Consider the following 72,089-nt stretch of genomic DNA (forward strand, 5'->3'; position numbering starts at 1 on the left):
CTGGCAGGTTTAGGATAGTCCTTGGCAGCTTGAGGTAAAACGTTGTATCATCCCTATACCTATTAAGTGATGGATGTCGGTTAGAGAAATTCAAATAATATTAATTGCATGGTTCCTCAAAAGGTTCTACTTAGTATGAATGGGGGTATGAGACTTCATTCATGCATTGCACGAGTATACTTTGAGAGGAAGCATGATATGTTTCCTTTATTATTAAGATTATGAATTTATATCAGTTTATTTTGTATTTTTACATACTTCTCAGAGTCAATTATATTTTTGCATACACATAGTCGGAAACCATGTTTTAAACAACTTTTCTTTATATTGCACATATCTTTATACTGTTATACAATTAAGTGAGTAGTTATAATGAGTTAGTTATTCATTAGTTGAACAGAGCCAAGATAACTTTTCCTTCTTACTCCTTTTCAAGCTTAAGTTGTTGTTTAGCATTCCAACTCGCATACTCGTACATTCAATGTACTCATGTCAGTTGGCCTGTATTATATCATGATGCAAGCTCGTGTAACTTGGATCAGCATTCATTGTACCGTTGATCCAGTGAGAAACTAAGAGTCAGTTGGTGAACCTCCCTTCATTCCAGAGGACATAATCATAATTCAAGTTATTGTTTTAAGTTGTTAGGATGATTGGTGATCATGTCGCAACATCCCTCTTTATTATAGAGGCTTCATAGACAGATCGAGTTATTTCTTTAGTCTCTTCATATCTCTTGTAAACTATGTGACTTGAGTTTCCATTTTTGCTAAATGGTATTTTAAAGTTATTTCTTGAGTTAAGTCTTACGCTTGCTAGTCAAGGGTTCACTCAAGACCAACAATGGTCATTGGGTATCTGCCACGTCCAGGGTGTAGGCTAGGAGCATGACACAGATAATGGAAGTAAACGATTAATGCACTACTTCTCCAGAATTCGATATTGTTTACCAAGGTAGAATTTAGAATGTACTAGAAAAAGTGGAGGTATTTTGATATAAGATTACACCTTTAACCTTCTTATAGTTTATGTAAGGAGAAAACTAGTTTCTAAAAGCTAACAGTTTTGATATATATAATGTGTGTTTTTGTAGAAAATTCTGCAAATCGTATAATTTTTTTAATGTTTTTTTTGTAAAATAGTGTTGTCTTTAAAATTCACTAGTTTGTAGAATGAGATAGGCATTTTTTTTGTTTGATAAAATAGTTTGTCAAAATGTTATAGTTTGAAGACTAATTGAAAAGAAAAACATTTATATGTGATAATATATTAATATCTTTTTGTCATGTCCTGAGCCTATATTCTGGACGTGGCTAGCACTCAAAGACTATTGCTGGCCTCGAGTGGACCCTTGGCCTAACTTACTTAACGCAGAGGAAGACAATACACATAGTTATATAATGATTAATAACTCAAACTAACTGATAAAACTAAGAATGTTTTAAAAATTAAACATTTAACTGGCCAAAAGTGGCAACCTTAGTCATAACAAATAGAAAGATAATGATAAGACTAAAGGACTAAAATCTGTTTGTCTATCTATGAAGCCTTCTAAAACTGAGATTGACGGAGGGACAAACCCCACAAAATCCAAATAAAGAAAGTAATGTAAAAATAATAAAAGGAGTTCTCGGAATGCAAAGAGGCTCACCAACATACTTTGAAGTATTCAACTGGATCAATGATGCACATAATGTCGATCCTCGTTACCAGCGTCTGCATCATGATACGATGCATGCCAACTAACATCAGTACATTGAATGTACGAGTATGCGAGTTGGAATTCTAAAACAACTTAATCTTGAAAAGAGTAAGAAGGAACACTTCTGCTCAACTTATAAATAACATAACTCAAAAATACTGACTCGTTTCAATATAAAACAATTTAAAAGCAAGTGTTATATATAAAAAAGTTATTTGAAAACATGTAAATTCTTAATGTATACAAGGATACAAATAACTCTAATATATATGGAAAAATACAAATCAACTGATTTAACTTCTGTGGGAGTTTCTCTAACCGACTACCATCACTTAAGAGTTATACAGATGATACAACGATCTAACTCACGCTGCCAGTGCATCCTATACTTGGACAAAGGTATAAGACCTGAACTGCCTAATGGATACACTAGTTTACTATAAAAAGGGTTCGTCTAAAAATTATGACCCTTTTCTACCCATTGTGGCTACATGGTTCATGGGGGTTGTGAGTTGTCTGAATTGTCCCTCATATTGTTGTTCAATACTAATCTCCTAATATATTGGCTCATATGTTTTAAAAACACATTAATTCTGTGATTGAGATGAGTGCTAAAAAATTTAGCTCAAAGACTATCTTGGAAAACTCAGTTTACCAGCTTGCTTCATTTAGAAAGCTATTTCTCTTTAACTGAAAACTAGCCTGACAACACTTTGGACACCTCAGTTTCCCTTCTTTTTAAATGTGAAAACATTTTAAGCTCCTTTGGGAATACTTAGTTCCCACATACTTCTTTGAAGGTATACTTTATTTTACTCTAAACTAGACTTAATCTTAAGTCTTAAAACGACACTTTTTAAAACATTTTTGAACGACTTATGAAACTTGAAATGAACTTCTTCTTCTTCTTATCTTTACTTCTTACTGAATTTGATCATTAAGTCTTAAAACAAGCTTACAGCATTTGTAAAAGACTTCTTGAAAGGACTCTAGGAACTCTTTAGACTTAGCTCCAACTTTCCTTGAATTTGAAATTATGAATTCAAGGTTGTAAATTCGTGTTACTGAATGATTTGTATATGATTAGAAGTCATTTAGAGTAGTTATACTCATTAGAAACTGTTACAATACTTTAGGGAATCTCCCACCCAATCCTCTATTTTAATCTCCAAATATAGAGTTCTCTATTTTTTCAAATAACCAACTCCAACCCAAATCTCTATTTTACTCTCTAAAAAAGAAACTTTTTCTCTCTCCTCAGTATTATATTATTATTTCTATTTCATTCTTATTTTCTTATTTCATAATATAAATCCTTTATTTCTTTTTTCCCAAATAATTACTTTTTATAATTTTTAATGTGATATAAAATTACATTTTAATCTAAAATTTTAAATAACATAAATTTCAAGATAATACAATATAATACACAAATTAGGGGACAAATTCAAATAATAGTGACATACAATTACATAGACCCTTAATTTTCAAAATCATTACTTTGCTCCCATAAATGTTCTATTAATGCATTACGTAGAATAAAATGAGTATTTTTGTCCTTAATTTTCTTATGTCTAGCTAAAAATTGTTCAAACTAGAGATTTTCATCTAACACCATTTTTATGGTTGGAGTTGGATCCTCTACACTTGTATTGGTGCATTGAGATCACATTCATCTTCAATTATCATGTTGTGTTGTATGATACATGTAATCATTACATCATGCAACACTTCTACTCTCCAAAAACGTGACGGTCCTACAATAATTGCAAAGCGTGATTGCAAAACTCTGAATGCACGTTCGAAAATCTTTTTGGCACGATTCTTGTCTCATCGTAAAAAATATCTTCTTTTGGAAATGAGGATCACGAATAATTTGAACAATTGTAGACCATTTATGATGTATACAATCAGCTAATTAATAATTCATCTTGCATTCTTTTCATTGAATAACATAATGGGCGGGAGGCACATTACCGCTAGCAAGATTGGAAAATAAATTTGATGACTCTAAAATATTCATATCGTTATTGGTTTAAGGCAAACCAAAATAAGCATGTCATATGTCATGTATTATATTGTATTGTTATGTTGTATTTAATATTATGTTATATATTGTATTGTTATTTTATATTTAAATTATCATATCATATATGTATTGTTAAATTCAATTTTTCATCTTTCCATTTTAATTTTATGTAATCTTTGTAATGACAATTAATAATAAAATAAAATTTTATTATTGATGAAAATTAAAAATAAAATAAAATACTATTCATTTGAAATTAAAGTAGTATATATTTAAAATATTTTTTAAAATATTGTATTATAGTTTAAAAGAATTATGAATATTAGATATTTAATTAATGAATTATATATAAAATAATATGTTAATATAAAAAAATAGAAATAATAATAAAATAATAAAAATGTGAAATAGAGAATATGAATAGTAATTCTCCAAATTTGGAGAACTACTATTCACCTCTCTATAAATGGAGAGTACAGAGTGATTTGAAGGTGGGTTGGAGTTCCCATTCTCTATTATACTCTTTAAATATAGAGAATGAAGATTAAACTAGAGGTAGGCTGGAGATGGTCTTAGAAAGGCTTAGTCGGACTCAATTACAAAGACTGGCAAAAAAAGGCTGATCTAGATGCGCTAAGTGTCACGCCTCGAGCCTATACCCTGGGCGGAAACGGCACTCCAAAACTATTGATGACCCTCAAGTGAACCCTTAGTCTGGCTTACTTAACTCAGTTGAAGACTAAACTCAACTTAAACAAGAATAAGACATGTTTAAAGGAAAGTATTTCATATCATAAATCTGGAAAAAATGACATTTAATTTTGAAAAACATAAAACAACTCCAAAATCAAATACTATTGTCTACGAAGCCTCTAAACTGATCGAAGATGGATGTAAAGATAGACCCCACAACATCCTAAGAGCTAAACTAATAAAGCAATAAAAAGTATGTCCTCCGAAATGCAAGGAGGCTCACCACTAACTCTGGGACTCGGTATAGTTCAATGAAGCATTGTGTGCTGATTCTAAGTACCTGCGTCTGCATCATAAAATGATACAGGCCAACAGGCGTCAGTACATTGAATGTACGAGTATGTGAGTTGGAATGTTAAACAACGACTTAAGCTTAAGGGAATTAGATGAACTTACCTTGGCTCTACTCAACTCAAGAATATATTTAACTCAAAGGATATATATATAAAGTAGTTTAAAACACTTGCGCGATATATAAAAACCTTTTAAAACAGTAAAAAAAACTCCCTTCATTAAAGAAATACAATAACAAACACAACTTTACTTGTATACAAACGTAATATAACTTTTGTGGGAGATTCTCTAACCGACAACCATCACTATGAGCCTAAGTGATGGTACAATGTCTTATCTCACGTTGCAAGAGGACCATCCTACACATTGCCATCGGTATGAGACCTTACCCAGCTAAGTGATCCACTAGTTGTTCTTACGTCATCATTTAAAAGTATGACCCGTCACATCCCATGATGACTACATGGTTTACATGAAGACTTGAGTTAATATGAACTCTCATCCCCAAATCCGTGCTCAATACTACTCCCAAAATGTACTTTAGCTCATTCTTTAATTGAAACTTTCTTTTCCTCAGGTTGAGATAATTTAATGAACCCTTTAGCTTTTAGAAGCTCCTCTTGGAATCAATGTTCCCTTTTTATTTAAAACTCTTTTGGAACTTCTTGTTCCATTTTTTTCAAATGTGAAACATTTGTAAACTTTTAAGGAACAATTAGTTCCCTTATATATTTTGAGAAATGAACTCAACTCTTGCTCTTTACTTTACTTGAAACTTGAGTCTTAGGGAAGACTTAGTTCCCTTATAGATTTTGAGAAATGAACTCAACTCTTGTTCGTTACTAAACTTGAAGCATGAGTCCTAACACAAAGTCAAAAATGATCTTTTAAGACTCTTTGAAAACTTTAAGAAGTTACTTTGACTTACTTCTTAACTCTTCGACTTTTACTCTTAACTTCTTTGACTTTGATCTTAGCTTCCGTTGAATTGAATTATGGATTCAAGTATCACGATCTCATGTTTATGGATGATTTCATGATGTTTAGATGTACTCTAAAGTGTTCGAATCAACTAGGAATGAAGGTTTCATCACTTAGGAACTAGTACAGAAAGATAGGGAAAGAACGGGGTCTCTAGGGGGTCAGCGCGCTCTGAGAGGCGTGGAGCGCAAGACCCTGACGGACAGACTCTATCTTGAGGTACTTTGGAGGCGCGGCGCATCAGTGTCTATCAGACATGTTTTTCCAAAATTATTTATTTTTCATCTCTAAACCTTCGATGGATCCCACACGAAACACTTAGGATCACTAAAAAATCATTAGTAAATAGCTTAAGCCCGAAAATAGTCCGGAAACAAGAATCAAAACTACTAGAGATCAACTACAAATCAACAAACAAGAACTTCAAACTTTTCATCAAAAACTTCGAGATTTACTTTCAAATAACTCTAAATTTCTATAATGAATCAAGTTGGAGGGTGGATGAAAGAACCCAACACCAAATGATCTCGCATACCTGATAGGGATCACCCCCTACGAAATCCATATAACGAAATCTTGGATTTCTTGTGTCTTTTTCTCCCTTAGCCTTTTTTCTCCTTTCTTTCAAAACCCTAACTTATTCTCCAAGTGTGTACACTGAATGGGATCAGTTTATACCCCAATATATTACCCCAAAAACGAAATTAATGATTGACTTAGGAAATGACCAAAACACCCTTAACAAATCCTGATCTGGAACTTTCCTTGCTCAATAAGCCTAACTTCCAAAGGTCATATCTCCCTCATAATACCTCGGAAATTCACAAACTTGATGTCATTCGAAAGATATTCGGACGAGTTTTCCATCCATATAAGTAACTCACCTACACTCTTCCTGAGATGAAAGGTATGTCCATTTGAAATGACCAAAACTCATTTTTGAAATCTGGAAATTTTCTAGATTTCATTATTATTTCCAAATTTGATTCTTCCTTTTTCTTAGCTTAACCTTAGTTTATTCTAGAATACGAGATGTTGCAATATCTCCCCGTTGGGAACATTCGTCCTCAAATGATAATTCTTTCTCTAAGCTATGAGCAGTCACATCATTTTAGCACTCAACAACACAACAAGTAATAATATGATTCATACATCATCTTATAAAGTGTTAAGAAGAGAATTTAGTACATTGATTTGTATTCTCTCCGGATTCAAAGAGATATGGATATCTCTTCTTCATATCCTCCTCTGCTTCCCAAGTCGCTTTTTTAACAAATTGGTTCCTCCAAAGGACCTTGACTGAAGCAACTTCTTTTGTCCTCAAGTTGCGAACTTGATGATCCAAAATTTGAACCGAAACTTATTCATAGGATAGGTGATCCTTAATCACCAAATTCTCTGTTGGTACTATCAATGAAGGATCACCTAAACACTTTTTCGACATAAAGAATGGAATACCGGATGAACCACTGCTAACTCTTGGGGTAGCTCCAACTCATAAGCCATATTGCCCACTTTCTAGGAGATTCTATAAGTCCAATAACTAGGGACTAAGTTTCCTCTACTTACCAAACCACATTACTCCTTTCATAGGTGAAACCTTAAGATACACCCAATGATCTACCTCAAACTCTAAAGGCCTTTTCCTAACGTCTGTGCAGGACTTTTGGCGACTTTGTGTTGTCTTCAAACTTTTTTGAATCCCTTTTACCTTCTCCATAGCTTTATGAACTAAATATGGTCTTATCAACCTTGCTTCGCCAACTCTGAACCACTCAATAGGAGATTTGCACCTTCTCCCATAAAGATCTTCATATGGAGCCATTTGGATGCTCAAATGACAATTATTGTTGTATGTGAACTCAACTAGAGGTATATCGTCATCCTAATTTATCTTGAATTCGATCACACAATCTCTCAACATATCTTCCAAGGTTTGGATAGTACGTTTGGCTTTTCCATCTATCTGGGGGTGAAAAACAATACTCAAATTCACCTTTGAACCTAAACCTTTTTGGGAGGACATCCAGAACTATGCAGTAAATTATGCGCCTCTATCTGAATAATGGAGACTGGAACTCCATGAAGTCTTACCACTTCTTGAAGGTAAAACTTAGAATAATCTTCAGCTGAATAGGTAGTCTTTACTGGCAAAAAATGGGTTGACTTTGTTATTCTGTCGACAATCACCCAAATAAAATCATATTGCCTTCATGATTTTGGCAAGCCTGTGATGAAGTCCATATTAATCATCTCATACTTCCATTTTGAAATTTCTATATTCTGAGCTGAACCTCCAAGCCTTTGGTATTCCAGTTTCACTTGCTGACGATTTGAACACTTGGCAACAAACTCAACAATATTTTTCTTCATGCCTTCCCACCAAAATATATCTCTCAAATCACCGTACATTTTGTTGGAGCCTGGATGAATGGAATATCTGGAGCTATGAGACTCCTCCAAGATCCTCTCTTGGATTCCATCAACCTTAGCTACATATAATATACCTTCATACTTCAACACACCAAATCAAAATCTCTCTCTTACATTAGAAGTCTCAACAACACCATTGTAGAAGATTAATAATTCGGGGCAGCATCTTAGGACGAATTGACCAAGGGTTCAAGCTATTATTAAGGCTCTAGTCTAATGTATGTGAAGCTTATTCATGCATGGATTCTTCCATCCATGAATCCCCCTAGTTTCTCTTCAATTGTGAATCCAAAGAACCCCAATCTAGTGAGGGTTGTGATTGCATTATGAGTAAGTTGTGTTTGTGATAACATTCACTTATGTTCATATGATAATTCTCTACTGTTTTTATGGTATTTTAATAGTGAATTATAATAATTGAATTTGAAGGTAATCGTGGTGATCTTAGGCCATTATAGGCTAGATGAAGGTTTATGTTAATCTTCTTAATACAATTGTATAGATGAAGGTTTATGTTGATCTTCTTAATACAATTGTATTCTATACTATTTGATTATGATTGAATCACCTAGATTTGAATTTAAGAAGGTCTAATTGATTAAGATTGATCTTAACCTAGGAAATTGAAATTGAACACATGTGATCATGTATGACTAGAATTGCCTTCTAATGATCTGATTGAATAGATTAAAATATAATTGAGTATGAATCATAAAGTACGAAATGTAGTAGTCGCTTGTAGGGCTGATAGTAATTGGTTGCTAGGGATTTGGGGGTGAAGTCATAATGAGGATGATTGTGATGATGTTTCCTTTCTTCTACACTTAGACATGAACATGATTAGGAGAAGTAAGTTCTCATAATAGATGTACCCTAGGTTGACTTAAGAACCTAAAATGAATCAATGCATGGTAGATTAAGATTAGATTGAATACGAGTTGTATGGTAACTTCTTGTGCAATAGACTTGGTGATACAAGACCAAGGCATAATAGTTTGAGATAGAAGATCTCATGATATCTTGAGATTTTATGATGTCTAGGGTAGCTTGGGATAGAAAATCACAAGGAGTCTTGAGTTGAAATACTCATGGTAGCTTGAAGTGATGAACCTCATGATAGCTTGAGATGGATAAAGTAAGCTCTCTCATATTTAGCTTGGTTATGTGTTGCAAGGATGCTAGATCATGGTATCTTGGGAATGGTGGTTCTCATGGTAGCTTAGGGTGGAGGAATCAATCTCTCCCATGATTAGATTGGTCTTGTGTTGTAAGGATACTTTATCTTGTTAGCTTAACTTGGTTAGGCCAAAACCATTTCATGGTAGCTTTAGGAGAAAGGACTATATTATCCTAATGTTAGCTTGATTTGCTTGCAAGTTGCATTTCATGGAATATCTTGAGATTAGTTTCTCATGATAGCTTAGGATAAGGATCTCCCATATGATTAGCTTGCATCTACATGATTGATTGCATGGGGGTTAGGATGGTTGTATCCTTCCTTTAGTTAGCTTGTTTAGTATGTATAATGTTTTTCATGGTAGTAGGTCTATTATGATAGTTCTTTGAGATTAATATACAAGAATGCAAGATAAGTAGCTTGGAGTAGGATAGTCTAGAGGAGTACTTAGTATGGATGGTAGTATCAGGTGTTATCAGTACATGGCATAAGTATGACTCGAGGCTACCTATGACATGACCACTACGTGATGTTTGTTTAGCTTGGATAGTGCTATAGTTTAATTCTATGACATGATTGACTTAAGATGATAATTCCTTGTCAATGATTAATTACGTCTATTAGATGACTCCTAAGATGACATTAAATAAGATAGGGTGACTTCAAGATATGCTTAGTGTATGAGGTAGTTTTGGATTCTTGACATGCATTGCACAAGTATGCTTTGAGGTGGCATAGGGGCATAGTTCTCATATGTTATGATGAACATAGGTCTTAATTATAAAAGTGGACTATGATCAAGAATGACCAAAGATATGTACTTAGCTTTGGTAGTAGGATGGGATGCTACCTTATCCTTGCACTAGTATACTTGGAGGTGGCTTGTGATGTAGTTCATTTGCATAAGAAAGACATTGAGTTAAGAATGAAATCTTATGTGTTTTATGATACTTTAGTATGTTTACGATATTCATCTTATGCTTATGTCTTTATCTCTTATAATTATGTCTAGCATTGACTAACCCATTGAGATATCTTATGTTTAATATGATAGTTTCCATACTTAGTACATATCGTACTAACTCATATTGCCTACATGTTCTTCGTGTAGGACCTTGGGGATATTGAGTTGCTTTCAAGCGTACTGTTTCCAAGGTTTGTAAGTAAAGAAGATTGGTGAGTCCTCATAGAATTCGAGGACATCACTACTACATTTTTTCTTTTATATTCTTTCATGTTTAGACTTTTATGGGTTGTGACCCAAGACTATTGTACTCATGATATCATAGATGATTTTTAAGACATATGTTAGACGTTTTATGAAATGACTTCCGCATTATGTTTTGAAAGAAAAGTTTTCATTCTGTGTACTTTTCATATATATGCAATGAATAATGTTCAAGGGCTACAACAAGACCTCCGAGAGGTAAAGTACACCGTGTTATGATTCGAGAATATCATATCTTCTAGAGTATCTCTTGGGTCATGATATTTTATTACCCATATGATATCATGGGAGTCTGAATATAGAAATTTTGAATTTAAATGGACCAAGCCTTATTTGGAAAATGGTTCAAATGAACTTTGGCACGTCCAAAGTTGGAATGTCTTTATTGTAAAGTCCTTCATTCATATGAACTTAGTATAAATCAATTGTTGAATCTTATCTTTTAGATCACAACATTATTCTATGGTATGTCCTTATAAAGACACTAAGTACCCCTTGGAAGTTACCGGAAAATGAGACTTTAAGCCTCTCGTATCAATAATTGCATAGTATACTCCACAAATGAGTAAGAATTTAAAACATTCTTCATACACGAAGAATTCGTTCATTAATACGCAAGCGGAAGACTTTCTTTAAAAACATCTATATTTACAATATATCTTTAAGCCATCTAATACATGGAATGTACAACACTTGTCCTTGAATCAATAAGGACTCACTAATACTTCTTCTTCAATCCTTAGAAACTATCCATCACCCATGGCATATCAAGACTTCCAATTCCCTACACTTTAGTCAAAAAGGAAAAATAAGGGGTTAGCACATTGAATTCACTATGTGTAGAAGTCATGCAAAAATAATGAAAAAGGGACATTTAGTATAGAAACATGCTTTCATGACATTTTGATAAAACCTTCATAAAAGAGTTTAAGAGACATAATCCAAGTCAACAATCACATGTAGAACATATTAAAATAATATCAATCATATAACCATGTTCACATAGATCCCCCCCCCCCCACAAATGGTTATCCTAAGACTCACCTAAGTAAGTTATAAAGCGGCCGCCCAAACAACCCCTTCACACACACCTAGATGATTCTCAAGACTAACTCAAGTAAGTTATTCCATTTCATCACATATCACATAAGTCAATATTCAATAAGATAAACCGTTACATCAATTAGACTCCTTACCTAAGGCTACAATAAGAACACCTAAGTAAAATATGAAGAGACCGCCCATCCACTCTCTTCAAGCCTACCTAAGCAATCCTCAAAGCTATCCTAGAGAAGTAACCTTTACATAAAACATTGTTCATTAAGAAACCATATTTTAATTAAATCATTTTAAAAGACAATATCATATCTTCTAGGGTATATTCTTGGTTCGTGACACTTTTTTACCCATATGTTATCATATGAGTCTGAATGTAGAAATTTTGAACTTAAATGGAGCAAGCCTTATTTGAAAAATGGTTCAAATGAACTTTGGCACGTCCAAAGTTTGAATTTCTTTATTGTAAAGTCCTCCAATCATATGACTTTAGTATCAATCAATTGTTGAATCATATCTTTTAGATCACAAAATCCTTCTATGGAATGTCCTTGTAACGACGCAAAGATAGCCCTTGGAAGTTATCGGCAAATGAGACTTCAAATCTCTTATATAAATCATTGCATAGTATACTCCACAAATGAGTAAAAATCTAAAACTTTCTTCATAAATGAAGAATACTTTCATTAATACGCAAGTGAAAGACTTTCTTTAAAAACATCTATATTTACAATATCTCTTTAAGCCATCTAAAACATGGAATGTACAACACGTGGGACAAAACCCATACAAGACTTAAAAATAAAGACTAAAGACATAAAAAGAACATGTGGGTCTTGTCCTTGAATCAATGAGGACTCACTAATACTTCATCTTCAACCCTTAGAAACCTATGCATCATCCATAGCATATCAAGACTTCCAATTCCCTACACTTTAGTCAAAAAGGGAAAAAAGGGGTTAGCACATTTAATGCACTAAGTATAGAAGTCATGCAAAAACCATGAAAAAGGGGACATTTAGTGTAGAAACATGTTTTCATGACATTTTGATAAAACCTTCATAAAAGAGTTTAAGAGACATAATCCAAGTCAACAATCACATGTAGAACATATTCAAATAATATATCCCCCCTATTAAAGGTTATCCTAAGACTCACCTAAGTGAGTTATCAATCGGTCGCCCATACATTCCATTCGCACACACCTAGATGATCCTCAAGACTACCTCAAGTAAGTTATTCCATTTCATCACATATCACATAAGTCCATATTCGATAAGATAAACCTTTACATAATTTAGACTCCTTACCTAAGGCTACTCTAAGACACACCTAAGTAAAATATGAAGAAACCGCCCATACACCCTTTTGCAAGACTACCTAAGCAATCCTCAAAGCTATCCTAGAGAAGTAACGTTTTCATAAAATGTTGCTCATTAAGAAACCATATTTTCATTAAACCATTTCAAAAGACAATATCATATCTTCTAAGGTATATTATTGGTTTGTGACACTTTATTACCCATATGTTATCATATGAGTCTGAATGTAGAAATTTTGAACTTAAATGGAGCAGCCTTATTCGAAACATGACTCAAATAAACTTTGGCACGTCCAAAGTTGATATTTCTTTATTGTAAAGTCCTCCAATAATATGACCTTAGTATCAATCAATTGTTGAATCTTATCTTTTAGATCACAACATTCTTCTATGTTATGTCCTTGTAACGACCCAAAGGTACCTCTTGGAAGTTACAGGCGAATGAGACTTCAAGCCTCTCATATCAATCATTGCATAGTATACTCCACAAATGAGTAAGAATTTAAAACTTTATTCATAGACAAAGAATACTTTCATTAATACGCAAGAGAAAGACTTTCTTTAAAAAAATCTATATTTACAATATCTCTTTACGCCATCTAAAACATGGAATGTACAACACTTAGGACTAAACCCATACAATACTTAAAAATAAAGACTAAAGACATAAAAAGAACATGTGGGTCTTGTCCTTGAATCAATGAGGACTCACGAATACTTCATCTTCAACCCTTAGAAACCTATCCATCATCCATGGCATATCAAGACTTCCAATTCCCTACACTTTAGTCAAAAAGGTAAAATAAGGGGTTAGCACATTAAATGCACTAAGTATAGAAGTCATGCAAAAACCATGAAAAAGGGACATTTAGTATAGAAACATGCTTTCATGACATTTTGATAAAACCTTCATAAAAGAGTTTAAGAGACATAATACAAGTCAACAATCACATGTAGAACATATTCAAATAACATCACACATAGCACAATTCACATAGATCTCCCCCCCCCCTATTAAAGGTTATCCTAAGACTCCCCTAAGTAAGTTATGAAGCGGCTGCCCATACAACCCCTTCACACAACCTAGATGATCCTCAAGACTACCTCAAGTAAGTTATTTCAATTCATCACATATCACATAATTCCATATTCAATAAGATAAATCAGTGTCTTGGAAAAGACTTAGGGAATCCACATTCTAGCATCTTCAAAGCCTACTCGTATTATGTCTAGATAGTGTCCCATTTCAACTACCTAAATGTTGTAGAACTTCACCAATACTAGAATGCATCCCACATGATGAGAATACGCATCACCAACATAGACCATACTAGCTAGGCATGGAATCCAGAGTCTATCCTACTCAGATTGAGGGTGTTCTAGTTACCAAGGGTAAAACTAGCACACATCACATATATAGGTATATGGTTAAGAAATATCAAGGGCTTCTTTGTATTCTTGTCTCCCTCTAAAGTAGAGTCATTACCACAAGCATATTCACTCGGTACTATCCATGTTCTTATAGAATAAGTTTAATCACATAAGGATTATATGAAGAGGTACCATTTCTTAGTCACTACCAAATCATAATACACCTACCAAAGATGGGTCCACTAGGGATGCCACTCAATGGTCATAAGGATAGCTCAATTACTTTATTAGAGATGATTTCATGTCATTCCATCCAACCTATCCCTAGGTACATCATTCATACAAGAAGTATACCATTACGGCTTTCAACTTCAAGGATATCATAACCTTCTTTCCTTAGTGAAGGTTTCACATTCTTAGCCTTCTTTTCTTATTCAAGGCTTTACATTCTTGATCTTCTTTATTTATTCAAAATATCATATTAGTAATCCTCGGGAGGTCACCATCTTAGGTTTATCATACCTAGACTTTTATTCATCATTAGTTCATACACATACATGACAAGGGTGTTTTAGCCTACCAAGTCAAGGGTTCGCGTATTCACATAACTTTTATGCATAAAGAAGAGGGACTTAGGCCTACCAAATCAAGACAAAACATTCCTTATATCACTTATACAATATCATTCAAGTACCAAGTAGGGACACTAAGTCTACCTAACAAGATACCCTATCAACACATTTAGAAACTCATCATAGTCTACCATAGTAACACATAATCATTTAAAGGAGAACATGCTTTATCCTCACACATACACATACAACTGCTATCATCATATACCATCACTTAAAGGGAATCATAACATTAGCATTCATACAAGATCATATATACATTACAAGAGTACTTCACTTCATACCTTCACATTATACAAGATCACACATATATCACACCATATTACATAATAATATAAATCATAACACCTTATACAAGATCACCTTACTTCACATCAACATCTTCACGTTATACCTTCATATAAGCCCTAGCATGACACTACTATAATTTACTTAAATAATGCTGACAAAGCCATGTTCATCACATAAGCACAGCCATCATAAGCGGAACATACTAATCAATAGTTATGCTATATCAATTCTACACAATATAGATAAATCAAGTAAACTTACCATCTTTCCATCATCATCAACAACATTCCTTAGTCTTTTGAATTCACAAAGGTTGTTACCAATAGCCATAAACACAAATCTAAACCAACAATCCAACAATACCAATTATTCAACAATATACAATATGATATCATCAAATTAGGGCATCCTATATACCATTTTATCATAATCTATAAAAAATTCAATAGCCCAATACAATCTACACATGAATTCACTAGAATCAAGTCATGATCAAATCACTCATATTATAGACGAATTGAGATATTATAGAAGTTCAAGGGTTCATGGAGATTATTATTGTAAAACATAGGTTATACATCAATAACATCATATCCTAATATTTGAAAACGTATGCAAGAACCCATGACTTAGAAAAGAAACTGGACATGTTCATAAACTTTAAAATTGGCTCTAAGGTGATAACAAGCCTTAGATAAAGAACTACCATACCTTATTTAACAGAATTCAAAGAGAATTGAAGAACCAAATCCATTGAAATCCATCATCCAAGCTCCCTCTTTGTCTTGAGATTTGATGGAGGTTTTTGGTGAGAATTTGGGAGGGAAAGGTTTTTGACTTAGGTGTTAGGGTCTAAATAAGTGTCAAATCATCTCAATACTCTTAAAATACCCAAAACTCCTAAAATAACCGTCCTCCTAATTTATATGACATAAGGTGAATTTTCATAATACCCCAAGCCAAGCCATGTTGCAGGTAGAAATGTAGGCTTAAATGAAACCCTACAAATAATGGACCATCGTCTGATTGATGTCCCATCGATGGTGCTTTGTAGTTTTATTTGTAGGATCTAAGACTTGAATTACTTTAGGCTTAATCGACACCCCAAGTCGAGTAATCATTTGAACGACTAGCCATCATTTGGGTCGTCGTTTCGCACAACATATAGGCTACAACACAGCTTCAAGCCTTGAGTTGGGGTCCTGCTCTAGGGCCCCTATGGGTCCTAGGTGGAGTCATACCTGGACGTCAAATCCCTAAACATGCACATATAGGTCTTAGGAATCTCCCCTGTCAATTTAGACACCAAACAAGTCACGAAAAATGCAAAGGCACACTAGAACACATGCAAGCACATAAGGACTAGTCGTCGAACGTATTGGTCGTCCCTTGACGTTTGATTTCAAACTCAACCTGATTGAATTCAAAACTCATAAAAACATTAATTAATATCCCATAAATCACAAGTGAATCTCTATATAAGCCTAGTTCATTTTAGGGTTGTCACAGTCCTTCCAATCCTGAATGATAAGCGCAAACATTAGAGGGTTGAATCCACCATGCACGTGTATTCATCCTTATTTAACTAACAGAATCGATATGACCAGAAGTCCTTAACTTTTCATAGAATTTATATATATGCTCAAAGGAGTATAAATTTATTCGGGCTTCTTCTCAACCTTTAAGATGTTTTTGCGAATATGCAGTCGAGTGATGACTTTGACATGGTGAACAGGATATTTTGGTTGTTGATATGGTAGAAGAGGTCTTTGGTACGGAGAAATTTTATGGAAGAACTGGAAATTGTATGAAAGGAGCATGATGACAAGAAACTCGGTGCAGAGGCATTTCATACCAAGGAGCTTGCATAGTAAGGTTTTGAAGGCGTGGAGTAAGATGTTGAGGTATCGAAGCATATGCATGATGTTGTGGAAGATATGAGTGATTTGGAAAGTGGGTGTTCATTGGAGGCATATGGATGAAACTTGGTCGATTTTGAGCAGTGGCATAAGTTGACGGAGAATGAGAAGTAAGGTGAGTGTGTGGAGGATTATCATGAAAACTGGCTTGACTGGCAGCTATCAACATATCCAAATTTGTCATTAAAGTGGGATTAATGGAGAGTAATAGCTTATCCCACTCATGCATATCACACACCTCTTCTTCTAACTTTTTTGTTTTCCATTCAAGGCTTGAGACCAACTCATCAAAAAAATACTTCTTTTCAATAGTATTGCACATAACCTCCTCATTAGTTACTGTCATCTTTCCTTTGCGATTCTAGTTGGAAGAGAAAAAATAGAGCACTTTGATAGAGTGTGGTAAACTATGGTCTACCTATCAACCATAGGGGAAGGGAAAAATAAAACAAAAGAAAACCCAAGTTAGATCATTGTATAAATTGGTATATCAATCACATTATTTTAAGATAAATGCTCTTAATGCGAAGGAGTTTTGTTGAGACAGAGGTAGGTCTAAACGACACATAAGTGATGCCTAATAAATGATTCAAGCCTTATTTTCCAATTTGGAGTTTAGATTAGAAGAAACAAAATAACTTTCATTTATTATAAAATTCGAACAATACATCATAATTGAAAAAGGAAAACTAAGGGAAAATAGGTAACATGGGGGAAGTGATCCTAAATAATGAAATCTTGAAGATATCGATTTCAAGAGCTTGGCGCCAATTGACCTCTTGTATAGGGATCGACTTCTTGCCTGGTGTTGAATACGTCGCGTGCCCATATGTTTTCCCTTTCATCGGTGAGCCCATGGTATCCTTACCCCCCCCCCCACCTAAGTTTGTATACTTTATAGTATCCATATATATTACTCATGTGTGCATGAGGCCTTCCGCACCCATAGGAATGGTGGACACCTGCTCCTATCATTTGAAGTATGTTGTGTACTTGTGGTTTATCTAGTCCAAAGTCATACTTAAACTGCTCCATGTCAGACCAAAGTGGTATTACTTGAGTTTCACCAAATTGGCAGAGTACTCGAAGAGGAGTGTATGGTTGAATTCCCTTTAAGCCAATAAGCTCAATGAAGTATTAGTCATTACCTCTAACTATAGCATTAGGGGTGGACAACCAATGGAGCTTCTATAGGATTCGGTGGCTTTCAAGGTTGACCAAAAATATTTGTCAATCTATGAATCCCACAGGGGTGGTGAAACTTACCATTTTTCTTGAATGGCTATCAATCTTGTTGTCATGACCAAGAAAGATCTCTACCACATTGTGTCGTATGTAGAAGTGTTCTATAGACCATAATTGAAGTAGAAGGTTTCATCCCTCGAAAAACATTCTACCATCAACTCATGCTTATAGACTCCTCATTATTTCCACTAAGATCATGGGCACTATGGTTTTCCTGGGTTCGCCCTCTCTTTGAGCTTAGTCTCAAACCACACAACTCAAACATGTGTCGATTATCCCCCTTATTATTAGAAAAACCAAGGATCCTAATAGGGAAATGACAAAGGAATTTAAGTGATATGTTTCCCATTCCTCAGCAGAGCACTCAAATTCATCGCTAAAAGACTAGTAGTTATCATCTTGTCCAAATTGTGAGTATAGAAAGTTGAAATGGATCCACCCAAGGTCTAAAAAAACTAAGGTTGGGTTAGACTTCATCCAAGGCTTTTTAGAAATTCCCTTGATGATGGCTTATATGGTACCATCATTTTACATTCATGGTGTGGCAAGTCAATGAAACCACTAATCTCTTTAATTGTTGGTGTCAAGTCAAAATCTACAAATTTCAAAACCATCCTCATAAGGTCCAAAAATTCTTGCAAGGCCCTAATCAGGTGAGGGTTCGATATGATGAATATAAGATATGTCAGACCACCCAACAACTGACGAATCTCCCTTTTGCGGTCTCTCTTTATATAAATCCACCAATTCCTTAGCTTGTAATTCACCTTTACGACCATTTGTGGTTTTAGGGAATTGAAAGCATTCGTGACTCGACAAACAAAACAACAAACAAATTTTAAACTTCATTTTAGTAAAGTTGGCTTGATTTTATTATTATGATAACATTGACACATAAATATGTAATTTCTCTAAATGGTGTTGGGCTCCTTAGACGATAGGATGACTACGAATTATGTGAATTTATACCAAGGGTGAAACCATATAGGGCTTATGAAGCGTGTATGACCTAACTAGAGCTTCTAAGAGTTGGCTTGACATGTACTTGAAAGGAATTCTATGCGACAAGACTCGTGGTTTCCCGATAGTAAAACTATGTGTTCTGTCCACACATATGTTGACTCTCTGTAATGGGTATTTGAAGAAGTGAAGTAGTTGTGAGAGGTGCAAAGGCATAAAAACACATTTAAAAAAAGAGAAGAGTGTCTCAATTGGGGGAAGTATGAGTAGAATGTCAGTTAAAGCAGTAACATTTAGCATTTACGTGGAAAGCAGTAACATATAGACAGTTTTTCAAGGAATGGAAAAAATAAAACATAAATAAACATGCAAACACATAGATAAATAAAACAAACAAGGAAAGGGAATAGGGATCAAACATGGAAATACTTCAAATAAGGGAAAAGGAAGAAGGGGAAGCATGGAAATAAACAAATAAGGAAGAAGGAAAGAGGTGGAACAAAAAATACACAATATATAAGGAAAGCGAGTAAACAAGGAAAACAAATAACAACTTAGCATAGTAATACTCAAACAAACAATGAAGTGACTTAATACAGTAAATCCACATAAGTATGAAACACGTAATGGTAAAAATTTAATATCTCCAGCAGAGTTGTCATTTTGTCGCGCCTCGTTTTTCTCAAAAACGGATTTGATGCACGACCTAACAACTCTTTCGAGTTTTTTAAATTTTAAAGAGTCATCACCTAACGAATTAAGGCGTGTTAGGGCACCTATTTAACTTAACTAAATCTACCTAAGGTCAACCAACCGAAGATCGGATAAGGGATCAAATTACCTCGAGGTGAAGGTGTTAGTCATCTACCGAGGTCCACAAATGTGGGTCCCAACCATATCTTATGCAATTTATGTGGGGTTACAAGTAGAAGTATGTCATTTCATTTATTTGGTTAACTAATTAATATGTCAAACTTGGTAATGACAATAATAAACAATTAAAACTACTTTATTATTTTAATTAGTTAGTTAAGTATGCAAGACTAGGTGATATAATAAATATAGAACCAAATACTAAACTACTAATAAAGGGAGAAACGAGGAGACAAAAATTACATAATTAACTAGTCAAGAACAAATTTTATTTTATTTAAACTACCCTAAATAATTATAATTATAAACAAATAAAGGGACAAAAGGGAATGCAGACTCTAAGAGACTTTATGGATCAACACTTGGCTTTTATATCGGAAAAGACAAAACATATATTTGTCTTTAAGGCTCGAGGCAATGCCAACATCTCCATAGGGCCTGAACGGCCCCTACCCCACCAACGCATACATAACATCTTAGAAGGTGCCTAGTGTCCCCGCTTAATGTTCGAGAGGCATCGAACTATTATTAGGATGATTTAGACTAAGATAAAATATAAGGCACTCTTAGACACCATGCAAAAACATTGGACAACATTTGGCACGTAAAAATCTCAAGTTGACCTCTCATTTTTATTGAACACGCAAACGAAACACACATACTTAGTGAAAAATTTCATGCTTAAGTGTGTGTACAAGTTCATATCGACATTATAACTATTACCTATTGAATTTAGACGACAGATATGTTATAATATCATGCAGGAAGTAGATAATTAATTTTAAAATTATACAGAAAATACTTACTTATGCAGAAAAATATTTCAGAAATAGTAGCAGAGTTATTATTAATTCAACAAATTATTATTATTATTTTTAGAAACATTAGGATATTGTATTATTATTGCAGAAATTTCTTTAAGTGGCAAATCCGGTTATTAGTTGCAACAATATTAGATAACTTATTTATTTAAAAATGAAAGAAAATATGCATAATCAATTTCAGTTATTTGGTATGCTGAAAAAAAATTACTTTATTTAGTCCAATATGCATGGTTTCTAAGTGAGTCAACATGTTGCAAACACATTAGCAACTTAAAGTTAGTTAAAACTTGATTGATTAACAGGGTTGAACTATTAGAACATGCTAAAATTAATTAAACTGATTAATAAGCGTGAATTTTATTAATTTAATCCTATGAGCATGATTTCTAATGACAAACTAATTTAATGAACATCTACGCGCATTTTATTTTGACATGCAAATATTATTTATTGATTACATAACACCAAATCTATTATTTTGATTCCTATTGGCATGCTTTCTACATTTTTAGGGCTCAATCCTAACAGATGACTTACAAAAAAGTTGGTTCTATTACTTTTTCCATACATAAAGTGAGTGATCAAAACAAACGAAGCAGGAAACATGAAAAGAAATTGAGTTATTTACTTAAATCTAAAGTGATGTTATAAATTTTCAAATAATCATAATCATATAGCCATGTCTTCTAACAAAAATAAGTTACCATAAAATAAACAAGCAACATGTAATTTCCCCTTCCACTTAGATGATCCCCCCAAATTTATTTCATATAGAGAGAGACTTTAAGAGTTAGTCTAATAGAAAATAATACAATCCTAAGAATAAATAATAATATATACAACATTAAACATAAACTTCAATAATAATCTCATCCAGAACTCTTCCAAGCGATTCTTCAACATCTTGAACATTTAAGTTAAAGACCTTGTTAAAGTAAAATGAAAATATGGGCAAGTAATGACACATAAAAGACGATAGTAAGATGATAAAACTAATTATATGATACCCATATAACATTAAGTTGTTCATGTGCACAAGTAACATAGGGACATGTAGGAATTAAACAAGTTGGTGGATATATAATTACACGAAGCAAGAGGGATAAAAAGATGGACCTGGACGCTTCCCATTCAATCATTTAAACATACAACATCAATTTAAACTATGCAAAATGGAGATTAAAACTAATAGAGAAACAACTAACCGATTATACAGTAAAATAACAATCAGCAATGAAGATCCTCTTTAGTCCAATAAACTACCTGAACAAAACAAAGAAACGAGTAGACCCGAAAACTTAAAAGTTTTTATCGGAAAACTTAATTATTTTAAGAGAAGATTAAAAGAGTTTTTGAGTATTCAATAGTGAGCCAAAGTTCGGATGCGTAGAGGTGAGAGTGGTTTTTTTAGAGTAATATAGTGTAAGGTGTGAACAATCAGTCCTTAAATAATGGGGGAAATCATTTTTATATAGTTTCTAAAAGCCGGGCAAATGAGAGTCAAGTCAGATTTTAACTTATTTTTACCAAATATAGACGAGTATGAAATCAGTTTAATTTTTAATTAAGGTAAACAAAATCGGTTGACCATAATACACCAAGTAAACTAACAAGAAAAGAATAATTTTAGACAATAATTGATTCAATAAAAAAATAGACATAATTATTTAAGGGAGTATAATTACCCACAAAGTAATATTCACATATTAATGATTACTGTAATCAGACAAAAAAAATTAGCAAGAAATGTGAAATTATAAACCAAAAAATTCAGAGATTAAGAAATCAATCAAAGTGTTTATATCAAACAAATACAAAGAATATTAACAATTTAAAGTTACCCAAGTATTAACAGATGAATTAAAATGACAACTAAATAACTTAATTATTGTTATGAAGTACCCAGACTTGGAAAACAAGTATTTGGAGTCAAATTGGTGGATAAGAGTCAATCAACCAATGATGCTATCAAATTAAATGAAGTTAAAATAATGATTATGTTAGAACACTATGTGAGAAGAGCAGTTTATCAAAATTAATTTCATTGCAAGCTTAACCTAAATTAATCAAACAAAAATCTATTAGCCGCCAAGATTAGTATCAACTATCATTCAACACTTACAAGTCGCAATTTAAACATCACAAAATTGTTGCAAGAATAATAAAATAGTAAATAAAGCATTATTAGCAAGAAAATGTGACTCACATAAGATGAATGGAGTAGTAATAAAATGGGAGAATGTATCGGAAAGGATCTTTAAAGATCAATCTTCTAATCCACTTGACACTTCCAAAAAGCTCCACCGAAAATTTATTGTTGCTGGTTCTCGAAGATGTTATTGTTGCTGGTTGGTGAAGTTGGAGCTTGATGTTTGCCGCCGTTCTTGCCGGATCGAGCTGCTACGGTGCTCGCCTAGCATTCTTATAAGTTTTATATAACTTTCGGTGCAATAAATAAAAATATCAAATTTATATGAAATCTAAGAATGTTGAGCATTCTTACAAATCTGTTGAAAGAAATTATAATTCCTTAGAATTGATTTACAATGATATTTGTCATATGAAGTCAACGGCATCTCGTAGTGAAAAAAGTATTTTGTAACTTTCGTTGACAATTGCTTAGAAACAACTATATCTATTTGTTGAACGGTAAGGATGAAGCAATAGAAACGTCTAGACAATATAATATTGAAGTTTTGAATATTAATTGGGAAAAAGATATGAAGTGATAGGGATGGAGAGTAGAAATCTCACTTTGCAGAAATATATTTAAAAAGTTGAATTATCCATCAAACTGTTGTCCTATTCATCTCAATCTAATGTGGAAAATAACAAACTTTGAAAGAATGATGGTTGCATTATTTACAATTTCATGTTTACCATAAAACTTGTGTGGAGGAACTATCCTTAATGCAAAAGAGAACAATAAAAAGCTTTGTCTTTTCAGAAAGAAAGCAATAAAAGGTTCTGTTTGTTCATGATACAATTTATTCCATATGAAAAATGAAAAATAAGAAAATCCAACTCAAATATTTCAAAGTGTGGGGATGTCTAGCCAAAGTCTAAGTTCCTATTCTTAAAAGAATTAAAATAAGACCTAAGATTGTAGACTTTAAAATTAGACTTGAATAGCCTAGTGAAAGGTCTAAAAAAAGGTGGTAAGAACAAAAGGAGAATGTACTTAATAAAGAGATTTAGCGGCGTGGTAAATGTCAAAGGATATCTACTTCCTTTGAATATGATTTTGTAACAGTTCTTCTATATTATGTAGACTCATCAATTTGAAAATATGGTGTCAATAGTGGATTGATGCAACGTTGAGCAACTATATTTGAAGTTAATTAATCTTCTTTCAGAAAATAAATCTTTGGCTTCAAAGTGAATCTTCAGAAGGAAAATGAATGTCGTTGAAATTGTTGACAAACATAAAGTAGATCTTTTTGTCAAAGGCTTTAAACAAATATAAGGTCTTGATCTTTTTGACAGATACTCGTTAATAACTAAAATTACATTCATTTGGATGCTAATTCTGTTAGATGTGGTATATGACCTCCAAATTCATCAAATGAATGTGAAATGAACTCTCTTAAATAGAGAACTGGAGAAAGAAATTTTCAAGGAACAGCCCAAGGATTTTATGGTCCTAGTAAAGAAAAAAAAGTGTGTGAACTTGTTAAGTCACTATATGGAATAAACAAACACCCAAACAATGACATAAAATATTTGACTAAACCATGTTGGCAAATGGATTTAAGAATGATGAATGTGGTAAATGTGTATACATTAAAATCACAAGGTCATTGTTTGTTTGTATATTGGTGATATGTTGATCAACAATAGAGACGCTAAAGACCTAAATTCTACTAAATGTATGCTAGAAAGCAAGTTTGATATAAAAATCTTGAAGAATGTGATCTTAGGTATAATAATATTAGAACTCCATAATGTTTAGCATTGTCAAAGTCTCATTGCATTGAAAAGGTATTGGACTAGTTCAAATATTGAATTTCAATATTTTGAAGACTTCAATAAGTGTGAGCTTTGCATTTCAAAAGAGTGAGACAAAAGTGACTCAGAATTGAATTGTGTTAGAGTATTGGGAAGTATGATGTCTGTCACAAAGTGTGCGCGGTCAAATATATCATGTGTTATTAATAAATTGAATTGGTTCACGAGTGATCCCAATCGAACTCATTGGATGACAATGAAAAGAATTTTGGGGTATTTATAATTTACCAAAAACTATGTCTTGCATTATAACAATATCCAACAGTATTAAAAGGATATAGTGATGCAAATTGGATCACCTGACAAATAAAGTAAAATTCACGAGTTTATATGTATTTACTTTTGGTATAGGAGAAATCTCTTTGAAATATTTCAAAAAAGACATGTATCGTTGTCTCTACAATGATATCTGAGCTAGGTCTCTAGATAAGGTTGATGAATAAGTTGAAAGACTCTGGAATTTCTTGATAGATATTTTTTTTATCCAAACCATTGGCATAAGTATGCATACACTCTGATAGACAAGATGTAATAGGTAGGGCATGGAGCATGATGTATAATGAAATATATCGTCATATAAGATAAAAATAATACCGTTATAAAACTACTCTTTAGTGAAATTATCATAATTGACTATGTAAAGTTAAAAGATAATGTCTCAGATCCACTTACAAAAAGTCCTACTAGAGAGAAAGTTAAAGATCATCTAAGAAAATGAGTTTACGACTTATGACAAGTTATAATGGAGGTAATTCTATCTAGTTGACTAGAGATCCCAAGAGTTAGATTCAAGGAGAAAAATAAAGTTGTGACTCACGTGTCGACATTGTCAACCAACTCAATTCATTCTCATGGTGAAGACAATGATCAGGAACAAGGATACAACATTAAGACTTGTTAATGAGTTAATAAAGCTTAATGGTTTTAATAACTTTCTAAGTTTGGCAGAGTTGACCAAATAGTGTATCTACGCGATAACACGATTAGAAATTCCCTATGTGAGTGTGAAGTGTAAGCTGCTTCTAAGGAGATGATTGTTAAAGCCGCTCTCTCTATACACTCATGAAACCAAGAGGTGTTCATGGCTGACCGACCACAACTATAAAGAACCATAAATGGTTAAGTGTTAATTGTGTGACATATGATTGTCTAGGTATACACCAAAGTTTGACGGTTCAAAGATATCGCATCTACCGATTAACCGAATATATCCGACATATGTTCACTACGGAAAGTCCAAGGAGAAACCTACTTATCTAGATGCAATTAATTCTTGCTTGTAAAGTACACATACATGTTCGTTTCTTTGTCTTGGAGTCATTCCCCATTCATGCACAGGATTGTTGGGTTTTAAAAGGTGTGAATGGAAAATAAAGAGTTGCGACTTTCATGAAAAATTGCAAATTTTATGAAAAGCTGTGAATTATATGAAAATTGTGACTAATATCAAAGGTTGTGATCTTTCAGAAAGATTGTGACTTTTCCAAAGGTTTGTGACCTTTTTGCACTAATTCTATAAATTGGGGGATTTTCTTTCATTTTAATTAAAAACTCAATTTTTCTGAACTTCTTCTACTACTACTAAATCTAGTATTCTAAGTGTATTTTAGTGTCATTGATTGATTCCCTAACACTCTGATTTCGCACTTGCCTTTGTTTTTGTATAAATTGAGGAATTTTCTTTCATTTTAGTTAAAAACTCAATTTTTTCTGGACTTCTTCTACTACTACTAAACCTAGTATTCTAAGTGTATTTTAGTGAACTCGATTTTCTAATTTACGTATATTATTTCTAATTTGATTCTGATTCTATTTTTTCTACTAGTTTTAATTTTCTAATTGTGAAATTGTTCTTTAAACTTTGTTGTTTCTTACCAAGTTCTTCAAAGTTTTGTTCTAATCAACATTCATACAAGAGTTTGGTATCTTAGAAATACAAGATGAACAACAAAAAACATAACAAGAAAAATAACATTCATACAAGAGTTTGGGTTGAAAATTCTACCTATAAAAGTAACCGTTTGTAGATTCGTGCTAAAACTTCTTCAAAAGTTTAAATTCTTGTTTCTTTTCTTCTTCTTCTTGCTTCAGTCACCAATGTCAATGAAAGTTTAAACACGCAGCAGAAGCTTGATTATTGCTTTTGTTATATTGCATGAATGGTATCTTGAAAGGTTATCAAAGTATTTTTTTCTGGACTTCTTCTACTACTACTAAATCTAGTATTCTAAGTGTATTTTAGTGAACTCGATTTTCTAATTTACGTATATTATTTCTAATTTGTTTCTGATTCTATTTTTTCTACTAGTTTTAATTTTCTAATTGTGAAATTGTTCTTTAAACTTTGTTGTTTCTTACCAAGTTCTTTAAAGTTTTGTTCTAATCAATATTCATACAAGAGTTTGGTATCTTAGGAATACAAGATGAACAACAAAAAACATAACAAGAAAAATAACATTCATACAAGAGTTTGGGTTGAAAATTCTACCTATAAAAGTAACCGTTTGTAGATTCGTGCTAAAACTTCTTCAAAAGTTTAAATTCTTGTTTCTTTTCTTCTTCTTGCTTCAGTCACCAATGTCAATGAAAGTTTAAACACGCAGCAGAAGCTTGATTATTGCTTTTGTTATATTGCATGAATGGTATCTTGAAAGGTTATCAAAGTATTTGTGAATGCTAATTAAGTTAGAAGGAACATGCCTCTATTTATAGAATCCTAAACCTTTTCCTACCCAAAAAGGATTAGTCAATTCAAAACCTTTTTCTAAGAGGAAAACCTATTTATGGTAAGAAATCAGGGCAAAGAAAACCCAACAAATCTCCCCTTTGGCCTGAATTTCTGACAAAATAAATTTGTCCACCTTCTTCACTTAATCTTTAACAACTTGCTTCTCCTCTCCATAATCTCCTTTGCAAAATTTATGTCTCAACACAAAGAATCTCTCTGAAACAATTTCTCCAACAAAATCTTCATTACTGTCAAAAAGGTTACTGCTAGAACTACACCGCCAAGATGAACACATCTTTCTAACCTGGTTCAATCATCGATTATCGAACCACTGAACCTGACTCCGTCATTGAATTTGGCTCTGATACCACTTGTTAGGACCGAAAATAAGCAGGTGTAAACGCAGAAGCTACCAAAGCAAACCTCGAAAGACCACGAGTAAGAAGACAACGAGAAATATACCAAAAGACACAAAGATTTAACGTGGTTCGGTCAATCGACCTACGTCCACAAAGGAGATGAGCAATCCACTATAAACATGAGAGTACAAAATACAGAGGGAAATAACCTCAACCAATTCACTCGGAATACATGAGAGGTTCACAAATTCCCCCTCTAACCAAAACTCTCAAAGCCCTTAAAACTACATTGTGAATGCTAATTAAGTTAGAAGGAACATGCCTCTATTTATAGAATCCTAAACCTTTTCCTACCCAAAAAGGATTAGTCAATTCAAAACCTTTTTCTAAGAGGAAAATCTATTTATGGTAAGAAATCAGGGCAAAGAAAACCCAACAAAATTCATATTGATTCATGAAAAATTTGAGATAGTGAATATATATTATATTTTGTTTATATAGTTGTCTTCAAATTTTAATGGTGTAAAATCTGTCGAATTCTACAATTATGTAATGCAGAATTATGTTGTAACTGAAAGAAAAATAAAGTGTCTTTTATTATAAATTCTAAGGATTAATCTCAACATTGATATTTTGTGGGTGTAGTTTTTAAATCAATTATAACCGTCTTGACATTTGGCCATCATAATGTTCTTTCATTATTATCTTTTTAATGATAAATTAAGAGAGGTCATAAAAATAATAGTGGTTACTAAATAGGCTTGATTATACATTTATTATATGAGTCTTTTATCAATCTATTTAATTAACAAATTATGTATAAAATTGAAATTATAAATGCTAAATAAAGAGGAGAAAATAGATAAACGATGGTCATTGAGGCATGTCACGTCAGCTTGGCCAACATTCTATCTATCTATCTATATATATATATATATATATATATATATATATATATATAAATCTCTAGTCTCATGCACAGCAAAGAAAGATTGTTGAGGAAAATACAACTATGAAGATATACATTTTTGCCTCATTAATTAATTAATTAGTCTCATTTTAATTTTTTGTAAGTATTTCTACTTATATGTTACATGACAAGAGTGTAGACAAACCTCCCACACCTTAGATTTACAAATCATGTTCAATGATGATTCAGAAAACGAAGTAGGGGACTATGCAAGAGCATAATTTAGAAAATATACAGGATTGGGGAAGATAGAAGAGTGCAATGTATATGTCTATTTAATATATTACATCAAAAATATTATTTAGTGGTAACTAATTAACCACAATAACTTAATTGCTCCTAAGAATGTATTTTTAGTCGCAATTAACATTCTTTAGAAATTATCCTTTAGCGTTTAGCAACATTCAATCTAATGACAATTAACGTATGCAGATAAAAATCTTTACCTCTTTATTAATATGTAAAATTTATTACCGCTAAAAGTTAACTTTATGGCAGTGGAAACAACCCATCTCTCCAAATTTCATCGCCCACAACCCATCTCTCCAAATTTCATCGCCCAATTAGGCAATGCAACATTTCTTACAATGAAATGTCATTCCATTTAGTTGAATAATGAACTGCTTCATACACTGGAATGCCATGCCTTACCTTTAGGGTCGTTTGATACAAAAATTAATAACGTAGAAATTAATAATATAGGGATTAGTAGGATATGATTTATTTTTATCAAGTATGTGGTTGATTATTTCCTACCTCATCTTGTGTTTGGATTAAAACTATATAATTTTTTTTTAAAAAAATCAATTATATCCTTGAATTATTATATAATTGTGTATGGAACTAGCTAGAAAAAGAACAATTTTGTTGTCATATTTGTTATTTTTTCACTTGAGTAATTTGAAAAATAATTGTCATCTTGATAAAATGATCACTCACACAAATATCAATTTTCAATTTAAAAAAAGATAATCATATATTTATAAAATCGAAAAGATGATAATTTTCTAATATAATGATTAACTTTTAAAAAAAGTATTTTTAAAAATAAACAGAGGGTATAATTTTCTTGTTCACTGTTAGTAAATAGTATTAATCTCTGAAAGAAAAGGAAGAACATAGTAGATAAAAATAATATTTTCATGTCGTAACTAGATAATTGGTGACATTTGATAAAAGTCGTGAACAAGTATCACTTTTATTCGCCAACATTATGGAAATGTCAAAAAAATTCCTAACACCGAAAAATTTATCACATTTGAAGAAATTATAAGAGTAAAATAAATTTCCTGAAATGATTTTGCGATATTTATATGTAATAATGCGACATTTAGGATTAAAAGAGCTTTTTTTTTGTTATATATAATTCAACATGTTAAATTTATTTGACTTTTTTCGTGTGCTTACTTCTTACAGTTTGAACCTGATTTATTGAAATATTTACTCCAACATTGAATAAGGTCAAACATGAACCCCAACAAGATGTAGAATAATATCAGACATAGGATGAAAATTGAAATAGTATTAGCACTCTTTGTAGCTTGAAAATGATGAGAAGACTCAATTCTGGAAAATGTTTTTGTATTTTCCTATGGTTAATTAAATGATTGTAAAGTATTTTGTTTAAGATTTATAAAAGAATGGTAATCATTGTTATATGAAATATGTCTTGTGATTGGATAAATATATATGGTCATCTACTAATTTTTGAAAAGCTTATGTAGATATATACATACGTGTGCCTTCTATAATTATGGTAAGGAATTTGTAGAGGCTACTTCATTTATCTTTTGATTAGTTTTTGGGGTCTCTCCAATTCTGTCATTGACCATTCATATTCTTTACATTGATATGTTACTTCTAGGTTTACGGACTATATTCAATGATGATAATTTCAGGAAACGAAGTAGGGTATTAAGAAAAACTTCTACTTCTTGTTCACAATTGGTTCAATATAAACAAAATATAGAAAGTAACTATGATGATTAAGAATGCAATGTCATCTAACACTACACCAAAATCAATACTCCTAAATATCGACTTTGAACCCAATGATAATTAACTACTATTTGCTGACAATATAATTATACCGGCAATTCATTTTTAAAATTAATACTTATTTTTGTTAATTTAATTAATACTTTCTTACATTTTGGGTTTTCAGGTTCAATTTTTATTTTTCCTTTTTAACACACGTTTTACATATCTAAGATTTATTTTCTTGAAAAAATGTTCAAATATTTTTAATGATATGGATTTCGAGTATATTTTAAATAAATTGGAATACATAGTATAGTATATGTTTCAAAGTTTATTTTCAATTATTTTTTGTATTATATATTGAATGAACTAAGAAAAGAAAATACTTAATAAGTTATGCACAATTCTATTTAGCTGAGTAATGCACTGTTTCATACACGGGAATGCCATCCCCTACCTCTAAATAGTAAAATAATGAAGAAGAGGCTTAAAAGAAATGGAAGAAAGGAATTCTTTTTTTAAAAAAAAATTATGCCCAAAAGGAGGTATCAAGTTTGTTCAGCTTTATATAGTAAGATATATACTAGAATAAAAAAAATATTTTCATGTTGCAACTAAATATGGTGACCCTCGATAAAATCGTCCACAAGTATTATTACTTTTATTTGCCTAACATTAATGAAAATGTCAAATAAATCCCAACACTGAAAAACTTATGACATTTGAAGAAATAAGAGTAAAATAAAGTTCATGAAACGATTTTTGGGATATTTTTGTGAAACATTGCGACGTTTAGGGTTAAGATTTTTTTTGGTCGTTTTGACATAGTAAATGTTAAATTTATTTGAATTTTTTTTAGTGCTTTCTTCTTTATATTTTGAACCCCATAAAATGAAAATATTTACTTCACCTTTTGATAGCCACAGACACAGTTAAGATAGAAGACGATTAGACGTGAAAGAAATAGTATTACCACCCTTTGTAGCTCGGAAAGATGAAAGAAGACTCAATTTCAAAAAATGTTTTTCAATTTTTTTAATTTTGGTTCATCAAAATGATTGAAAAAATCTTATTACTTTTAGGAAAAAAAGTTCCTTAAAAATGAGGCTTTATGAAAGTAGAATAAATAAGTTGTATAAGTCAACATAATCCAAGTTAATTATATATATCCTCTCCCCACCCACGCAATCGCAACCCTCACCCCTTGACCATTCCACCCACACCACCCTTGACCATCACTCTTCATTCCTACCCATCTCCATAATGTTTTGTTCAATAACATATAAACGCTCTTGCAAATATAATAATATATAAATGCTCTTTCAATAATATATGTTAACTAATCAAACACTAGAGGGACTTTTGTTCTAGTTGGCCAGACCATCTATAAATTTGTATTTAACAAAATGTTGTGCCTCGTGTGTTATGTATATATAGCAAGAAAATATATATTGTCAAAAGGTTTTCGTTTTATTCGAAACAACACATAAAGACAGATTCAGAATCCAGAATACAACAACGACAAGCATAATAGTAAAGTTACAACAAAGTTACATCATAAAACACTGGCCCCTCAAGTTAGCACACTGACACATAAACATTAGTGTGAAGTGGATGGAACTGAAGAGCTGCTTTGTCCCAGAAACATGATCTTAGGGTTTTGCTTCTTGATATATTTTCTTGCCCAAACATGCTTCCCATTGATGTTGTACTTTGCTTTTCCACCATCTACAATAGCCTCAAGGAGAGCAGGAGATCTAGTCACAAGCCGCGCATACAACGCTTGCTCATCTTCAGCAACCTCTTGCATGTAAACAGCTTCAACATCATCTCCAAATTTCCTACAACACAATTCAAATATAGCCATAAGACCTTGTGGAGGTAGAGAGGTAGTTTCTACATCATGATAACGATCAAACATTTATAGTCAAACTATCAACTACTTCTCTAAAACAGTAAATACCTTAGCTTCCACACTTGCAATTGGTTTCATGATTTATAATATATCATCAAAGATCTATCAATCTATCGCGAATTAAGATAAGTAACCTTCTATAGAGAATGAAATTAATAATGTAAACACATAAGTTATTATGTTGTTCTACTTAATGAGGGGAGGGGCCGGGTTTAATTTAAGCATAACCTAAAATGTAATAATTCAAAAAAAGAGGGAGCGGATATGTTGCTTAATTTAATCCTTAAGTGTTAGATGATTATAAATAAATGAAAAGATAAATTAATTACCTAGTGAAGAATTCCTTGACTTCAGCTTCACTAATTGGATAGCCCTTGGAGAATGTCAAGAAGACAGTCCTATCTTCAGGAGCAGTTTCAGTCTCTTCTTCAAGAATGTTCAAGTTGTTCTTAAACATTTCAGAAATATCACCAATGTCATGATGATAATTATAAGGAGTAGGCAACATTTGTGGGATAAAAACTCCACTTCCACTTGAAGAACCATATCGCGGATAATTATGATAAGGTGGCATATATTGATGTACCATTTGATTTGGAACACCATATGGATAACGTAGAAGCATCTCACCACCCGCGCTTGGTACATGGCTAGGGTTCATTGGCACCATCCTACTAGCAGCTGCCCTTGCATATTCATCTATGTTTGATGCACTCACATGACTGTTAGGGTTCATTGGCACCATCCTAGAAGGAGAAGCCCTTGCTATTTCTTCTATGTTTGATGCATTCACATGACTGTTAGGGTTCATTGGCACCATCCTAGTAGCAGCAGCCCTTGCTATTTCTTCTATGTGACTTGGTACAAGGTTAGAGTTCCTAGTAGCAGCAACCCTTGCTAATTCCTCTATGTTTGATGCACTCACATGACTTGGTACAAGGTTAGGGTTCACCATTCTAGTTGGTACCCTTGCTAATTGATCATCTGTGTTTGATGCACCAGCAACCGGTCCCAGTATACTTGGTACCATCCTAGTTGCTGCCCTTGCATATTCTTCTATGTTTGATGCACCACCAACACTTGGTACATGACTAGAACTCATTGACACCATTCTATTAGCCACCTTTGTATATTCATCCGCGCTAGCACTTGGTACAAGAGAAGGGTTGAATGGCACCATTCTATTAGCCATCCTTGTATATTCATCCGCGCTAGCACTTGGTACAAGAGAAGGGTTGAATGGCACCATTCTATTAACCACCCTTGTATATTCATCCGCGCTAGCACTTGGTACAAGAGAAGGGTTGAATGGCACCATTCTAGTAGCCACCCTTGTATATTCATCCGCGCTAGCACTTGGTACAAGAGAAGGGTTGAATGGCACCATTCTAGTAGCCAATTCTTCTAGACTCGATCCATGGCTAGGGTTCATTAATCTGCTAGCTTCTATGTTGGATGGACCGCTATAGAAATGGCTAGGGTTGATAAGTGACATCATTCTACTACTATTAACGGTTCCTAGTTCTTCAATCATGTTGTCACTAGGTATCATAGATTCTATAAGATTACCACCACCACCAATTGGGGCATAAGGAATAGGGTTGTTGATAACATCATCATTTGGTGTTTGGAACAAAGTTGACCTAGAATAATAATTAGGCTGTTTAACAACATGTATATCATCAAAAGCCCTAAAACAAACAGTCTTAAGAGAATTAGTGATACCACTAAAAGCACTTGCCCGATTATCATAAAAGTATTTGAGATTAAAATTCCGCCTCAAAATATTAGGAATCAAAAAAATCTCATCAGGATAATCATTTCCAGTAAATTTTTCATCCTCCGTACATTTGACACACAGTAAAGCCTCATCCACAATTTTGCTAAGTAATTGAGATGAAAATTCAAAAAGGTTAGCCACAAAGTACCGATTCTTTGCAACTCCTTCAATCCAATGAAAAAAAGCCATAACTTTCATCGATTCAGCAGGTTCACACCCTAAAACATTAAGCAACTTACCATAAAGTTTTCGATCAATCATATGAAATCGTTTAAATTCATCATCAGAAATTGGTGGGGATTCATAATCGTATAAAGGAAGAAATGAAGGAGAATTCATTCGATTTTTCTCCATTCATGAAAATGAAAAGTTGTGTTGTGAGAGAACAACAAATGAAAGGGGACTAGTTTATTTATAGTCAACAGAATACTAACATTTCGAAGAGGCGCCATTTTATTTTTTTTAGGACAACAGGCAGCATTTAAATCAGATTATATATATTCCTGTTTTTTCAACATTTTTATAACCGTTATTTATGGCTCACTCTATTAGTCAACATTTTGTTTTCATTTTCTTTCTACTTTTAATGTTTTTTCGTTTTTACTTACTTTGTCAACTGTATTATAACTACACTTTTAACTTTTATTATCCCTTTTTTATTTGTTATTTTTCATAGACAATATTTTTTTCTTATAGTCTCAATTTATTTAGAAAGTTAATGTTTTTGAAAAAGGTAGAACTTCTTTAATGAGTAAAAGATTTTGGAATTGTATTAATTAATAGAGACAAAATGATAAAATAACTATATTAATTGTTATCTTCCTAACAGGTGTATCAAATAAAAAAATGGACAAGTAAATAGAAATAGAGGAAGAATTAAAAAAAAAATTAAAAAAATATTTTACCTTTAGCATTCATTACCTTTTTATTGACTAAATATTAATTATTATAAATGGATATCGTAGTAAAATACTCCCATTTATTATTATTTTGATTTTTTTGATGGTGTATAAAGTTTGAATTGGTCAAGTAAAAATGAATGAAGGGAGATTTTTAATTGAATTTAAATTTAAATTTTATTTTATTTTTTTAAAATAGAATTTTTTTTCATGTATCATAATTAATTTTCTTTTAATAGCACACTACCAAACAAACTAGTGAAAACAGAAAGAGATGTGAACATGTTATTATTTTCAAACCTATACATTTAATAGACAGTTGGGTTAAGATAATTAAGAAGTGAATTATTTTAGCTGTTTTAAAAATTGTGAATTATTTTTTTTTTAAAAATAAAATAAATAAATTTTTGGCTTTGTGAGCCAAAAATATATTCAAAACAAAATTAAGTCCTACAAAGTAATTGGACTGGCCCAAACTTAGACCAGGCCTAAAATGTAACTAACCTAAAAATTAAGGAAACTAAATCTAAATTAGTGGGAGTTTGATCATGAAAAAAAAAACTTCAATTGAAATTTTTGAAGTAGGAGTTGTAGTTGTCTTTGGTCATATTGTAAGTAATATTTAGAATTTGAATGTAATTTTTTCTATATGGATTTATATCTATAATTTTAAAATATTAGAAAAATAATTTAACTTGACTAATTTACTTATCTGAAACATACAATAAAATTTCCTCTAAAAAACTAATATCTCAAATAGGTAGACACACAATGTCATAAACTAGATCTCATATATATGAGTCACTGCATACTAGTACAAATATTGTTTCATTTTATTTGAAATTTTTGAAGTTTGCATTGTATTTGGTTTTTATTTTTGCAAATAATATTTGTTTGTTTGGGTATACTTTTCCTTGAAAAGCATGAAATATATTTTAAAGGTTGTTTATATATATATATATATATATATATATATATATATATATATATATATATATATATATAATTAAGGAGAAACATAAATTAGATCTTATATATGAGTCATTGCACACTATTACAAACATTGTTTCACTTTGTTTGAAATATTGAAGTTGGAATTGTGTTTGATTTTTATTTTTGCAAATAATATTTGATTGTTTGATTATACTTTCCCTTGAAAGTATGATATATGATTTAAATGGAGTTGTTCTTATATAAAGAAGAAATAGGATAAAATTTGAAAAAGGAATCTATATCTATATCTATATCTATATATAATAATAATAATAATAATAATAATAATAATTAATAATAATAATAATATAATAATAATAATAATAAAGAAGAAAAGTAGACAAGGTGATATAGCACCTCTATATGACTTATATTTATATTTATCTTTTTTTCTCCTTTTTTTAATTATTTTTTTATTTAAATTAATTATTTTATTATTAAGCAATATAGTTAATTTATTACAAATAAATATTTTATTAATGGAAGTACATTTACAACCCAAAATTCTTCACATGCCTAGAAATCTCTTTATCTTTTATTTCCTTTTTAAAAAAGTTATAATTCATTATTTTCATTAATTAATCAATTGTTTAGTAATTAAAATAGTATTACATCTTATTACATTTTATGAGTTATAAAAAGCCTCTATCCTTCTATATTCTCCACTTAAATAACATATCTTTTCAACTTTTTTTATTTTCTTATGACTTAAGTCATGCATATATGAATAATGAGTCATTTATAATTATGTTGTATGTTCATGTTCATTTTCATTTTTCTTCTTTAGCATATTTTATTATATAAGTCTTTTTTTTTTACCTCTTATTCAATTTTTCTTTCTTCATTTTTTCAAAGGGATTGAAGGACATCAAAAATTGAAATGAACAAGAAAGAATCTTTCGACTATGGTGCACAATAATTCAAGACATGCTCAAACATAAAGAGCATACAAGATCTATTATTTTGTGTAATTTTTTTTATTTTAGATAGCTTTAATTTTTTGCTTTTGTTTTTCATTTGTTTTATACTGATTTTATTTAATATAGAGTAAATCAGGTGATGTTCGATATAGAATAGGTAACTTGACATGTATTCACATGACTACTTGTTCAAGAAGTATATTTATCTTTTGACTTTAGATAGCTTTATTTTTTATGCTTGTTTTTCATTTATTTTGTATTAATGTTATTTAATATAGAGTAAATCAAGTACTGTTATTAGATATAATATATAAAAGAGGTGATGTAACATGTATTGACATGTCTCTTTGTTCAATATGATATATAAAAATCCAAAAATAGTTCGCAGCTAATCAACAAAATACTTCTCTATAAGGTTTGTAAATGGAACACATAAGTCCAATGTCATAATGGATTAATTGTTGGGAAACGATATCGAAAAAATATTCATTGTGATGGTTGCTAAAATTGTCTATGAAACAATGGAGATGACTTTCTCCTGTCTCAAAATATACATTGTCGTGTTTTACTTCTCAAAAATCGATAATATTAATTTTTAAAGCCAAACTAAATTAAATTAATCTAAAATTTAAATTATATACAAAAAAAAGTAGATAAAAATACTGTAAATTTGATATTTTTTACCATTCTAATATAATTTAAAAATGCATACTAAAATTCTACTCTTCATGACCAAAATATTACAAGTTATTGCCAATGAATATAATTAAGCAAAAACATTATGAAACTATTTATCTTTTTTAAAAGAGAGAAAAGTAGCTTCGGTGAAAAGAAATAGATCAGACCAAGATTATATATATATATATATATATAGGTTGTGTTGCCACAAGGAAAGAACTGTTGGATGTTTATATCGTACCATATTGGTCAAATCTTGTACCTTTAACCATGGGTTAAGGGTGTGTGTTAATTAAATAGATTGTGACCTTAAGATTTGTCAAACATAGCAATTAATCTTCATCCATGGGAGAGATCAACGAGAGAGAAAGCAAATTGGGGAAAACAACCAATCAATTAAATTGCATCAGAGCTTTACATGTATTTATATAAGAGGAAAATGAAAATATCTAGCTAACATATTTGTACAGCTGACATCTAATAGCTAACTAACGACCTAATGAAAATAACATAACTAGGCTAGGGTAACTAACTAGTTGAACTGATTAACTAATTATTTGAATTATCATCACAATTATCTAAACTTAATACCCCCAAAGTTGGAGGTGTGAAGAACACTAATAACTTGTTTAATGCTGCAGAGTGTTTCATCTCAGTCAGTGTCTTCCTCAAGATGTCCGCCAATTGATTATCTGAGTTTACATGATGTAATGAGACGAGTCATGTCTGTAGTAGATTTCTCACAAAATGACAATCAACTTCGATGTGCTTGATTCGCTCATTAAAAACTGAATTTCTAGCAATGTGTAAACTATCACAATATACTTCAGTGGGAGTTGGTGGTGGTACTGTAAGTTCTTCAAGTAGTACACTAAGCCACACTAATTCTCCAACAACTTTTCTCAAGGCCCTGTATTCTTCTTCTACTGAAGATAAGGATATAGTTTCTTATTTCTTTGACTTCCAGGTGAGTGGACTATTGCCTAGCAACAAGTTGGAGCTGCTTACTGATCTCCTGGAGTCAGTGCATGCAGCCCAATAGAATCACAATAGGCTTTAACATTGTATGATTGGTCATTGAACATGAAGATGCCTAAGGTGGGATTTGTTTTAAGGTATCTTAATAGGTGAAATACTGCTTGTAGATGGGGTTCCCTGGGTTCGTGCATATATTGGATAAGATGTTGCACACTATAAGATATGTTTATTTTAGTGTTGGTCAAGAAGTTCAACTTTCCAATGAGTTGTCTGTAGAAAAAGGGATCGGATCTGACAGAGGAGTACCCTCCTTTGCATGGAGCTTGATTGTAGGATCCAATGGAGATGTGCAGTTTCTAAGATTAGCAACACCATATGTTTTCAACATATCAAGGAAAAATTTCCTTTGTGAAATAATAAGCTCATCTTCCTTATAGAGCATTTCCATTCCAAGAATGTAATGCAACTTTCCTAAGTCCTTAATTTTGAACTTATCATGTCAAAAAGTTTTGAATTCTTCAATCCTAGAAACACTTATGTCAACATATACAACAAAAATATAGTAGAACTATCAGACTTTTTGTGGAAGAGTGAATTATCATTCAATGAGTGAGTATAACCTTTGGAATACAAAACCTCAACTAGCTTGGTATATCACAACCTACTAGCTTTCTTCAAACCATACAATGACTTATTTAGTTTACACACCATTCATGGCTTATGCACTACCAAGCCTGGTGGTACCTTTATATACACTTCCTCACGCAACTCATCATGGAGGAAACCATTATTTACATCAAGCTGAAATATACTCCACTCTTTCTTCACTGCTATGCCCAACAGAGTCCTTACAATTGTCAATTTAATTATAGAGGAAAATGTTTTTGTGTAGTCAATTCCAGCTTTCTGAATGCACTCTTTCACTAAAAGTCTTACTTTAAATCTTTTAATTGTTCCATCATCTTTATGTTTCACTGTCACGACCCGGGAGCACCCCCTAGACGCAACCGGTGTCTTCGTCCTCAAGGAGTACTTAGACATGCAAGCCCTTAGCATACATCATCGAATTTCATAGGTAATAAAAATACAGAAAAAACAAAAACTTTACATATAAATTTCCATAGACTTCTCCTATATCGAAAATAGTCTACAATCGTCTCACACAAAAATCATCTAACATCAAAGTACAAGATTTGGGACATAGCCCTTACAACATTATAATAAGTCTCATAAGAGAATACAACATAGTCTTTACAAGATAGGAAATAAAATGTCTTTAGACTAATCAAATTGCAAAACTAGAATGGTAGGCTCCATCCTCGGACTTGAGGACTCACCAACAACTTGAAAATTATCCAAGTCTTTCATGGAGATGTCCTTGAAATCCTTTAATGGCCCGAACCTACATTATTGTAGAAATACAAGAGAATATGCTTAGTACAAATCACATATACTAAGTATGGAAACATATGCAAGTAGAACCTTTAAAAACATGCACAAAAGGACATTTTGTTTATAAGCATGCTAAGTTAACTTTGAAATATTTCATGCACATTCTAATAGCATATACAAGTTCATAGTCACAACATCATTAAGACATATTCATATCCAAGCTCATATGTTTTTTAAAAAACTTTTTCTCTCGATTTAGGTAATTGCTTAAACTTAGCTTTAAAAACTCTCTTGAATCATAGTTCCCATTTTCTAAAACTAGCTAAAGGCTGTATGGAAGTCTAGTTTTTTTTTTTTCAAAATGTGAAAACATTTAGGGATTATTTAGTTCACATATAACTTTTGAGAAATAAACTCACTCTTAGCTCTTTGCTTCACTTGAAACTTAACTCTAAAGGAATACTTATTTTCCTTATAACTTTTGAGATTTAAACTCAAATTTTCACTCTTTGCTCAACTTGTATCTTGAGCCTTAAAACAGAGTAAGAATATTTGTTTAAAACTCTTGAAAACATTAAGAACTCACTTTATAGGTACATCACTTTGGAACTCGTATGTAAAGATAGGGGAAAATGGGATCTTAAAGTGACCTTGGCGCTCTGAGAGGCGTGAGGCGCCATAGCCTGACGAACAGAGGTTGTCCTAAGGGGTTTTGGCTGGCGTGGCACACCAGGCCCTGTCAGACAAAGGATGTCTTGAGGGGCTCTGGCAGGCGTGGCGCCCCAGCTTATGTCGGACATGTTTTTCGACTCTTCTTCTCTGATTTTCAACTCTAAACCTCCCAAAATTCCATGGATCTTCCCCCAAACACTTAGGATCACTAGTATCCTCAATACCCAATAGTTTACAGTCGTATAATAGCCCAAAAACACGAATGAAAACCATTAAAGGTACACTACATTGCCAACAAGATTTCAACAATTGTTCATCAAGAACTTCAAGATTTATCATTCAATCAATACAAAACATGCTGAGTCAGACATATTGGTATGTGGGTGAACGAACCCAATACAGAAAGATCTCACATACCTCGATAGGGATCACCCTCGACTTATTCCACTAGCGAAATCTTAACGTTCTTAAAGAAATCTTGATCTTCCTCTTCTCATCTCTATTCTCCCCAAATCCTAAGCCTTCTAAACTTTTCAAAAACTGAATTAGGACTTGGTTTTACCCCTAATAAACCCTAAAAACGAATTAGGCAATACTAGGGTGAAAAGACTACTTTACCCTTACTAAAATCTGAACTGGATTTTCCTCAATCCAACAACCCAACTTCCCGAAAGGCATATCTTTCTCATACGAGATCTAAAATGCGTACACTTGGCATACGGAAAGGTCTTTCCAACCATATAAATAACTCACCCTAACTCCTCCTGAGTTAAGGCTAATGGCCGTGTTAAAATGGACAAAAACTCACTTTTACAGTTAGGAAATTTTCTAGATTTCCCTATTTATTTCCAAAAATGATTATTCTTGGTTTCTTAGCTTATCCTTAGTTATTTCAAGTTACGATATGTTACATCTCTCCCTTGGGAACATTCATCCTCGAATGAGAACTCTTTCACTAAGCTAAGGCTAGTAACATCATTTCAACACCCAACTAACAAAAGGAAGTAACACATGCTTACGCGTAGTCTTACAAAGTGATAAGAAGAAAATTTAGTACCTTGATATGCATTTTCTCTATATTCGAAGAGATGTGGTTTTATCCTCTTCATATCCTCTTCAGCTTTCCAAGTTGCTTCTTCAACAAAATGCAACTTCCTTTGTTGACGATCCAAAATTTGAATCAGAACCTCCTCATTGAACAAGTTATCCTTAATCCCCACATTCTCAGTTGGTACAATAAGCGAAGAATTACCCAAGCATTTCAACAACATAGACATATGGATCCAACTAATATGCTACATTGACAACCATATTGGAGACACTGTAAGGGACAATATACCGGGGACTAAGTTTCCCCTTCTTACCAAACCTCATAACTCCCTTCATGGGTGAAACTTTCATATACACCCAATTGTCCACCTTAAAATCTAATGACCTTCTCCTCTGTGTAGGACTTTTGGCGACTGTGCCATTCTCAATCACTCTTGAATCACTTTCACCTTCTCCATTGCTTGGTGAACTAGACCTTGTCCTATTAATCCTTCTTCACCAACTCGGAATCACCCAATAAGAGATCTGCATCTTATCCCATATAGAGCCTCATATGGATCCAGTTGGATGCTCGAATAATAACTCTTGTTGTAAGAAAACTCGATGAGAGGTATGTGATAATACCAATTAACTTTGAAGACGATCATACAAGCTCTTAACATATCTTTTAAGGTCGATATAGTACACTCTGCTTGTCTATCTGTTTCAGGATGAAAAGTTGCGCTTAACTTCACCTTTAAACCCAAACCTTTTTAAAATGATTTTTCAGAATTATGCAGTAAATTACGCACCTCTATCTGAAATAGTGGAGACCGAAACTCCATGAAGTATCACCACCTCTTGAAGGTACAACTTAGCATGATCCTCGGCCGAATAGGTAGTCTTTATAGGTAAGAAATAGGTTGAACCCAAACCTTTCTAAAAAGATTTCCAGAATTGTGCAGTAAATTAGGCGCCTTTATATGAAATAATGGAGACCGAAACTCTATGAAGTCTCACTAATTCTTGAAGGTACAACTTAGCATAATACTCGACCAAATAAGTAGTCTTTATCGGCAAGAAATGGGCTGAATTTGTCATTCTATCGACAATCACCCAAATAAAATCATTAATCATCTCCCACTTGTATTCTGGAAGTTCTATAGTTTGAGCCAAACCTCCTGTCCTTTGGTTCTCAATTTTCACTTGGAGGGTAAATGGATTCCAAGAGAAGTATTTGTTTCTTCATGCCTTCCCACCAATATACCTCTCTCAAATCGTGGTACATCTTGGTGGAACCCGGATGAATGGAATACCTAGAGCTATGAGTCTCCTTTAGTATCCTCTCTTGGAGTCCATTCACCCTAGGTACACATAACCTACCTTGGTACCTCAGTACACCATCTCCCCCTTCTCAAAACCTAATACTCTTTGCTTAGGAACATTTGCCTTCAAGTCAAGCAAAATGGAGTCTTGATCTTGTTTCTCTTTCACCTCTGACACTAGTGATGATTCAGCCCCATTAGTCACCACTATTCCTTTTTCTGTGGAGTCCATATGTCTGACTTCCATACATGTGATTTTGTGCACATCTTTAGATAACTCCCTCTTTTCTTCTTCAACATGGGCGGTACTCCCCATGGATAACTTGGTTAAGGCATCAACAACCACAGTAGCCTTAACTGGGTGATAAAGAATATTCATGTCATAATCCCTGAGTAATTCTAACCAACTCCTTTTTCTAAAATTTAGCTCCTTCTTAGTGAACAGATATTAGAGGGTTTTGTGATCCGTGAATATGTTAACATGAACACCATAGAAGTAATGAAACCATATCTTCAAAACAAACACCACTCTTCTCATGAACCTTCAACTGTCTGTAGGCATAATCTATAACCTTTCCATTCTGCATTAACACATAGCCCAGAAAAACTCTCAATGCATCACAATACACCACAAAACATTGAGTACCTCTAGTAAGGTCAGAACTAGAGCGGTAGTCAATCACTTTTTTGATTCCTGAAAACTTTTTTCACAAGCTTCAGACTATTGAAACTTAACTATCTTCTGAGTTAGCTTGGACAAAGGAGATGATATAGAGGAGAAACATTCTATAAATCCCCTATAATAGCAGACAAACCCAAGTAGATCCTTATATCGATTGGAAATATGGGTCTAGGCCAACTCTGAACTGCTTCTATCTTTTGGGTATCAACTTTGATCCCATCACTGAAAATAATATGGCCTAAGAATTCCACAGACTTGATCCAAAACTCACACTTGGACAACTTGACATATAACTCCTTATCTCTCAAAGTTTGAAGTACTATACTTAGGTGACTAGCATGATCTTCTTCATTCCTTGAATAGATTAGATCAATGAATACGATGACAAATAGATCTAAATAAGGTTTGAAGACTGTTCATAAGATCCATTAATGTTGCTAGTGCATTTGTCAAACCAAAGGACATAACTAAAAACTCGTAATGTTTATATTTTGTTCTAAAAAGTTGTCTTTGGAATGTCACATTCCCTAACTTTCAGCTGATTATAGCCTCATCTGAGATTAATTTTTGAGAAACAAGAAGCACCATGAAGCTGATCGGAAATATCATCTATCCTTGGAAGAGGATATTTATTATTGATGGTCGCCTTATTCAATTGGCGGTATTCTATACACATCCTAAGAGAACCATCCTTTTTCCTTACAAACAAGACCGGAGCACCCCAAGGTAATGAAATACATATCTAACAAATCTTTCAACTGTTCTTTTAGCTCTTTTAACTCTGTTGGTACTATTTTATATGGCGGTATAAAGATAGAACGAGTATCTGGGATGATGTTTATGCGAAGTCTATCTCTCTTACGGGAGGGACTCCGGGTAGATCATCTGAAAATACTTCTGGAAACTCTTTCACTATAGGAACTGACTAAAGGGAAGGTACCTCAGCACTTTAGTCCTTAACTTAGACGAAGTGATAGATACACCCCTTTGAAACTAACTTCCTCGCTTTAAGGTACGAAATGAAACTACCCACAGGTGATGATGAACTACTACTCCACTATATAACTAGCTCATCAGGAATATGAAACTTGACAACTTGAGTTCTACAATCTATTGACGCATAAACGGCATGAATACAGTCCATACCTATAATGACATCAAAATCTACCATGTCTAACTCTACTAGATCAGCCACAGTGTTATTGCGATTGATGGAAATTGTACAATCACTATAGATTTTTTCCGCTAGAATAGGCTCCCCAACGGGTGTAGAAACACAGAAGGGTTCACAAAGTTTTTTAGGAAGAATCTCAAAGTGATTTGCAACATAAGAAATTACAAAGGAAAAACTTGTTCATGGGTCTAACAAAGCCTAAACATCAAAAGTAAAGACTTTGATCATACCCGTGACAACATCTAGAGAGTTTTCTTGCTCTTGGATGCTGGTGATTACGTAGAGACGGTTCGCCCCTCTGCCAATTCCAAATGTGGCTCCTCTAGGTGTAGCCTTGTCGGGTGGAACAATTGATGAAGATGGGGCTCAATTCATTGGATTTCCACGTCCCTACTTATTCTTGGGACACTCTTTCATGTAGTGCCCTTCTTTACCGCATTTGAAACAACCCGACTGGCAATCACGACACTTACTAGCATGCTTTTTACCACACCTACTACATGAAAGAGTCCAACCACCTCCTTGTGTCACAGTACCTTGGGACTGGGCTGGTCTAGCCTTAAAGTTGAGCGAATTCTGGCCATTATACTCACCTCTGTGTCTGCGCGTAGGTGCACTAGCAGATGATAGTGCATGTCCCTTTTTCTTCTAAAATTGTGGTCTGCTTGATTCACCCTTGTGTTGACTAGACTTATTCTCAGTCTTAGCTTTCTTGTTCCTGTAATCCTCTCTATCCCTAAGCTTCTCCTCTTCAACTTATTACACATAAACTACTAACCTCGAAATGTCCATGCCCCCAATCAATATTTCAGCCCTTCCCTCTTTGCTTGAAGCATGACCCAAGCTAGCGACAAACAAACTCATTATGGTCCTCATATCCTCAACCATATATAATGCGTAGCGAGAAAATTGGGTGAACTTGATGTGAGTCCAAAATACACATTTTTATCATTATTTATATCACATTTATTATTTATATTTATCCGTTTTGAATATGAATTTTATGGATTGTGCTAAATTGTGTATTTTATTTATAAGATTAAGTTGGTGGAAAATGGAAAAAAATTAGAGCTAAAACAAATGAAAGATGAAAGGTTGAAGAAGAAAATCAATCAAGCAACTTAATGGATTAAAGTAATTAAATATAATATATTTATATATAAGATGCATATGTCTGCAATTTATGAATTTCAAAATTAAAGTTGCCACGTGACATTCTCTCAACGCAGTGGCCAATGAATGGCGGTGCTGAATCTTCCGTCACGCGAAAAACAGGGAAAAAGTACTCCAATTTTTTTTTGGTTTTGGAATCCTAATTTGTTTAGAATCAATTATTTTACTTAAGGTTTTCTACATCTACAGATAAGGTTGGAAAATTATTATTTAGTGAAGCCAAAAAAACAAGATACGAGATAAAATATAAATTTTCTTCTGGCTTTGGAGCTTTAAAAGAGTTGCAGTGAAGGGCGGAAAATTGTGGTTTATTCTTTCTTATCCTTTATCATTTATTGTATTTGTGATTAATAAAAGAAAGTTTAGCTATTGTTCCTAGATTTTTATGATTAACACACAAACATATTTACTTTAATAAATTTTTATTGTGTTTTGACATAATGAGTAGCTAAACTCCAAAACTAGGTTTGTGGGAACCATGAGCGATTAAGAAATTCTCAAATGGGTTTTTACATGTATTGATAATTCTTTCGTTTAGAAGTCTTTTTAACGGTGGCCAACTTTAGAACTCGCCTTTCGCTACTTGTTTTACCAAGGAGGTAGTTAATAAGAAAAGAATTATCAACATAGATTTAGTGGGATACTATCTAATAGGCTAGTGCCGATTGGTGCGAAGTAATAACTAAGACCACACATCTATTTTGATGTCTAATATGAGGTAATGGTAAGGCTTAGTAAATTTTACACACATAGCCGGACCAAGGTGCGGGGTGAAATTCTATAGTTACCGGATCAAAGAATTAGAGATACCTAACTTATCACTTTGCATAAATTACACTAGGAAAGAATTGCTATTACTAGGATTACCACATCATGAGCTTATAGGGAACACATCCCTAGTTACTTTTATTAATTTGGATATAAATAAATACTTAGTTCAAAGCTATTTTTCTTTTCTTTTTATTTTTATTCAATGTAAAACCCCCCATTTTTATATAAAAACTATCGAGTTAAATATTTGCTATTGATAGTATTCTTCAATATTCTCTGTGGGATCGACCCTGATTCATAGTTGGGTAATTATATTGCATATGGTCATTTATATTTGTTTTCAAGAAATATATTTGAAGGTTATCAGAACTTCAATCCATACTCATAAACAATCAAAGAGTCCTGTTCATGGTAAGAAACTTCAGTACCTTTGCTTTCTTCAGTTCTCGAGAAAGAAACGCCCCAAGAAGGCTTCTTCAAATCAAGCCTGTAACAACCCTATGAATAAATATGCTAAGTAATATTTAGCGTGTCTAGAATGCCTACGAATAGACCGGATACACACAGATTGATGCGCATAGAACCAGACCTCTAAACCCTTGCGACAGTCAAGCCAACTAACTTGGGGAGTTATTTGAGTTAGGAAAGGTTGGGTCCAGCCATGTAGGACTCCCAAATATGAAGATTTACCTTTATGAGTCTTTACCAGATTTAAAAAGGGGAAATCTTATGTTTGGAGGGTTTAGGGGTAAAATGGTCTTTTTATAGGCAAAGTGTAGTATCGTAATTACTATATATATATATATATATATATATATATATATATATATATATGTAATTAATTATTTAATTAATAAGGTGGAGGGTCATTTTAGGGAGACAGGGCCAAAAATTGGCCTTTCAGTGAAGTCTTGCTCCACCCGGGTTTGAACCTTCGTGGAAGCAATGATTTAAATTGTTTTAATTAAATTGGTAAATTAATTTAATAATTAATATTTATTATCTTATTTAAGAAAAAGGAAAAATCAGATTTTTTTAAAGGTTTGAAAGAGTCCTAGTTTGACTAAGTCTTTACCTAAGCCTAAACAACCTTTCACATTTAACTCTCTCTCTCTCTCTCTCACTCACGTCAAGATCTCTCTTTATTTTCAAATTCTCTCTGCTAAAATACAATAACTGACCAAAAACTAAAAGTTCTTCACACTTGAAAAACATTCACGTTAAAAACTTATTCAAAACATAACAAAAAATGTTAGGCAAAAGGGAGGGATTATTCTGTCGAAGATTGGTGTTGAAGCTTTCGGAATGGGACATGAGTTTATAGGAGGTCTTCGGGCAGCATGTTCAATGTTTGAATGTCAACATAAGGTATGATCTTTCTTACTCTTGGTCACTTTCGCAAGAGACCCTTAGGACTCAGATGAATCTATTCCAAAAACTAGGGTTGTTCCCCGTTGCATGTTCCTATCACTAGCTCCGACTGATTCGTAGGTTGGATATGTTTGCAGGTAGGAATTAGGAATGTAATGTGTTTTCGTGATGATCATGTTCATCTATGTGTGTTCAGATTTATATGATTATTAAAGTATATTTTTCCAAGACTACGTGATAAGTATGTGTGCAAAGTGTGTGTTGTTGTGGCTCTTGGACATGGATCGGAGCATGGAATAACATGTTTTATGGTTGTATTTCATGTGCACAATTTTGTATAAATCGTGATGTTCATATGAAGTATAATGTAGGTGATTTGAGTGAAAAACTATTAGCTAAAAGAAGCTGAAAATGTAACTCAAATTTCCAGCACCTTGTTGGTTAATTTCAGCCAAGTAAAGTTGTTTAATAAGCTATGTAAAATGAAGAAAAATAAGTGAGATCACCGAGGATCGAACCTGTGACCTCACCATGTTAAAAATTATTGAAATAAAGTGAGTTAAAAAGAATGTGGCATGTGGTATTCGAACCCATGTGACTTGATCGAAAATGAAAAGAAAAAAAGAAGACGAATGAGGTGTGTGGGTTCGAACCAACAACCTCTATGTCAAACATTAGAGTGTAATAAAAGAAAAATAAAAATTAAGGCATGTGAGAATCAAACCCACAACCCCACGGCAGAATAAAGGAAATTAAGGAGAAAAGAAAATGAGGTTGTAGGGGTTCGATCCCACACCCTGTTGGTCAAAAAAAATTTGTTTAAGGAAAAAAGAAACTAAAATATAATGAGGTTGTGGGGGTTGGATCCAACATCGTCTCAGTCCCAAATGAATGAAAACTAAAGAAAGAAATTAAAGGAAAATGGAAAGGAGGTGTAGGGGCTCGATCTTGGGTCCCCAAGCCGTGTGATCAAACTAAAATAAATAAAAATGTAAGTATTGTCCAAGCGATTTGAAATCAGGTTCCCTTGCCCGAATTCCGTATTTATACATAAGTCATACATGAATAAATGTTCAAAAATAATATTACCTACATAAATCGAAATCGAGATCTTGTTATACATACAGATGCATAAGTCTTGTACCACATAATCTTAGGAAGATATGAATCACTTAAACGAATTGTGATTGAAGCCTCATGGCCTATATGTATAGACCCATAAGTGTAGCATATATGTAATGTAAGTGAACCTAAGATGAATGTAACGAAACTATGAAACCCTAGAAGAGTCATGTAAGAGTGTGAAACAGACTAAATGGCCATGTGCATTGGCATATAATGAAATGAAAATTTATGGAAAAAGGGGTGAGTAATTATGAAGAGAAAATATGTTAAAGCTAATGAATGTGGTGACAACCTGATGAGAGACTAATGTGAAAGATGAGAGCAATATCAAATGATCCTAAGTAAATATTATTAAAACGTACTCACCTATGAGAGTGTAAAGCTAAAGAAGAGATCAGTCTCTATGAACACTCTAACGAAAGTATTGAGATTAATGTATACTTGATACTAATTATAAGATGAGAAATGATATATTGAGCAAAGATGTCCTCATACTAGAATCCATCTTTCATGACATATGAGTTAAACGTAATGGAACTTTATACTGAGCACCGATAGGCTAGCTATGAGCGGTGATGCCTTCTTTTGGGATGGACGGAGGTTCACGTAACTCTCATGAGATGAGACTATCTGGCATGCCGGGGATGGGTCTCCTTATATATCCTAGTCTTTGAACCTGTACTGCTAATATAGGGATCTAGCAGGGTTCAATTCCCTATGTACGCTAGCATGTTTTGGGTCTTTTGGCCGGTGATTCCACCTTTTTCGGTTATGGGCAGACACTGGATTTCATGATGCTCATATGATCTATGTCATTTAAAGTTAAATTTACCAAATGAATGAATGAGGCCAGCCTCAAATGATGCACATAATGATATGAATGATACCAAAGGTGTTAGAATAGGATAATGAAGAAGTGAGCTAGACTCAATTAATGACACTAGGTTATTATTGATCATTGCACAACAAACCCAATGAGAGTCTTAAACTACATACTAGGTATGGCTAGTGTTTACACTAGCTTATGAATGAATGAAATGAAGTACGTATGAATGAATGAAGCAGAGTCTATGTTTGCTAAAGAAGGCTCCCTAGTTGAGGTCTAATATGTTGAGCCCTCATTTTGGGAAGTCTTAATGTCAAGTCCATGATTCCAAGGTCTCATGGCATATGAACGAATGAAATAAAATATGTCATGTGTTATATGCAATATGTTATGTGCTATCGTAAGATGTTATGTACTGTGTAGAATATGATACGTATGATGATGCATGTTACACTCAGGACATGACTTTCTTATTAAAATTTGGCAAGTCCCCTAACTTTCCTAATTCAAATTTGGCATGTCCCCTGACTTTCCTAATCCCAATTTGGCAAGTACACTGACTTGACTTTCCATAAATCATGTTTTTAGGAAAGACCTTTCTTTCTCATGCATGCCCTGGGTGTTTGCTTGCATATACCCATTCTTAGTACAAGTGTGTACTTATCCCATATAAGTCTACATTTTTAGGTGCAGGCATAGGTGGACATTTGAGCTTACAGATTGACTTTGAAGCTATTTCAAGTGAAGCATTCATCTGGACTTGGTAGGCCTCATACATTCGAGGTCGCTTGCCCATTATATTCAAACTTAGTTATAGGATTGAGCTAGTGGAGTATGTTCCAATAGTTTTTTTTCCAGTTTTATTTCAGGCATTGTATTGGTGCCATTTTGGCAAGTACACACTTAATGCAGTATTGAACTATTTCTTTTATTTGATGTTCTTATTGTTAGATAGTTGATGGTGAACATATATAAATTTAAGTAGAATGACTTACATGCATGTTACGAAACAAAAAGTTTGAATTTTCCGCTAAAATTAATCTAGATGAAGTATGTAGGCTTGTCTGCGAACTCTGAGAGGTAAACGACGCCGGTCTCGTCTGGGGTATAGATTTGTGTCGTGACAAAGTTGGTATCAGAGTGTTAGGTTAAATTCCGAGGATAATAAGTTCACATCAACCACATCGAGTAGTTTCTAAGTTATGGTAGTGAAGTGCACCAATATCTTGAATTAGAGACTACATGATGTGTAGGAAAATTCCCTTCTTCTGATCTAATCGTGCCTTTTCCTATTGTCTGATTTCTTGATGTTATAAGCTTGTCTAACATCAATCCTTGTTGTCTTCAGAGAATGAATTCTAGGAGAATCATTTGTCAGAGGAGAGGAGGAGCAACTGCTAGGGACAATCAGGTTCCACCCCAGGTTCCAGTTGAAGGAGTGGCTATGCCGGTTAACCCTACTAGGTTGACTGATGTGGAGGTGCGGGCATCTCTGGACCAGATGGCACAGGCCACCATTATGGAGGCCCATGCCATGACTGTGTAGGTCAACTGAAAGAATGTTCAAAGGGAAAACCCACCGGTTCGTAGCATGTCTTAAAGGCTATGGGACTTCACGAGGATGAATCCTCCTATTTTCACATGGTCCAAGACTTTAGAAGATCCCCTGGAGTTTTTGGACGAGGTACATAAGATTTCGGTGTCCATTGGGGCCACAAATACAGAGAAATCTGAATTGGTTTCGTATCAGCTTAAGGGTATTGCACAGACTTGGTGCAAGATGTGGCAGGATAGTTGAGCGTTGGGCAAAATTTTGGTTACTTGGGAGCTATTTAAGAAAACCATCCTGGAGAGATTCTTTCCTAGGGAGATGAGGTAGGCCAAGGATGAGGAGTTTATCAACCTTAAGTAGGGATCAATGACAGTCAGGGAGTATTCCTTGAAATTTGTTAAACTATCTTGGTATGGTCCTTCCCTTGTATCTACCAGCTAGGATGAGATAAGTAGGTTTCTCACAGGAATTACCGGAGATCTGGAGGAGGATTGTCGGGCTGTGATTCTCCAAGTAACATGGACCTCTCCAGGTTGATGTTGCATGTCCAGCAGGTGGAGGACAGCCGGAAGAAGAGGGGCCTCTGTGATGCTAGGAGGACTAAGTCTAATGATCAGGCATGTCCTAGAAATAGGGGCAACAAGAACAACTTTGGCGTCCCTGAGCAGCCCAGATTTAAAAATAGTTAACAGAGTTCAGGGAACTCTAACTTTTAGAAGAGTACAACACCCAGACGAGGCAGACCCGAGACCAAGAAGGGCAATGGAGGTGAGATGCAGCGTCCTAGAAAGGACTGTGCTAAGTGTGGCCGTGCTCACAGTGGAGAGTGAAGACAAGGGAATAATGCCTTTTTTGGTTGCGGTAAGAGAGGGAGCGTGGTTAAGGACTTCCCACAGAACCGGGGTCAGGCTGGAGATAATGCTAAGCCTAGGCCTAATCCACAGGGTGCACCAGCAGCCGAGCCTCGTAAGAGGAACAAGTTCTACGCCCTGAAGGGCAGGGAGGAGATGGAGAAGTCCACTGATGTGGTCACATGTATGTTGCAAGTATTCTCAACTTTTGTTTATGCTTTACTTGATCCAGGGTATATGCTTTCCTTTGTAACTCATTACTCGCTCTCACTTTTGAGATATTGCCTGAAGTTATGCATGATCTTATAGTGGTTAGTACACCTTTAGGAGAAAATGTAAGAACTGATAGAGTATACAAGGATTTCCCAATAGTAGTATGTGGTAAGACTATGTGTGCAGACTTGGTTGAGTTACCAATGCATTATTTTGATATTATTATTGGCATGGACTGGATTCATAGTTGCAATGCTTGCATGGATTGTCGTATTAGGGTTGTGAGATTTCATTTCCCTAATGAAGAAGAACTAGTCTGGGAGGGTTTAACTCGAGTCGTTCTAATCCCTTGATTTCGAACCAAAAGGCCAATAAAATGATGTCCAAGGGGTGATTGTGTCATCTTGTGAGTTTTAAAATGATCTAGATTATGACATTCCTTACATAGACTCAGTGCCTGTTGTTAATAAGTTCCAAGATATATTGCCTGATGATTTGCCTGGAGTTTCTCCCCCTCGAGAGACTAACTTTGGTATCACTTAGAACCTGATACTAAACCAATTACAATTCCTCCTTACAGAATGACTCAAGCTGAACTTAAAGCGTTGAAGTTGCAGTTAAAAGTTCTCGCTGATAAGGGTTTCATTCTGCCGAGCATCCCCTTGGGGGGCTCCAGTGTTGTTTGTGAAAAAGAAAGATCGAACCCTTAGAATGTCTAACGATTATCGGAAGCTCAACAAAGTCAATATCAAGAATAAGTATACACTTCCTAGAATAGATGACTTGTTCGATCAGCTTCAAGGGTCTAGTTTCTTCTTGAAGATTGATCTTCATTTAGGGTACCATTAGCTTAGGGTTAAAGATGGCAATATCCCAATGACATCCTTTCGTACCCGTTATGCTCACTATGAGTTCCTAGTTATATCATTTGGTCTCACAAATACACCTGCTGCATTTATGGATCTCATGATTAGGGTCTTCCGTGAACACCTTGACTCTTTCGTCATAGTATTCATTGATGACATTCATCTGCTCTAAGACCAAGGTAAAGCATGAACAACATTTAAGACTAACCCTGTAGGTACTTATACAACATCAGTTGTATGCCAAATTCAGCAAGTGTGAATTCTGGCTTAGATCAGTGACCTTCATGGGTCATGTTTTGTCCAACAAGGTATAGAGGTAGATCCCAGAAAGATTGAGGCTGTTAAGAAATGGCCAAAACCTCTTACTCCCACTAACATCTATATCTTCTGGGACTGACTGGTTACTACTGCAGGTTTGTGGAGGGTTTTTCTTCCATTGCTGCCTCACCGACAGCTTTGACTAAAAAGAAGGGTAAGTTTAAATGGACGGAGACTTGTGAAAAGAGTTTCTAGGAGCTCAAGGACAGACTCACTTCAGCCCCGGTGCTTACTTTTCCTAAGTGTGGTGAGAATTACAATGTTTAATATGATGCATATATGGTTGGTTTGGGTTGTGTTCGTATGCAGGTTGGTAAGGTGATAGCTTATGCTTCCAGACAACTCAAGGTTTATTAAAAGAATTATCCCACTCATGACCTGGAGTCGGCAACTGCGGTGTTTGCACTGAAATTGTGGAGGCACTACTTGTATGGAGTGCATATGGATGTGTTCATAGACCACAAAAGTCTTCAGTACCTGTTCACACAGAGGGCGTTCTACGCCAACGGAGATGGTTGGAGTTGTTGAAGGACTATATCATGAATGTCCACTACCATCCAGGTACGGCGAATGTTGTATCTAATGCTTTGAGTAGGATGAACATGGGAAGTACAACCCACATTGAGGATGAGAAGAAGGAGTTGGTGAAAGATATACACAAACTGGCTAGACTGGGTGTGCGGTTAGTTGAGTGTTTCAGTTCATCCTAGTTCTGAACCATCCTTAGTAGTTGAAGTCAAGGAGGGTTAGCATCTTGATCCTGTGTTGATGGAGCTGAAGGACTCAGTGTTAGTTAAGATGAATGAGTCTTTTGCTTTGGGAGATCACGACATACTTAGGTACCAGGATAGGCTGTGTGTACCTAATGTGGATGATTTGGAGACCATGATTATTGTAGAGGCCCATGAATCTAAATATTCCATACATCCAGGTTCCACCAAGATGTATCATGATCTTAAGCAGATCTATTGGTGGGATGGCATGAATAAGGACATTGCAGAATATGTGGCCAAGTGTCCTAATTGGCAACAGGTTAAGGCAGAACATCTTAAGCCTGGCTGTCTTACTCAGATTATTGAGGTTCTGACTTTTAAATGGGAGGCCATTAATATGGAAATCTTGATTGGTCTTTCGAAGACTAGGAGACAGCATCTCTCCATAGGGGTTATTGTGGACAGGATGACTAAGTATGCCCACTTTATCCCTGTGAAGTCTACTTACATAGCCGAGGATTATGCGAGACTCTACATTGATGAGATTGTGAGATGGCATGATATTTCTTTGTCTATTATTTCAGATAAAGGATCTCAGTTCACTTCACATTTTTTGAGATCCTTGCAGAAGAATTTAGGCACACAGGTGATGCTTAGTACTGCCTTTCATCCTCACACTAATGGGAAGGTAGAGCGCACCATTCAGACATTGGAGTATATGTTAAGGGTTTGTACGATTGACTTGAGTCATAGCTGGGATGACCATATGCCCTTGATGGAGTTCTGTATAATAATAGTTATCACACTAGCATTAGGATGACACTGTTTGAGACGTTGTATGGTAGAAGGTGTAGGTCTCCATTTGGGTGGTTCGAGGTTGGAGAGTCATCCATTTTGGATCCAGAGATCATTCATAAGGCCTTAGACAAGGTCAGAGTGATTAGGGACAGGTTGGCTACTGCTTACACTTGGCAGAAATCTTATGCAGACAACACAAAACGTCCCTTAGAGTTTGATATTAGTTACCAGGTCTATTTGAAGATATCACTTATGAAGGGGGTGATGAGGTTTGGTGGGAAGAGAAAGTTGAGTTCGAGGTATGTTGGGCCATATGAGATCCTACAGCGTGTGGGTGAGGTGGCCTATGAGTTGGTATTTCCTGTGAAGTTAGCTTCTGTTCATCCAGTTTTTCATGTCTCTATGTTAAATAAGTGCCTAGGTGATCCATCATCGATTCTACCTGTTGAAGGTTTGGGGGTCGATGAAGACTTGTCCTATGAGGAGGTACCTATTGAGATTTTAGACAGACAAGTCAAGCGGCTAAGGAACAACGAGATTGCCACTGTGAAGGTATTGTGGAGGAATAATCTTGTTGAGGGTGCTATGTAGGAGGCCAAGGCCGATATGAGATATCTCTACCCTCACCTTTTCAGCTCTTGCTGTTAGACTTCCTACTCTTAAGTCTAAGTTTCCTTATCTCTCCGTTCTTTGTTGCTATTGCTTGTTTTTGGATAGTAATTATGTTATGATCTGACTGGTATTACGCTAGATAGTTAGTAGTGTCATTTGTGAACAAATGTTCCTAGGGGATAATGTAACAACCCTAAAAGTGAATATGCTATGTAATGTTTATTGTGTCTAGAATGCCTTTGATTAGACCGGGTTCACACGGATTCATGCACGTAGAACCTGACCTCTGAACCCTTGTGACATCCAAGACAACTAACTTGGGGAGTTAGTTGAGCTAGCAAAGGTTGAGTCCAGCCATGTAGGGCTTTCGAATATGAAGATTTACCCGGATGAGTTTTTATCAGACTTAAAAAGGGGAAATCTTAAGTTTGGAGGGTCTAGGGGTAAAATGGTCTTTTTCCAGGCTAATGGTAGCATCGTAATTACCCTAAATATATAATTAACTAATTACTTAATAAGGTGGAGGGGAATTTTGGGGAGAGAGGACCGAAAATTGTCCTTTGAGTGAAGTCTTGCTCCACTCGGGTTCGAACCTAGGTGGAAGCAATGATTTAAATTGTTAAATTAAATTAATTTATTAGATTTAAGAAAAAGGAAAAATCATATTTTTTAAAGGTTTGAAAGAGTCCTAGTTTGACTAAGTCTTTACCTAAGCCTAAATAACTTTTTACTTTTAACTCTCTCTCTCTCTCACGTCAAAATCTCTCTTTGTTTTCACGTTCTCTTTGACAAAATAAAAGAACTGACCAGAAACTAAAAGTTCTTTACACTTGAAGAATATTCACGTAAAAACTTATTCAAAACATAACCAAAAACGTTAGGCAAAAGGGAGAGATTTTTCCGTCGAAGTTTTGTATTGAAGCTTTCGGAATTGGACTTGAGTTTGGAGGAGGCCTTTGGGCAGCATGTTCAAGGTTTGAACGGAAAAAATAAGGTATGAATTTTCTCACTCTTCGTCCCTTTCTCAAGAGACCCTTAGGACTCAGATGAATCTATTCCGAAAACTAGGTTTGTTCCTGTTGCATGTCCCTGTCATTAGCTCCCGTTGATTCGTAGATTGGATATGTTTGCTGGTAGAAATTAGGGATGTAATGTGTTTCCGTGATGATCATGTTCATGTATGTGTTTTCGGATTTATGTGATTATTAAAGTATGTTTTTCCAAGACTACATGATAAGTATGTGTGCAAAGTGTATGTTGGCGTGGCTCTTGAACACAGATTGGAGCATGGAATAACATGTTTTATGGTTGTATTTCATGTGCACAATTTTGTATAAATCGTGATGTTCATATAAAGTATAATGTGGCTGATTTGAGTGAAAAACTATTAGCTAAATGATTCACGAAATGCCCTAAGAATTAACTCAAAATGTTGATGAAAAGAAGCTGAAAAATGTAACTCAAATTTACAGCACCTTGTTGGTTAATTTCAGCAAAGTAAAGTTTTTTAATAAGCTATGTAAAATGAAGAAAAATAAGCGATATCACTGAGGATCAAACCTGTGACCTCACCATGTTAAAAATCATTGAAATAGTGTGAGTTAAAAATAATGTGGCGTGTGGGATTCGAACCCGTGTGACTTGATCGAAAATGAAAAGAAAATTATTAAAAAAATAAGAATGAGGTGTGTGGGGTTCGAACCCACAACCTCTCTGTCAAACATTAGAGAGAATTAAAAGAAAAATAAAATTTGTGGCATATGGGAATGGAACCCACAACCCCACAGTAGAATAAAGGAAACTAAGGAGAAAAGAAAATGATGTTGTGGGGGTTCGATCCCACACCCTCTTGGTCAAAACAAAAATTGGTCTAAGGAAAAAGGAAATTTTTTTTAATAAAGTTGTGGGGGTTCGACCTCACATCCTCTCAGTCCCAAACGAATAGAATCTAAAGAAAGAAATTAAGGGAGAATGGAAAGGAGGAATTGGGGCTCGATCTAAGGTCCCCAAGCCGTGTGGATCAAACTAAAATAAATAAAAATGTAAGTGTTGTCCAAGGGATTCAAAATCGGGTTCCCTTTCCCAAATTCTGTATTGATACATAAGTCATACGTGAATAAATGGTCAAAAATAATATTCCCTACATATATCAAAATAGAGATTTTGGCATACTTACAAAATGCATAAGTCTTCTACCACATAATCTTAGGAAGATATGAATCACTTAAACGAACTATGATTGAAGCCTCATGGATGGATGTATAGACCCATAAGTGTAGCATACGTGTAAAGTAAGTGAACCTAAGATGTATGTAACGAAATGATGAAACCCTAGAAGGGTCAAGTAAGAGTGTGAGACACACTAAATTGCCAACTGCATTGGCATATGATGAAATGAAAATTCATGTAAAAAGGGGTCAGTAATTATGACGAGCGAATATGCTAAAGCTAATGAATGTGGTGACAACATGATAAAAGGCTGATGTGAAAGATGAGAGCAATCTTAAATGAGCCTAAGTAATGTTACCAAAACGTACTAACATATGAGAGTGTAAAGCTAAAGAAGAGATCAGTCTCAATGAACACTCTAACGAAAGTATTGAGATTAATGTATACTTAATACTAATGATGAGATGAGAAATCATCTATTGAGATATGATGTCCTTATACTAGAAGCAAGCTTCCATGACATATGAGTTGAACGTAATGGAACTTTATACTGAGCACCGATAGGCTAGCTATAAGCAGTGATGCCTTCTTTCGGGAATGACGGAGGTTCATGTTACTCTCATGAGATGAGACTATTTGGTATACCGGGTATAGGTATCCTTATATCTCCTAGTCTTTGAACCTATACTGCAAATATAGGGATCTAGCGGGGTTCAATTCCCTATGTACGCTAGCATGTTTTGGGTCACGGTGTTTCCACCTCGGTTGAAGTTACAGTTCCCAAATGAATGAATGAGGTCAGACTCGAATGATGCACATAATGAAATGAACGAGACCAAAGGTGTTAGGATATCAAGATGTGAGCTACACTCAATTGATGACACTAGGTTATTATTGATCATTGCAGTTCAAAAACGATGAGAGTCTTAAACTACATCCTAGGCATAGCTAGTGTTTACACTAGCTTATGAATGAATGAAATGACGTACGTATGAATGAATGAAGCAGACTCTGTGTATGCTAAAGAAGGCTCCCTAGTTGAGGTCCCGTATGTTAAGCCCTTATTTTGGTAAGTCTTAATGTCAAATCCATGATTCCAAGGTCTCATGGCATATGAACGAATGAATGGAAATGTGTTATGCGCTATATGCAATATGTTATGTGCTATGTGTACGATGTTATGTGCTATGTATAATATGATACATATGATGATGCATGTTACTCTCATGGAATGACTTTCCTAATTCAATATTGGCAAGTCCCCTGACTTTCCTAATTCATATTTGGCAAGTCTCCTGACTTTCCTAATCCCAATTTTGCAAGTCCACTGACTTGACTTTTCATAAATCACGTTGTTAGGAAAGAGCTATTCTTAGTCATGCATGTCCTGGGTGTGTGCTTGCATATACCCATACTTAGTACAAGTGTGTTGTACTAAACCCATAAAACTCTACATTTTTAGGTGCACCCACAGGTAGACGTTAGCGCTTACAGATCGACGCAGCTATCCGGGCGTGGAACATTCATCCGGACTTGGTAGGCCCTCTTTCATACGAGGACGCTTGCCCATTAATTCTAGCTTAGTTACACTAGCGTTTCTTTCCCATATTATTTCAGACATTGTATTAGTGCCATTTTTGCAAGTACACACTTAATGAAGTATTGAACTATTTCTTTCATTTGATGTTCTTAATGTTAGATGGTTGAAGGTGAACGTATATGAATTTAAGTAGAATGACTTACATGCATGTTACGAAACAAAAACTTCAAATTTTCCGCTAAAATTAACCTAGATGAAATAAGGATGACACATGTAGGATTGTGTGCGACCTCTGAGAGGTCAATGACACCGGTCTCATCTGGGGTCTAGATTCGAATAATGACAAGCCCAACCTGAATATGGTGCATCCACAGCCTTACCATCCTTCCATTGATCAAACCAGTTTCTAGCCACACTCTTAAGTTGGTAAGCAACTAACTCTTAGTGCCAAGCACATGCATTACATCAAACACCTTCTTCAATTCTTCCATAAAGTTTTTTGGATCCTCAGTAGTGCTCGAACCAGTGATGCTTGGGGGATTTATCCTTAAGAATTTCTGAATCCTCGAAGTGTCAGCCCTTCTTGTCGAGCTCCTCTTTGTTTCCCGACTTGGTTGGTCACAACTTGACTCAACTTCCGAATGGCCTCACATAACTCAGCATTGGTGACCATTCCTTGAGGTTGCACGTTTTGTGCATTAGGTACCTCCATCTTCTCTATATTTCTCCTAACTGGACGACCGTGAACTGCTCTTCGTGGAGGCATGATGATCTGAAACACGCGCAAGCACGAATTTGAGGAAGACTTTTTACAGATAAACTCTAACGCACGAAGTGTGTATGAAAGAAGTGAGAAATTGCCAAATGTTATAGCGTCCTAATCATAGATATGGAGCGCTTCACATAAATGAATAAGACTCTATCATAGACTCCCTATGACTCTTGAAACTGGATCTGATACCAAGTTTGTCACGCCCGGAGCCTACACCATGGACGTGGATGGCATCCAATGACCAGTTTTGGCCTTGAGAAAATCCTTGGACTGACTTACTTAACTTAGCGGAAGACTAAAATCAAATATAAAGCTGGAAACATTCTCATGAAAATCACTTTGAATAATAGTCTCGGCCAAATGGCACTAACGTTTCAAAAATAATATAAGTATATCTGAAATTAAGAAGATACCCAAACAGACTATCTGACAATCTATTTATCTATAAAGCCTCTACTAATACTAAGATAAATGTTGGGCAAACCCCTCAGCATTCTATAGGGAAATACTGAAAGCAATAGAAAGGTCATCCGAAAGCAAAGAGGCTCACCACTAACTCTGGCTACTCAAACTGGATCAATGAGGCATTAGGTGTAACATTGAATGTACGAGTATGCTAGTTTGAATGCTAAACAACAACCACTAAGCTTGAAAGGAGTAAGAATGAACTTTCCTTGGCTCTGCTGAACTTAAGAAGTCATAACTCAATACAACAGTAAAGACACATGCAATATAAATATAAAGCTTTGTAAAAACCGTGTAAACACTTAGTTCATTATAATATATGCCATAAAAAACTCAACTTTACTTATATATGAAAGTAATATAGTTCTGTTGGAGATTCTCTAACCGACAACCATCACTATGATCCTAAGCGATGGTATAACATCTTACCTCACATTGCAAGAGGACCCCTATATACGTTGGCGTCGGTATAGAACCTTAACTACTAAGTGGATCCACTAGTCTATGCTAAAAAACACTAAGGAATCATGTAAAAGTATGACCTTTTATCTGTCCATGTTGGCTACATGATTTATGGAGATTTGAGTTTATATGAACTCGCGTCCCCATATTGGTGCTCAATACTACTCCAAGAATACTTAGCTCATATATTTTCAAAACAAATTCTTCTCTTGTTTGAGATAATTGCTCAAACTTATCATTAAAAGCTCTCTTGGAATCTTAGTTCCCATTTTCTAAGACTAGCAAAAGGATCTGTGGAAGTCTAGCTTCCTTTTTTTCTCAAAATGTAAAAACGTTTATACTCTTAGGGACTACTTAATTCCCATATAGCTTTTGAGAAGTGAACTCACTCTTAACTCTTTGCTTCACTTAAAACTACACTCTTAGGGAATACGTAGTTTTGTTATAGCTTTTGAGATTTAGACTCAACTCTTTACTCTTTACTCAACTTGTAGCTTCAGCCTTAAAAGAGAGTAAGAATGTTTGTTTAAGCATCTTGAAAACTTTAAGAACTCATTCTGACTTGCTTCTCAAATTTTATACTTGACTCTTAACTTCTTTGACTTTGATCTTAACTTTCCTTCAATTGAATAATGGATTCAAGGATCATGATCTCAAATTTGTGGATGATTTGATGATGTTTAGATGTACTTTATTGTATTGGAATGAGCTAGGATTTATAGGCATATGACTTAGGAACTTATACGAAAAGACAGGGTAAACTGGGATCTCCAGGTAACCTTGGCGCTCTGAGTGTCACGGGGCGCTAAAGCTTGAAGGATAGAGGCTTTACTTAGGGGATCTTGCTGGCGCGGTGTGTCTAGCCTAGTTAGACAGAGGGTGCCTTAAGGGGCTTTAGTAGGTGCGGCGCCCCAGGGCCTTTCACACTTGTTTTTCGACTTTTGTTTCTCAGACTTCCAACTCTAAACCTCCCAAACTTCTATGGATCTTTTCCCGAACACTTAGGATCACTAATATCCTCAGCACCCAATAGTTTAGACTGGTAAAACAGCATGTAAACATGAATCAAAACCACTAAAGGTACACTACAACTCTACCAACAAAATTTCAACAATTGTTGATCAAAAACATCAATATTTACCATTCAATCTATACAAAACTTGCTGAATTAAACATATTGTTGTGCGGGTGAACGAATCCAACACAGAAAGATCTCCCGTACCTCGATAGAGATCATCCCCGATGAATTCCACTAGCAAAACAATAGCGTTTTGAAGAATTCTTGATCTTCCTATTCTCTTCTATCTTCTCCCTAAGCCTAAGTGTTCTCAACTCTTCAAAAACTTAATTGTGACTTGGTTTTACCCCTAATAAACCCTTAAGTGATGATTTTCGGTTAGAGAAACTCCCACATCACTATTTTGTATTTTTATATGCATCAGAAATGTTTCTATTTTTATATACATTACGAGTTCATATTGTATGTTTACATACATACATAGTTATCATTGCATTTCTATACACAGAGTTGAAAATCATGTTTTTAAGCTTTTATTTATACTGCATTTGTTCACACTACTTTATACTAAAATCAGTTGAGTTAAGAAGTGTTTCTTTCAGACTTTTTTCAAGCGTACGTTATGTTTAGCATTCCAACTCACATACTCATCCATTTAATGTAATGATACCAGTTGACCTGTATCATCTTATAATGCAGACACAGGTAACCAAGATTAGAAAGCAGCGCATCGTTGATCTAGTGAGCAATCCAAAGTCAGTTGGTGAACCTCCTTTTATTTTGGAGGACTCATTTTTATTTCTTTCAGTTAGTATATTACTTCATTAGGATATCGTGAGATTTTTCCCTATATCCATTTTAGTTATGTTAGAGGCTCCATAGATAGCAAGTCAGATGTTAGTTTATTCATCATTATCTTGTTATTGGCTTATCTTCATATTTGAGTTGTCACTTTGGCTAAGTTAAATGTTTATATTTTTAACACATTATGAGTTCATTTGAGATAGTTAAGTTATTTAGCATTTGAATCATTTTATTTATGTTTAAAGTCTTCCATTGAGTAAGTAAGCCAGACCAAGGGTTTGCATAGGGTCAACAATGGTTCTCGAGTATCGGTCAGACCCAGGATGTAGGCTCGGGGCATGATAATTTTTGAAGAATAAAAAAATGTTTCGAAGGTAGAATTATTAAAATAACAAACAATTCGCATCTCATGTGTGCATTCATCAAGTGGTACTTCATCTTAATTTTTTAAATTTTGTTTTACATTTACATTTATTTTCTATATTTTCAATTGGATTCCAAGAGAACATACTATTTTTAAATTTCCTTAATAAATATTTTTGAAGAATAAAAATAATATTTTGACTGTAAATTAATTAAAATAAAGAACGATTGACATCTCAAGTGTGCATTCATTAAGTGGTGCATCATTTAATTTTTAAAATTTTTGTGTTACATCTATATTTATTTTCTATATTTTCAATTGGATTCTAAGAGAGATTCTATTTTTAACTTCCTTTATAAATAATTTTGAAGAATAAAAAAAATATTTTGACAATAAAATTAATTAAAATAACAAATGGTTGACATCTCATGTGTACATACATCAAGTGGTACATCATCTTAATTTTTTAAATTTTATTTTACATTTACATATATTTTCTATATTTTACTCCTATATAGAAGTGGGAGTTAGGGGAGTAACACATCGATATAAATTGTACAACAAGCTAAGAAATGTGTACTATAAAATTAAATTACTTCCTTTGTTTAAAAAAGAATGTCCCTATTTCCTTTTTAGTTTATTTACAAAAGAATGACCTCTTTCCTTTTTTGGCAACACTTTAATATTAAAGTGACATGTTTAGGACCACAAGATTAAATGACATTTTGTTAAATTTGACATAACTCTAATTATATGGAGTCCTTTTAGGATATGGTTAGGAATCCTACTTGGGAACAAAGTTAAGTTTTTCTTATAAATAAAGGGTTTTCCTTTATTGTAAATAAGATCAATGAATTATAAATATACTTCAAGATGAATAAGAAATATTTTCTCTTCTCTCTACTTTATTTGTCTTCTAATTTCATATAGTTTCATAACACATTATCAGTACGATTGTTCTATTCTTAAATAATTATGAAGAAGACGGAAAAAGTGCAAAAGAGATCTTGCATAAGTTATGCAATAAGGTTCTTATATCTTCAAGGTATGATTTATCGTTATGTTATAATTATTTCTGTAAAGCAGATCTAGATGTACCATCTAAAGTAAGTACTGAAAGAGACTAATCGACTTTCTATACATTTAATTTTAGTCGTCTGGGAAGAGAATTCCTTAATATATTTTAATAATTAAATAAGCACAATTTGGTGAGAGGAATGTTTTCAATTTTTATATGAGGTATGTGATTTATTAAACTATATCTATTAACTGCTAATATTGATCATAAGAAATCAATAGTCTCAACTTTTTGTCTAATTATAATATATAATCATATTAATGATCATCAAAAGTGATAAAATTGCAATTCTTTTCAAAGGCTTGAGGTGGAGACTAATCGTGGGTAAGACAATGAATTTAAGTTATATCGCACCAAAAGAATAAGACGATGGATTTACGTCCAATCTTACCAAGAGGGTAAGACATCAGAAGTCTTGATGCTATATGATGAAAAATGTTGGGTTCAAGTCCCTCATTGACTTATGACATAAAACATTGGGTTTGAGTCTTAATGCACCATATTGATTATATAATGATGACTAAGGGAAGTAATGAGTTTTTGATAAAATTAGTCATGAAATATATCTCGTTGAAGCAGATTCATTCCGCGAAGTGAATGTAGCAGTGCATAAATATTTAAAAGAAGACAATTGATTAAATGATGCACATGAATATGGAATTAGGTACTAAGTTATCAAAATTTGATGTACTTAGATGATTGTGTTCCATTCATGAAGAATGAGAGTCTTTGATAAATGGTAAAATACAGATCCATTATTAGAGTGAATAAGGTGATAAGCCACCATGGTAGACATGGAAAAGATAGCAACATTTGGTTGTAGATGTGGTATCACCAAGATTGTCTCTGGGCAGACATATGTTAAAGAAAAGTTTCGTACTTTATCTTTTCACTTTTATTGATAATAATTAGCGCAATTGAGGCACATTCTAATACTAATTGGAATCTTTTCTTACTTTTGCATGATTGTATGGGACATCATGAGTCTATAATGATGAAATGAATTACAGATAATTTATCCATTAAGGAACCTAACGATTCTTGTGAATGGTGAATTTTCTTGTACTGTTTGTTAGCAAGGCAAGTTAATTGTGAGACCATCATAAACGAAAGTTGAGATTGAATCCTCTGCGTTCTAGGAACGTATAAAAATATTTATGGACATATTCATTCACCTTGTGGATTGTTTAGATACTTGATGGTCCTAATAGATGTTTCTTCTTGTTGTCTCATGCATGTCGATTGTTATCTCGCAACTTGATATTTAAATGCTAGCAGGAATAATACGATTACATGCATAATTTTCTGATAATAAGAGTAGTCTATTCAGTGATGGGATCACGACTCAACTTTAGAAGAGGTAGAGTAATTGATATTTTCTTTTTGAAATGTACTCTCACAGTATTAAAGTTGAACTTTTCTCATATAATATTTACTAAAGCAAAAAGGCACATGACATAATAAACTTGGAGTTTACAAGTACTAATAATTTATTAATTGACATGAATAGTTTGGTCATTCCAAAGATGTGCATACTGAGTAATAGACATACATTGAAAAACTAGAAGATTCTTCAAGAATTCTTTTGTTGTTTGTTCTCAAGACAAGTTGATTGAATCAACTAATATTGAGATTAAATCTCTAAATTCTGAAAAGAATAAAAGGTGAATATGGACACGTTCACCTATCATGTGACATGATAAAAAGATGAATCTATAAGATAATCACATGTGCTTTTGTTGTCAACATGTAATTTGACATTCATAAAATTATTTGTGCAAAAATAATTGAGTTAAGAGCACAATTTCAGAATATGTAATCAAGACAATTTATCATGATAATATTGATAAATACTCAAGATGTTGTGACATTAAATGTCATCGATGGTGAAATCATTGCTTGTGAAAATCAAGCTCCATGTGTTGATCTGAAATATGATACCGCATACAAAAGTAATTGTATGCATCAAACCAATAAATTATGATAAGATTTTCTTTTAATTGATTTATCTTAGGTACCAAATATTTTTCATCTGATTATTTTGGTATGCAGTATATAATCAACGAATATACAATGATGCACAAAGATAGATTCATCAAAAGATTGAGATATATGTTAGTTTGTCTAACATAAGGGCGAGACTAGAAGCTATACAAGAGTTGTAAATACTCATATTGAATGTCTCTTAAGGATAAAATCTATGACATGCATGAAGCATGATAGACTAAACAATTCTAAATAAAACAATCCTTGAAAAAGGGGGAGGATGAAAGAATCAAAATGATCATAATAAGAAGATAATGTGCTCTTGCGTAGCTTACATCATAACAGTTTATGAAACCTCATGGGAGGGTGTAGCTACCTAAAAATAATGAAGTGATGAGATCTCAATAAATTATGTCGTATTGTGAATCAATGCAAAATGATATATCGTTGATGGTATCTTTGATACAATAGCATGCAATATTGTAAAAGATTATTATGATATAAATTCTACGACTATTAAAGCATGCTAGTGTAGAAATAATTATAAAATGAAAGTGGAATGGTGCATCTTGTAAGCGTAAAACTTATTTGACTTTCAATCTAGACACTAGAAGATGTCATACATCTAACATTGAATGTTGTCACTCATAAAATTGAGATGAAAATATCCGATGAGTTCAAAATCTGAAGCATATACAAGTTTTTGAAAAACTTATTTATCGACCTCATAAGGATTAAATTGATTCAAAATGCATAGAGCATATACAAGTATTATTATGCAAGTTGATAACTAGAATTGAAAATCTTAAAGAGTTTTCAAAAAGCAATAGATTATTTGTTTAAAGAAGTAGAAAAAAGGAACTTGCAGAAATCTTTGATCCTGAAGGGAAGATTCACAAAAGCATATAGAAGAAAGCATATTTCATTAAGTTTAGTCTACACTAATGAGCTCCCAAGAATGGTGATATAAACACGCAACATGTTTGTTCAAGTAATACTATAATTGATTTATCCACCAAGTCTTTACCAACTACAACTTTCAAGAAGATGATGCTCAAATTTGGAAAACGAAGATCCAAGTCTTTGGATTGATGTTCTCATAAGGGGGAGTTAATACGGGATGTACTCTTTTTTCCTCACAAGGTTTTGTCCCATTGAGTTCTTCTTGTAAGGTTTTTAATGAGGCTTCCATAATGCGTATTATTAGATATGTGTACTCTTTTTCCTTCACTAGATCTTTTTTCCCACTTGGTTTTATCTAGTAAGGTTTTAACGAGGCACCTAATCTACCGACATTCAAGGGGAGTGTTATAAACAATTTATATTATAGTGAATGTCTAATTATGTGGAGTCCTTTTAGGACATGGTTAGGAATCCTACTTGGGGACAAAGCTAAGTTTTTCCTATAAATAAAGGGTTTTTCTTCATTGTAAAGAAGATCAATGAATCATGAATATACTTCAAGATAAATAAGAAATCTTTTCTCTTCTCTCTACTTTATTCGTCTTCTAATTTCATATAGTTTCATAACAAAGTCTTCTTCCTTTTCTTAAACTCCACTTCAAGTCAAACTAGGTCAATCTTTTTGAAACGTAGGGAGTTATTATATATTCTAACAGTGATACTTATGTAATTATGTATATCTCCTAAGGGCAAATCACTAAGATGTTCATCCACTTTAATACAAATGTCTCTAAACACTAATTTTGTTGTAGTGATTCTTTGTTTGAGTCATCTATTGGGTAATGGCTTGATGCAAGATAGAAAGCCATTTTGTAGTGTTGGTGGTGGTGATCAGTCATGAAGTAAGGACGATGTCTACGCTGATTTTGATAGTTGTTGGTCACATTATTTTATTATGGCACATGAAAAGTAATGTGACGTTTTCTTTTAAATTATTTCAAATATATTTGTCTCTAACATATATATGAAATCAATATGGAATATGAGACGGTTTCTTCGATGAATAAAAGTTGTCACTTATAGCCTCTTTATGTAAGAAATATTGGAATAAATTTAATTTATGGATCTTAATTGTCGTAATTTACCTTCTATCTTTCACATGGAATTTACTCTCTATTTTGTTATCTTTCTTCATTGGTATTCGCATCTCTCTTACCTTTCATAGTATTTGTTTACTAACATGAGAAAGAAAGCTCTATTGGTCCGTTTTTAATAACAACGTGTACCTAGTACTAAATAATTTTACATTATATGTTAAATTTGATGTTTTAATTAAACAAAAAGTGATGAGAACCTACCCATTTCCCTTTACCTCAGTGATAAAAGTACAAACTATTAGTTAGTACATCATTTATTAGTAAAATGATAGTGTGTCTGCACTCTGCAAAATGATAGTTTTAAGTGTGCAGGTTCGAGAGCTTTCCTCACAGTTCCATTCCAATGTGATAAACACAGGCACTTGGTCATAGGAAATGATTGAGTTCAAAATTGCGCAAACATTACCATTGACTTTTGGTAGATATGATGAATATACAAAAAAAATAAAGACGCACTACAACACTTCCTTTTAAAAAATTGGAGCTAACTAAAAAAGCATCAAAATAGAAATCATCAATTTGAAGAACTCAACAAGGTCGAGGCCTAAGGAAAATCTCAACAAATGAGAGATATTCAACGAAAGATAGAAAAATACTATCGTAATAACTAATTATCTAATTCACATGAAAAATGTCATGTTTTGCCCATGTTAACATATGTTATACTTGAGTATTATACTGTGAAACCATCTAGTTCTTATTCAATTCAAGGTGATGGATTGTCTTTTCTTACAAGTTATTTGTATTACATCCTTTTAGGTATGTATGATGCCAAGGTTTTAAAGATTTTGGCTGAATGATAAAAGGGTTCTTACAAGTTATTTGTATTACATCCTTTTAGGTATGTATGATGCCAAGGTTTTAAAGATTTTGGCTGAATGATAAAAGGGTTTTTGATTAATAAAGACTAGTTTTTTTATTAACTTTGTGATACCCTACTGCTTGATCATATTTTAATTTATTTATTTTATATAAAAGTATGGACAATTTTTTTTTTGAATAACATTTAAATAAGAGCGGCAAATGAGAGGACTTACGAGACACAAATCTTACACAATGAATGTTGATTTCATTGATTGATTGTCTAGTTTGTCCATAATTTGAACATTGACTTTATTGATAAATTGTTCCTTTTCTATATAAAATGAACGTGGATTTTCATAATAAAATATTTTTTGAAAGTTATAACATGCAAAAAGCTATGCAATTGTTTGAATTTATTTTTGCTTTTAGTTTTCATATAGATACTTTTATTATATATTTATTTCTAATTTTTTTTTCATACATGCCTTATGTTATCCACTTATCTTATTTTGGTAGTACAAAAATTATGTACTTTATCTCGACTAAATTTTAAAGGAAAAACATCAATATGTGAATGTATTCTTTTGATAGAAAACTCATTTCCAATTAGTATTTCAATCCGCTTTGTTCCCTAATATTATATGGTTATTAATCTTAAATAGGTATTAATGTTTGCACAAATCTTATTGAGTGCAACAATTTTAATTTAGACACAAGGCTCCAACAATTATCCAGCTACGTAACGCTACATTCTTTCAGGTAGTTATAAATTTTATTTACTAAGTAGTTCTATTGATAATTTTTCTTGCATGAATGGAAGTTGTCATATTGCTCACCACGTATATGGCAAAGATCATCTCGAGCAAAAATTTTGAACCGTGTGAATAATGTGATAGTTTTAGACTTCAAAAATATCTTCCCGTGTAATATTAAATGTTTCATGAATATGAACGTCATTAATTTTCTATTAGTAGAGTAATGATTTGATATATTATATTATTTAGTATTATGCTAACTATATATTAAGATTTATTATGACTTCTTCTTGCATAGCTTCCTTTAATTTGTTGCTTTACATGTATTTAAATTGTTTTTCTAATATTTTAGAATGAACCTCAAATTAATAATATTATATTGCAGATTAGCATAAATGAATTAGTTAGATCTATTTTGGGTTTCTTATTGCATACATTGAATCATAGTCTTAGTATAATAAGAAAATAAAATAAAATTTTAGATTAGATTGTTCGCAGGTAAATAATTTTTTTATAGTTTTAATAATTAGATAAATAAGTCGTTTCTCATTTATAAGTTTTATTTTATTAACTAGTGAATTAAACTGCGCATCACGCAGTTTACAAAAAAATCAATAAATTAAAAATATATTCTTATATTGTCATATCGGGAAAATAAATTTAGTTTTGTTATATTGACTAAAACACAAAAATAATATTTTTATTTGAAGTTAGATAAACCGTATTTAAAAATAAGTACATTTGTGTTTCATAGAAAAGAAAAATGAAATAACACCTAATAAAACTAAAATCATGAAAACACAAACACATAGCATAATTTTAACAAAGTGAAGTGCATATTTGATATAGGCTTTGAGACAATATATTAAAAAGAGCACAATTTTTTTTCTTCAAACACATTCTGTCAAAAAAAAAAGAATTCAATATACATAATTTCACAATACATTAAGAATTAAGGTGATCAAGAAGTTAAATTAGAGATTGAACATACAAAAGAGAATTTAATTAGTGTCATCTTAATTTCATATGGGGAGAGTGAAAAATTATAAATG

At 33.4% G+C, this 72,089-nt stretch overlaps 1 protein-coding gene across 1 annotated transcript; it reads right to left on the bottom strand.

Moving 5' to 3' along the window:
- Positions 1-32,583: 32,583 nt before the first annotated feature.
- Positions 32,584-35,223, bottom strand: LOC101251279 (uncharacterized). The gene is made up of 2 exons (XM_004237617.5): positions 33,379-35,223; positions 32,584-32,975 (listed from the first exon to the last, which is right to left on the bottom strand). Exons 1-2 carry the CDS (start codon positions 35,181-35,183, stop codon positions 32,735-32,737), a joined length of 2,046 nt encoding a protein of 681 aa, XP_004237665.4. The 5' UTR covers positions 35,184-35,223; the 3' UTR covers positions 32,584-32,734.
- Between the last annotated feature and the right edge of the window lie 36,866 nt (positions 35,224-72,089).

This window comes from Solanum lycopersicum, chromosome 4, assembly GCF_036512215.1.
Source record: "Solanum lycopersicum chromosome 4, SLM_r2.1".
Taxonomy (NCBI): domain Eukaryota; kingdom Viridiplantae; phylum Streptophyta; class Magnoliopsida; order Solanales; family Solanaceae; genus Solanum; species Solanum lycopersicum.

Excerpts from the sequence above, each read along its gene's own strand:
- LOC101251279 (XM_004237617.5), bottom strand. The coding sequence starts at position 35,183 with ATGGAGAAAAATCGAATGAATTCTCCTTCATTTCTTCCTTTATACGAT. Across the intron at positions 32,976-33,378 it reads GTCAAGGAATTCTTCACTAG|GAAATTTGGAGATGATGTTG; the intron begins GTAATTAATTTA and ends ATTGTGTTGTAG.